Here is a 72,089-nt window from a genome sequence, read left to right on the forward strand (position 1 = left end):
ATCCGTTATAGATCGGAAATAGGGGTGTAGTGGGAGTGTCACTCCTGCATGAATGTGGTGCCTGGACTAGGTGCAGTATGCTCCGCCGAGCCTGTTGGCTCTCTGATGAGGGCCCGGGCATATCACGTTCACCCCACTCAAACCCAAAGCTTGGATGTGTTTGTGGAACGTCTTGGGATTGAGTTTTAAAGGCTGGGCAGTGAACCAGGAAGGTGCTTCTTCTCGCCCCTTCCGTGGCTTTTCAATAGCCAAGTTCTGGACCTCGGTGGCAAATTCCTGAGAGGGTGATCCTGAAGGAGTTGTAGCGCAGGCGTCACTGCATTCCACTACCTTTTGCACCGCTCTACGGGCAACTTGTGGATCTTGGTCCTGGGGAAGTCTATTAGATTTCTTCACCCTCATCGTCGACTGTGAAACTTGTTGAAGAAACTGTTCTTCGTGTAGGAAATACAGGGCTGAGCGAGGAAGGATCCGCTTGAAGCGACGAAGGCAATCCTCGGGAGTACGACTGGTGGAAGATTTTGATGAGGAATTGCTGTTTTGAGGAGTCTCGATTGACTACGGGATAGATGTATTGGAGTCCGTATGGTTGTCACCTCCCCTATAGTCAAAGCGATTCATCTACAAAAGTAAATAAAAAATGGGGAGGTGAGTAACCATACAGATAAAATTCAACAAAGAACAAAGTTTATTTTTATACTTAGAAAAATTTATCTAAGTGGTAAAAATATAGCATGCATGGAAAAAAGATTTTTAGTGCTTAAAGGTGCCTAAGAAATATTTAAAAAGCATGGCATGTGGAATGCCATGCTTGGTCCGGTCGGGTGCCTAAGATGCCCTAGGAGAAGCGTCTGAGGAGCCAAGGGGTGCCTAACGTCGAGTGGGGCGTCAAGTGCCTAGAGCGTGTGGGTCCGAGCGGAGAGGCGTCCGAGCAGGGAGGCTCATGTCCGAGCGAAGGGGCGTCCGAGTAGCCACGCATCTGGGGTCTGTCCATCCGAGCGGCTGTGTGGCATGACTCCTGTCCGAGGAGTGTCGGGCGACCGTGCCTAGCCTGTGTCCGAGCCATGCACTTCTGAGGAGCCCAAGGGAAGTCCGGTCGGATGCAATTTGGTTCAAAGAGCATATATGTGGTCCGATCGGACCACATGTTTTTTTTTTTTTTTTTAAAAAAAAACACAGTAGCCAATCGGCCAAATCCCAACTCTAACCATAAAACCCAATCCGAAAAAGCAAGGTCCTAGATTCCCTAACATAAACATGATATCTCATCCAAACATACAAACACAAGATCAAAATAGGGAAGTTGAAAAGTTTTTCATGTTCTTGAAACCCTCTATGCTATCAAAAACCCCAAAACCCATAATCATGGTATATACCAAATTGACCTATTTTTCTTGAAATTCCTATGAAATTGAGGGTAATGTGGGGTTACCCATAGCACAAACATCATCAAAACAGCCACCCAACACATTGTACAAACATTCTTATGAGATTCATGAGCAAATTCAAGAAAAAAGCTCTCAATGGGGTTTCGGCCACAACAAGGTTTTTTCATGAAATTTTTGAAAAAATAACAACAATGTAAAAGCATGGAGAAGAAGACTTACCCAACTTTGGAGAACCCTTGACTTGCTTGGAGATTGCTTGAAGAAATGAAGAGCTTCCCCTTGATGTCCCTTGAAGATTCGGCCAAAGGAAGAGAAGACAAGAGATTTCGACCAAGAGAGAAAGAAGAAGAAGAAGGGTTTTAAAATTTTAATTTTCTTGTGTAAAGAAGAATGTGTAAGTGTAGGGGTTATTTAAAGGAAAAAAGTGGAAATTATCACTTATTTTTGGACCCTTGGAATTCTTGGGCTATTTTTTCTCCCCACGATCATGGATAGTTATTTGCAGTGACCGTGGTCTGTAAGTTGTGGTCTACTACATGGCGGGAAGATGAACAGTTATTTTTTATAATGCTGTCAACTGTGGAGAAAAAAGTTTATTATGTGAAGTATCATATAATAAACTTGGGGGGCAAATGTTATCCCAAAATTTGAAAATGATGATGTGGCAATAGAAATGACAAGTGGCACGGAATGGTTGGGTGATCTGGCTTACATCAATGAAGAGTTTTTGACTGCTTGAGAGGTGTCATGACCAATTGAGTAAGTTACATCCAACCAGGAGTGACTTTGCTGACTAGCACTGGCATGACCGAGCCAAGCGAATCCGAGGAGCAGTCCAAGTGTCCGGTCGGACATTGGTCCAAGGAGCATTCCAAGTGTGGTTGGACACTAGTCCGAGGAGCATTCCAAGTGTGGTCAGACCCTAGTCTGAGGAGCATTCTAAGTGCGGTCGGACTCATGTCCGAGGAGAGGCCCGAGGCGTGGTCGGACTTTGGTTCGAGGAGAGTCCAAGGGCGTGGTCGGACTTTGGTCCGAGGAGAGTCCAAGGGCATGGTCGGACTTTGGTCCGAGGAGAGTCCAAGGGCGTGGTCGGACTTTGGTCCGAGGAGAGTCCAAGGGCGTGGTCAGACACAGATCCGAGGAGAGGCTAAGGACGTGGTCGGACACATGTCCGAGGAGAGACAAAGGTCTGGTCCTTATGCGTATGTCCAACAAGTGCATGGTTGTCCAAATAGAGAAATGGCATGCTAGACAAGAGCACTATGGCCGACCCGAAGGTCATATTCATCAACCAGATAAGAGTAGACTACGTCAAATTCCCAGAAACGGCTTCACGAAGAATCGGTCTGGGCATACGCGGGAATCTCTCATTCTTCGCTCAAATTGGGGATTCGGTTGCATTTTGAATATCTTTTGTAATTTAAATATAATACGAATAATAAAATATCTCGATCCTAGGGGGATATCAATGTATGATCCCAAGCCTATAAATAGATGGCTGATGGGAGCAGAAAAGGACTTTTGGAATTTTGAAGTTTTGGTCTGAGTTTTCTAGAGAGAGAAAGTGTGTTTTCTTGAGAGAGAACTCTTTTGTATTATGAGAATTTACACTGAAGAAACTCAATTGACACTGGTTCATCTGATCTTGAGTGTAGATAAAATAATCAAATCTCTAAGTGGATTAGGCTATTACCAACATATTGGGGCTGAACTACTATAAATCCGTGTGTTTTATTTACTTTCTTTATTAAACTGTCTGTGTCGTTTGAATTCTCTTGAAGGTTTTTCGTTTTTAACGTTCTCACGTCGTTGGCCAAAAATGCGGTCAACGCAAAGAAATGAACATAAATTGTGTAGACTTATCAAATCATTATATGGTTTGAAACAAGCTCCAAAACAATGGCATGAGAATTTTGATAAAGCCATTGTTTCTAATGGATTTAGACACAACAATGCAGACAAATGTTTATAGTCTAAGACTTGTGGTGACTATGTCATACTTGTGTGTCTATATGTAGATGATATGTTGATTTTGAGTAATGACATGAAAGTAATAATAGAAATGAAGAGGTTTCTATCTTCTAAATTTAAAATGAAAGACCTTTGAGAGGTAGATACCATTCTAGGTATCAAAGATAGAAGGAATAGTGAGGTTTTTGTGTTGAGTCAAACCCACTATGTTGAGAAAGTGCTCAACAAATTCAGTCATCTCAAAATCAAATAAGCACATACACCATTTGATTCAAACATGAAGTTTGAAAAAAATGAAGGACGAACAGTGGCTCAATTGGAATATGCAAGTGTAATAGGAAGTCTAATGTACGCCGCTCATTGCACAAGAGTAGATATTGTATATGCGGTTAGTAAACTTAGTAGGTTTACTAGCAATCCAAATATCAAGCATTGGAATGCTATTGAGAGAATTCTTTGTTATCTTAAGGGTACCAAAGAGTATATTCTTCACTATACAAATTTTCCAAAGATACTTGAAGGATATTCTGATGCTAATTGCATATCGGGAGTCGGAGATTATCTCTCCACCACCAGTTGGATGTTTTCTCTTGGAGAATGTGCAATCTCATGGGGCTCCAAGAATCAAACGTGTATATCACACTCAACCATGAAAGTGGAGTTTATAGCTTTAGCGGCAACTAGCGAAGAGGCTGAGTGGCTTAGGAATCTCATGATGGATATTCCTTTAACCACGAATATGGTATCGACAATTTCAATACATTGTGATAGCCAATCCGCACTTGCTGGAGCATATAATGGTGTGTATAATGGAAAATCTAGACATATTAGTCTAAGACATGAATATGTGAGACAATTTATTCAAGGTGGAATCATATCGATCTCATATGTTAAGACAAGTGAGAACTTAGCGGATCAATTCACAAAACCTCTTGTGAGAAGGTTAGTAAGTTTTACTTCAAAAGGGATGGGATTGAAACTCCTAGAACAATAGATTCACCAATGATGGAAACCCAACTCTCAACTTGAACAATTCAAAGGAAAGATTTCAATTGGTAAGAACAAGTCATTGATAAGTGAATAGTTTCAACACTAAAATTTATGATGAATTCCATCCGAGAAGGTTAGTGTTGGTTGCTACCGAGTTAGGGTTAAGCCTAGGGCTTTTAATGAAGTTCAGTGAGTGTAACAATCATCTATAAAGGCAGCAAATATGTTGTAACAACTTCACCTAAGTGGGCTTAGAGGTGGTGCCGCCTCTCATAGGAGTTGGAGTTTCTCCCCGGAATGTCCATGAACAGACACATGGCCATGATAATGCTAAGAGAGAAAGTGGGAACATAAAAGATGTGGTGGAGGTGTGTGAGGTATCACCAATTTTATCATATGGAATACTTGGTTCAAGCTTTAAGAAACTAATGATTTCGATAAGACTTTGTGGTATTTTCACTAAGGTAAAGTTCAAAATGAAAGGCACTTTATTTTATGCACCAAAATTGTTTAAGCTAGAGAACGTGGCTTGTATTTAACCAAGTGGGGGATTGTTATGATTGGTTAAATAAAAATTATAAGTGTTAAAATACAAGCAAAGTATAAACACTTAGTAGAATTCACATAATGAAGATATGAATTTGAGCTTCAATTGTAGGCACTTATAAAATGCAATTTTGGGTCCAAAGTGATACATGAGAGTATCTAAGGGTTCCCAAAAAGTTTGGTAGCATTTAGAGCATTTTTTGGACCTTGGGAAGTGTCCAAAGTCAGAGAGGGTGGCGATACGTCACCACCTAAGTGGTGAGACATCGCTTGAAGCCTAGGATTTCAAGAAACCCTAACAGGCGATGCTTCACCTGCATGCAGGTGACGCGTCACCTACTGTATTACGTGAATTACATAAAATGCTCATAATGACGTGTTTTTAAAGTCTAATCGTATTGGTTAGACCTAATGACGATGCCTACTTTATATAAGGGTCAAAATAGTGTTTTGGAAGACTTAATCACTCTCTCCAATCTCTCTCTCTATCCTCTCTCTCTCTCTCTAGCTCATAGAATCTCTAGTTTTCTCCAAGAACTCTCCAAGAAAGTGCTTGACTTTGAGATTTGAAGGCTTGTTCAATCTCAATCCTCATTTCCTCAAGAAAAGGCCTCAAGCATCCATGGTGGCTGGGAAATAGAGTATTAGGACAACATTTTGCAACGTGTATAAGCTTTGGTTTGTGTTTAATTTACTCAAAGTGGTGATCTTGCCTAGGGTTTTAAAGCTTCATCAAAGTTGAAGAACACCATTGTTCTACTTGGGTTTGCATGTTCTTTCTCAATTTTTCTTAAGTCTCTGTCAATCCAAATTTTGTGTAGATTCTATTTCTTGAGATGGTGTTATCTCACTCTCCTCCAACAAATACAAAGTCCGGAACTCCATGAATATATGTAAGGGGAGGACTAACTCACAAATAAGAGGAATGACCCTGCAATGATTTGGTATCAAGTTAGAATTGAAAAGGCCCACCAAGTATGTAGTACAAGATAGTCCACAAGAGATAAGAAGTATGATCAAGGTACCTCTAGGTATATATGTATAAGTCTGCAAGGATCAAGGCACAGACCTAACACCTGTACCCAACAAGTAGTGGTTGTAAGGGATAGTATGAAAAGTGGTAACACCACCTCCACACATCTGACATGCACCAGAGTCGACCACCACTCTCCCAACACCGCTATGGTCTACACCACAACCACCTACAACACGTTAGTGTGCTATTATGTCCCACTTGGACCACTTTGTACTAAGAGCTATTAAAGCTCACCTATAAATAGGACATCACTTCATCATTGAGGGTAGTCAAAAAATTAGGCATTGTAACCAGAGACTATTAGGTAATACAAATATTCCCCCCATGTTCACTCTGCAACTTGATTCTATGTTCATATAGTTATCCTAAGTTCTTCTAAGCTTCTTTATCGCTCTTCATTTACTCTTAAGCTTATAAGTTTCCCGATCGAACTTGGTTGATGAGTTCTTACCGTCAACAAAAATCATAATCGACGCCGACAAAAAAAACCCAAAAGGAAAATGGTGTCATTGCACTTACGAAATACCCTTTGTCGATGCCCTGAGAAGCGCCAGGAAAGCATTTTCCCTCCAGCTTTCTTCACTCATTTTCAACATGCGGGAAATTTTCCACCAAAACACTCGACGACACCATGTTGTAAAGGTGTTGGCAAAAACCTCATTTCTTGTAGTGTGTACTAAAGCACAAATGCTTATTAGGTATGTTTATTGCCTATGAAATTGTTATATGCGATGTTTGAGCTAAAATGCTCATTAATGCTAAGAACTTGTTGATATTATCAATATGGAAAGATAATGTTGTTACGGCTATCTCAAAGATTCACAGATTTGAATTATTGATGCCCAATTCCTAATTTTGTGATGCTGAGAATATTTGCAGGCATGCTAGAAGTAACAATTGTTGTAACATGACTAGGATTATGAAATTATGAAGTCCTCTGATGGATAGTGTTACCGTAAGATTTCACCAATGATTCGAGCGCCTGAGGACCCTCTAAAGGAAGACGAAACGTCCAAAACTTCTCGGGACTTACTCATTCTGGGGAGGCTCTCAGGGGGTTATCCCCTTACGAGGAGCCTCTCGAGGGCGTGCTATCTGAGCATCGATAAATGCCACATGTTTTCGGGACACTCGTAACAACAACGCATATGACATGTCATTTTTGTGAAAAAATACGCATAACATATTTCATTATATTAAGTGTTAATCTTTTATTGTTTGTGTTACGTGTTTTCGCTAATTGTCTTAGTTTATATGTGATATAGGTTAAGACAAGGATTGAATGGGCCAGTGAGTAGTAGGATATGGGTCGGCGGTAAAGAAAAGCAGGTGTTTTGTAATTAAATAAGTGATAGCTCACTCTGATATATATTTGAAAAACGATACAGGTGTTGTTTGGTAACACTTAAAAAAATAGTTTTTTATTTAATTAATTAAAAATTTGACAATTAAACATAAAATGTGTTTGATAACTCTATTTTTATTTATTATTTTTTTAAATTTTAAAAATAAATTTTTTTCACTTTCAATTTTTTTTTAAACAGTTTTCAATTTTTCCTTTCTTTTTTTTTTCTTCTCTTCTTCAAATCAACACCATATATTGTTAAACAAAAAATAAAAATAAAAGTTATCAAACACGTTTATTATTTTTTTTTTTAAATAAAAAACAAAAATAGTTACCAAACATATTTTTATTTTTTAAAAATAAAAAAATAAAAAAAAATAATATTTCTATTTTTGTGTTTAAAAAATTCAAAAACAAATTTTTTACGAAACGAACCCACAGTTAATAAGTTTTTAATTATGAAACTTTTTGTATGCAAAGGTTTAAAAAGTTTTATAATTATTTCGTGTTTAAGGAATAAAAACATATGAAAACATTTTTCATAAGTTTTTATTAATTGTATATAGAATAAAGAAGCGAAAAAAAAAAAGGAAAATTAACAAGTCTATTGTCATACATACATATAAATATATATAGGGAAATTCTCCTTTAGGAGCTTCATTTTAAGCCCCACCGGTAGGGCTCTCAGTGTTCTTAACCAGTGAACAGTTTTTGATGCGATTTTTTTTTATGACCGTGTATATTGTACCTATTTAGAGCATTCTGCAAATTTTCAGAAAATTCCGAATAGTTTACAGTACTGGAAACTAAGTTCAAACATGTTGTTGCATGCGTGACTAAATTTTTTATGCGCATAAAAAGTAACATGTTTGAACCCAGTTTTCGGTACTGTAAACTATTCAGTATTTTCTGAAAATTTGCAGGATGTTCTAAATAGCTACAATATACACGGTCATAAAAAAAATATCGCTGAAAACTGTTCCCGAGTCGAGAACATTGAGAGCCCAACCGGTAAGGCTTAAAGTAAAGCCCCTATAGAAGAATTGTCATATATATATATATGCTAGTTACAAGCAACGTACAATATGCATTGCATGTTTGTTTTGTTTTATTTATAAAATTAATTATTTATTTTTATTAAGTTTATATTAATATCATATAAATTTCAAATAAATATCTTATTTTAATTAAATAATTTATTTATTTTTATGTAAGATTATGTTTGTTCTAGTTTTTGAATTTGAGGATGACAACAAGAGATTATATATATATTTGTGGATGCAAAAAATCCACCAAATAAGAAATCTCTAGTCCCTGATTAGAACAGAGGGATAAAGGCCACTTAATCATGCAATTGGACTCGAGCCTATAGGCCCTTTTTTAATACAAGAGATTGTCTCATGAGAAATGTGGATGCTCGAAATTCAACAGTTATAAAAAGGCCAAAAGCGCGTGATAGGCTCCCATAAACGCCTCGTGGGTACGCACGATATGCTACGGGCATATCGTACCAACTGTTTTAGGGACCCATCTCGCGCCCATGCACAACACGGCCTCGCGTGCCCCTGCATCACGGCCTCGCGCGCCACCAAGGCCCCGTACCACGGCCTCGCGCAGCCACGCCCGCACACCAGGCGGCCTCGCGCCCCAACAGGCCCTCGGCCTCGCGCAGCCATGCCCGCACACCAGACGGCCTCGCGCCCCAGCAGGCCCTCGGCCTCGTGCAGCCACGCCCGCACACCAGGTGGCCTCACGCCCCAGCAGGCCCTCGGCCTCGTGCAGCCACGCTTGCACACCAGGTGGCCTCGGGCCCCAGCAGGCCCTTGGCCTCGCGCAGCCACGCCAGCAGCATCAGGTGGCCATGCGAATGGGGGCACGCGTCAAAGGGCCTCGCCCCCAAGGGCCACGCATACCTAGTGGCCTCGTGTGCCTCGCCTTGCGCACCGGCCACGTCAAGGGCCTCAAGAGACATAGCCTCCACTAAACACCCTTCGGCTATATACCAGGGGCCTCGTAGTGTGGGGGCTGCAAAGTGATGGTTTCACAATATGAGACCCTCATCCCATTTGTAGGCGTCATGCTTCATCACACACGCAGCAGGCCCCGTTGAAGAGGCCTTACCTCTCTTCCTGAGGTAAGTGCTACCAACGACGCACCACTCTCCCTATGAGTCACATGAGATGAAGAGCAATAGGAGAGACCCAATAACTATTAGGTATGGAGCCAATAGTGGAATAGATGACTGAGTATATCGTTCATGTCAATACACTAGCTTCCCTACACTTAGTAGGACGTGGAATAGCCTTGAGCAGATACATGCCTTGGAGAGGCGAGAATAACCATCGGGTACATAGTACCCGTACATGTACGGGTGCATGATGTACAACCATGAGGAGGACAGAAGCATGACCCTGACACCTGTATCACACAGGTAATGGAGGTACGAATTTGTACAGAGAGTGGAGGCACTATATGCATGCCTCTGACTTTGTACCAGGCTGACACTATGATCTTCTGCTCCACCACTCTTCCCATACCACTACAACCTGTGCTATTACCCTGACAGTGTACTTATGTACTATTTTGTCCCAATGGACCACCATGTGTAACGACCCAAATTCGCTAATAATGCTTAAGGGCCTTGATTAGTGTGCCAGGAGGGCAGGTTGGGATTTATGTGTGATTTTATGAGTTAAATGCATGGTTATGATTTAAAGCATGTTATTTGGCTATTTGTTTAACTGAGGTGCATGGCTATGTTTACTAGTATGCATGTAGGTCTGGATCGTGTTAGAAGGGCGTAATTGTAATTTTGGCCATGTTGGGCATAACTGTATTGATATGTGATAATTTTATTCTGTGAATTGTACCACGTGGGTGTGGTTTTATTATTGTGATGCACGTGCCGAGACGGTCCTAGAGAGCTAGTTAACTTAAGAGTCACAACGGGATTTCTATACCCGGCTCGGGAGGAGCCTAGGGGTACTTTGGGAATTTTATGGTTAAGTTGAGATTTAGCGGGTAATGGTTATTGGAGATTTAGTAACCTGGGTAACCATTAGTTACTGCTGTGGGTAACAAGTTTTAAGGTAAAAAGTGATAGAATTGAAATGAAGTGTAAAGACTTAAGTGCCCTTTGAGGTTTAGCTAAGGAGGATTAGTAGGAAAGGGTAAAATGGTCTTTTGGCAAGGGTTATAGACAAAATTCAGCTGGGATTTAGGGGGGTTCGGTTTGGGCACTTATGTTCACTTGAGGCATTGATAGAAATTGAAGAGAAGAAAGAGAAGGAGAGAAGAAAGCTAGGGCAAGTGAAAAGAGAAGAAGAGGAAGGGAAGAAGGGCTGAAGTGGGGAGCTTTTTAGGGTGGATTCTCCACTTTTGGTAAGGATCTTGTGCATATTTTATGTTGATTTCTGTTTTAACTTGTGAATCTAAAGCTTGAGTTAGTGTGGTTGAGTTTTTGGTTTGAGTTGCTGAAAATAGGAATCAAGGGGTGGATTCTTGAGTGTATTGATGTTTTGGTCTTGTATCTAGTGCCTATAGGTTGTTAAGTTGTTCATATGAAGCTTGGAATTGAGTTTTGGGGTTTAGGTATTGGTTTAGGGTGATTTGGAGAGGTTGAAGCTCGGGAAAACGCGAAGGAAAAACCCAGAATTCTGGGTCTGCGAAGGCGTGCCGCGACACAGGTTTTTCGTGCCGCGGCGAGGGAGTCCCTGACTGATGGGTGCCGCGGCACAAGGCAAATTTCAGGTTGACATTTTTGACAATTTTAGGCCTTTGCTCCGGGGGTTCGGGGGATGTCTCCAGGGTGTTGTTTTAAGGTTTTAGAGGTCCCGAGAGTGCGGGATTGGTCCCGGGAAGTGGTTTTGGGTTGATTAGTATTGAGGGATGTTTCTTGTGTGTTGTGACTAGGTTGTTGGTGAGGCTCGTGCTAGAGGACCGTGCTCGCGGCTTTAGTGCATCAGGAGGCTCGGAATACAGGTAAGAAAGCTATAACACCCGTAGGATAGGGCGTGGGCCCATAGTGTGATTGCCGGGCATGGCCCTATATTGCATGTTGCATGATGAGATGATTGCCGGGCATGGCCCTATATTGCATTACATGTTAGGGTGCAGATTTAAATAAATTGGCATTTTTTTGAATGTTGCTTGATTTATGCTATATATGATTATAATGAAATGAACGGCAAAGGCCGAGTGCGGCGTAGGCCGGGTACGGCATTGGAGCCGGAAGTAACACTAAGCACATGGGATGCTTATGGTCAGGGCGGGGCCCGGGACCCAGAGGATATGTGTGAGATCCTTGCGGTGAGGACCGAGACCCCAGGCTGCGGTAAGGGTTCTGGGGCGCAGGGCCGTGTTTGCTTAGTCTAATGGTTGACTTGTTTATCTGTGGATTATCTGATATGATTAACTGTATATTTTGCATATGTTATGAATTGCTTGAGTTTTCTTGCTGGGCTTCGGCTCACGGGTGCTCCGTGTTGCAGGTAAGGGCAAAGGCTGAGTCAACCAACCATGAGTACGGAGAGCGTGAAGCGACGCGTACATGTTTGGCCTGCCCGACTGCTTTGGTTGGGGGTTTATTCGAAAATGGCTGTAATAATCTATGATTTTTATGATTAATCAACTGTAAAATTATTTCAATATGTAAATAGTTTTCAAACTTTATTTTGGGATCCCAAGTGTTTAATACTAGACGCTTTTTAATGAAACGTCGCATTTTCAAAGATTACAGCCCTAACTTTTAATTAGTCACACTTTTGTTTCAAAACCTCGATTAGCGAGTTCATTGCACACTGTTTTTTTCTTAAAACTCACTTAGTAACGGCTCTAAGGAAGTAGGGCGTTACACCATGTATAAGGGGCCATTAGAGCCCAACTATAAAAGGAGCTTGACCCCTCAGAATGAGGGGTTGGAAAATTCATTGTAAGCAGAGGCTATTGAGAAATATACCAAGACTTGCTCCATCATTTATCTGTGTTTACTTTTCCTTAAAGTTTATTCTCAGTTCTTATATAAACATCACCTGACTTACCTTTGAGTTTTCCGATCTAATTTCGTTGACGAGATTTCACCGTCAACAGTTTGGCACCGTCTGTGGGAAGGACAAGCATCAAGCCAGTGTTCTTCCATCACTTCCAACAAAGAAAGATGCTAAGACGTTCAAAACGCCTACGGAAAATACAAGAGGTTGAGGTTCACTGAGATGAAGTAGAGCGGAGGTCCTCCAAGAAAGACCCCCCTCCGTCCGAGCATGGAGGTGGGCCAGAAGAACCTCTTCCCCCAGGGGAGGAGAGGGAAGCATCATCCCCAGTTATCCAACCCGACGGAGGTCATTCAGAGCCACTAGTGTATCCATTTAACCGGCCCTGGTTGACCCCATGCCCAGGCCACCAGGACCCTGGTCCCTCGACGCACTGGCCAGGCAAGGGTCCCGGGGTACGCTCGGTAAGCTCCAGCTCAAGGACGCGCTTCTACAAGGATGATATTCATGAGTTGCATAAAAAGACTAGAAGGCTGGAAACCATGATAGAGACACATGCAGGAGGTTTTAAACGACCTACTGCAAGGGAAGTCAAGCATACCCCTCCCAAAGTGTAAAGGGAAGGAGTATGAAAAAGGGGAAAACACTGTCCCCATAGACGATGGGAGAACCCAACTTTCCACCAGTAAAACCCCCCATGCAAAGTACCATGGGGGACCTAGGCCGACGAAATGTCCCCAGGAGCATAGGCAGAGAGAAGATGATGGTCGTAAGAACGAGGCCGAAGTCCCCTCAAAAGAGGCACCCCCTGGCCTAAGAAAAGAGCTCCATGGGAAGAGGTCAGAAGTAAGACATGCACCCCGCGCGATTCCCCCAAGGAACACGACCAAGGCAAGGGATCAGCCCAAGAACCCGCAAGACTCCTTATGCAAAAAGAGGAGGGGACTAGACACCAAAATGCGAAGCCCTCGGGGCAAGATCGCCACTGCGCTTGGGGGGCACATGGATGACGAAGAATTCGACCGTGACTCACCCTTCACAAGGGAGATTCAGGCTGAGCAAGTGCCCACTGGCTTCAGAGAGCCTCCCATGACTCCGTACGAGGGTACGATAGACCCAAAATATCACATAGACTCCTTCAATAACTTGATGAGGTTAAGAGGGGTCAACAACAAGGCAAAGTGTCATTGCTTTGTCATTACGCTTAAAGGAGTGGCGTACAAGTGGTTCAAGAGGTTAGGTCCAGGAACAATCGAGTCATGGCAACAATTCTCTGATGAATTTCTTCAGCAGTACCATGCAGCCTGTGATTACGTCATGCCAACTACCGACCTCGCTAAAATAAAACAAGGCGAGAATGAAAGTCTGAAGGACTACGTCCATAGGTTCAGTATGGAGGCAACAAAGGTGGGAGATTTAACCAAAGCGGAGCTCAAGATGGCTATTACAGCCGGAGTTCGTCCAGGAAGCAAGTTATGGGGGAGCATGCTCAAAAGAGAAGTTTCGAATTTGGATGACTTCGAAAGAGAGCACAGAAGTACATAAGTGTGGAAGAGGGCCATAAGAACTTCCATGTCGAAGAAAGCAAACCTTCCTCTAGTGGCCATACTACCAATACGTCTGGAGATTCCATATAGAAGGGGGCCTCGTGCTAGAGGGGTCGCAGACCATGTTTGAGATCGAACGAAGACCCTCTAGCCATGAAATTCCCCACCCGAGGGGAAATCACCTCAAAAGAAGACGACTCCAAAAAGGGTCTCCAAAGTAGATGCCTCCAAAAAGGGTCTCCAAAGTAGACGCCTCCAAAAAGGGTCTCCAAAGTAGATGCCACCAAAAGGGGTCTCCAAAGTAGACAACTCCAAAATGGGTCTCCAAAAAGGGTCTCCAAAGTAGACGCCTCCAAAAAGGGTCTCCAAAGTAGACGCCTCCAAAAAGGGTCTCCAAAGTAGACGCCACCAAAAGGGGTCTCCAAAGTAGACACCTCCAAAAAGGGTCTCCAAAGTAGACGCCTCCAAAAAGGGTCTCCAAAGTAGATGCCACCAAAAAGGGTCTCCAAAGTAGACGCTTGCAAAAAGGGTTTCAAAAGTAGACGCTATCCAAAAGGGTCTCAAAGTAGACGCTTCCGAAAAGGGTCTCAAAGAAGACGCTTGCAAAAAGGGTCTCAAAGAAGACGCTTGCAAAAATAGTACTATGCCTAATGATGAGAAGGACGCTTCTCGCAAGATATAATAAGCGTGCGCGAAGATATATAAAAGGATAACTAGAACCCAAGGGGTCAATATATCCTTATAGGTGCAACTAAGGCGCACCACAGAGAGACCTACCGAACCCCCTTTCGCGTGGGTTCCAAAGGACCTTGAACATGATAAATATATAAAAAAAAATAAGAATAATAGAATAATAAAAAGGAACGGAAGAGTCTACAAGAACGCCTAAAGGCCTCCCTATAGACTGGGGGGCAAGTGTGGATGCCAAAAATCCACGAAATAAGAAATCTCTAGTCCCTGATTAGAACAGAGTGATAAAGGCCACTTAATCATGCAATTGGACTCGAGCCTATAGGCCCTTTTTTAATACAAGAGATTGTCTCATGAGAAATGTGGATGCTCGAAATTCAACAGTTATAAAAAGGCCAAAAGCGAGTGATAGGCTCCCATAAACGCCTCGTGGGTACGCCCGATATGCTACGGGCATATCGCACCAACTATTTTAGGGACCCATCTCGCGCCCATGCACGACACGGCCTCGTGTGCCCCCGCATCACGGCCTCGCGCGCCACCAAGGCCCCGCACCATGGCCTCGCGCAGCCACGCCCGCACATCAGGCGGCCTCGCGCCCCAACAGGCCCTCGGCCTTGCGCAGCCATGCCCGCACACCAGGCGGCCTCGCGCCCCAGCAGGCCCTCGGCCTCGTGTAGCCACGCCCGCACACCAGGTGGCCTCACGCCCCAGCAGGCCCTCGGCCTCGTGCAGCCACGCCTGCACACTAGGTGGCCTCGCGCAGCCACGCCCGCAGCATCAGGTGGCCATGCGAATGGGGGCACTCGTCAAAGGGCCTCGCCCCCAAGGGCCACGCATACCTAGTGGCCTCGTGTGCCTCGCCTTGCGCACCGGCCACGTCAAAGGCCTCAAGAGACATAGCCTCCACTAAACACCCTTCGGCTATATACCAGGGGCCTCGTAGTGTGGGGGCTGCAAAGTGATGGTTTCACAAGATGAGACCCTCATCCCATTTGTAGGCGTCATGCTTCATCACACACGCAGCAAGCCCCGTTGAAGAGGCCTTACCTCTCTTCCTGAGGTAAGTGCTACCAACGGGGCACCACTCTCCCTATGAGTCACATGAGATGAAGAGCAATAGGAGAGACCCAATAACTATTAGGTATGGAGCCAATAGTGGAATAGTTGACTGAGTATATCGTTCATGTCAATACACTAGCTTCCCTACACTTAGTAGGACGTGGAATAGCCTTGAGCAGATACATGCCTTGGAGAGGCGAGAATAACCATCGGGTACATAGTACCTGTACGTGTACGGGTGCATGATGTACAACCATGAGGAGGACAGAAGCATGACCCTGACACCTGTATCACACAAGTAGTGGAGGTACGAATTTGTACAGAGAGTGGAGGCACTATATGCATGCCTCTGACTATGTACCAGGCTGACACTATGATCTTCTGCTCCACCACTCTTCCCATACCACTACAACATGTGCTATTACCCTGACAGTGTACTTATGTACTATTTTGTCCCAATGGACCACCATGTATAAGGGGCCATTAGAGCCCAACTATAAAAGGAGCTTGACCCCTCAGAATGAGGGGTTGGAAAATTCATTGTAAGCAGAGGCTATTGAGAAATATACCAAGACTTGCTCCATCATTTATCTGTGTTTACTTTTCCTTAAAGTTTATTCTCAGTTCTTATATAAACATCACATGACTTGCCTTTGAGTTTTCCGATCTAATTTCGTTGACGAGATTTCACCGTCAACAATATTATATGTTTAATGTAATATATATTAAGAGTAGATTTTAAATTTAAATTTCTTGCTAGTTTTTTTTTAAAAATAATTTATTGCTAATTAACAGTAGATTATATTATATGTTTGATATGATATTATTGTAATAAGTGAGTTTAAGTTTAATTAAATTTTATTTAAGTTATAAAACGTATGATTTTATTATTTTTAAATATTTATTATTGTAAAATATCTCAAAAATATCTTATTTTAATTTATTTAATTATTTATTATTTTTAATTAATTATGATTGTAAAATATCTCAAAAATATCATAATTTAATTTGTTTAATTATTTATTATTTTTAAATAATTATTATTGTAAAATATTTTTTTTAACTATTTATTTTATTTTATTTAAATTTAAGTGTTTACAAATTAATCTTAAATATAATAATATTCTATTAAATATAAAAATATTATGTTAAAGTTAACATTAAAATGATAAAAAAGTCACTAGAAAAATAAATAATTATCTATACCATTATTATATAGAAGATATATATATATATATTTTGTAATAAACGGAAATTGACGAATAAAAGTTGTTACATCATGATAATATGCAAGGCAACCCCAAATTTAAATACTGCGATTGATTTTATCAGTTGTTATATTTATATGCATTTCTCTTTGGCCTTATCTCATGAGGACATATTTTTCATGTCATGAGTTTGAAAAAATATTCCGTGTCGGTATGATAGACATGACCATATATTTAAATAAATATATGTATAGACATACTCGTTTAGGACATTGCTAAATCCTCTCTTTGAAAGAATGACACAGTTCTTACTGGCAATTATTTATTGTAGTTTTTGCGGTAAGCCTATAACACGTTTCTTCTCGAAAATGCTGTATTAATATTTAGGGAGGCCTAAGTAAAAAGCATAACCAAAACATTCGACAATGTTGAACAAGGTCACCCTCATTGACCAATGCTTTCTTTTAACAGACAGGCCTTAATTATTTGTATAACCTATATAAATAAATAAATATCACCGCCACATGCCTAAAGCCGTCTGCCCAATTGTAAATTTGTGAAGCCTCCATTTGTTATTTTATAGAAAAATAAAGCTTCCATATTTGATATCTAGCAGAGTGCATAAACCTAATATGCTCTATAAAAGCCTTGAGGGCTCACTCATGTCAACCTACAAAGAAGCACATCACATTGGTAATTATACCAATTCTCTCATAAATAACATTAGTCTTGGCTGAATTATTTGAGGGAATATTTCTTCATGATTCTGTTTTGTCACTCACTCCAAGTTGTGGGGTCTTGACAAAGATGTTATGCCTCGTACATATTCGAGATAATGCCCAATGGGGCATTGTTTAATAATTAGGCTTGTGTGTGACATTTACTGTCTGGTGAATAATAAGTGATGATAAATCTACCAAAAGAATTCACAAGTACCTGATCAATCAGACACTTCTATTTTTACAAATTATATATATATATATCTCCTTTTTCCATGTGTACTAAAATGTAAGTAAACCAAATAATCTGGGTAAGGAAGGACCACAAGGATGAAGTTTCAATGACTAGAGTTGCTCTATCTTATAACTTTTAATCATTGGTTTTTTTAAAAGTCCAATTTTGTTATGTTTTTTTGATCGATGACTTGCCATGTTCAACAGATGATTTACCAAAGCTTATATAATATATATATAGACTTAAATATATTCAGAATATTTCAAAGTAGCTTATTTTTGTCAGTCTTACTGCTATGATTTGAGCTGAATAACAATTTTTGTAATTAAACTACTAAATGCTCTAATCTTATTCTTTGCTTTTTCTCGAAGCCCACAAGACAGTCGCTTATGATAACAAAAAATTGACATATTGCTCACGTCAATATCAGTAAGTTATGACTTGTGCTGCACAGGAAATATATATATATATATATAAATATATTAATATAATTTATTATTTTGAAGTGATAATAAAAATTGGTTCTTTCTCTTGGGTTGGATGGTGACAAGTTCCTTTTGTTTTTCTTTACTTGATTCCTTAGGCCATATTCTTCTAATCTTCTTCCATGCTTTTACATTTGAGAAAGAGAGAGATCTCACTAATGGGCCCCTTTGAAAGAATAATAATCGATGATGAGGATCTTTTTTTTTTTTTTTTGTTATATGACTTTTTGATTCAGTCTCTCTCTCTCTCTCTCTAAATGGCCTAAGAATACCAGTGCCCCGTTTGGCATCATCCCAGAATCTCCTTTACCTGTTGTAGAATATTTTAAAGCAAAGGAAAAAGGAGCTTGTAAGACTAAGTATACATGAGTAGCAGCTGGTTAAAGAGAAAAGTACTTCAATTAAAAACCTTTTACTTATTTATTTATTAAACATTTGGGCCACATTCACATACCATAACCAACTTTGTCAATAATTTATATTCCTTTCTTCGAAGTTGATCAACTATAAGGTTTCTTTTTTTTTTTTTTTGGTTATAGATATAGAAGAAGCAGATGCTTAGTCAGGAAAAACAACACAACAACAAAAACAACAAGAATTTCACTACCTTACTAGTCTTGCTGTAAAACCGGCCCCATCCCACTTTGTGGGATCTACCAAAATATTTGATCTTAATTTTAGTAAAGGAAAGAAACGAAGCTTGAGGAATTAGAATGATAAAAGATGCACATTAGATCGTAGAGACAAATCTTTGTTCAATCTGATCAGCTACAGTGAACAAGTTCAAGTTCCCTCTTAACTAAATTGTTTTATTTGGTACCTACAGACAAGGGTTTTTCTTTAATGGATGTGGTCTTGCCTTTAATTGATTATCTGTTTTAATTTAAATAACATTAAGAATCTAAACTTTTGGCACCTTTGAATCGTGAAACATTGGTTATATCAATGAAGCAAACCAAATGTACATGTGGTTATGTTTAGATGGGGTAATGCTTTAAAAATCAATGATTGGATTTTGATTCCAAGTGATCAAAACTTCTTGACCGCAACCCAAGAAATCCATAGTTTGATCTTATGCAATTGACTTTTACGATTTGTTGTTGGCCATTGTGGCATCTCTTTTCCTTTTTTTTTTTTTTTTTTTCTTTCTTCTCTTATTTTCTTTTTGGGATGACAATTTCTCATCTTCACTTGCCAATCGTCTTGGATATGCATTACAGATTAAAGCAACACTCCCATTGGAATATATTTCTTTGTGACTTTTATGGAGAGCAAGTGCTGTTTGATTTCTACTCTCATATTACATTTTAAAAGAAAAAGTAGTACATGCATGATCGTAAATTATGGCCTTTTTGTCATTTCATTAGGTGCTCCCTTTTAGAGAATTGTGTGTATATGGTGATTTGCACTACTTTGCATCACATAGCACTATAAGATTAAGGTTCATATTTTTATGAGCTAATCGCAAATTCAAAGGTAAACTTTGATTTACCTTCTAGATAAATAATTATACATATATATATATGTATATATGTAATGGAACTTTGGATAAATGGTGACAATCTAACTTTTCATCCAGTCATGTACTGCCGTGTCATCCTTTCCGTGGACCCACTCCATGTCAATGTGAAAACTAGAGGCTAATTATATGATGTGTGGGATAACTTAATAAAAACACAGTCAACAATATGATTACTAATAGTGTTTCAAACAAATTGCAATTGGTGTTGGAAAGATTAGTGTGAAACTAAAAATGATTAGTATAGGAATATATTATATTAATATAAATATATGTATATGACTGATGGATGGTACATATGTGGGGCCTTGGAGGTGTATCTTAAAGCTTTGAGTAAATAGACTGTATGACAGGCTTGGGTATAAAATTCAGGGCCTCAGATTCCACTTTATTTGGATGATCCTACAAATAAATACACGGCTTTCTTTCACTTCAATTTTTACAATAAAGCATGTACTGTAGGGGTGTCATTGTATAGGAATTTGTATCTCATCTTCATTTCATTACAGGGTCTTGTTTGATTCAACCTTTCTTTTCTTTTCTTTTTTCCTTCATCTTACTACTACTTTACAAGAAAAATAGGTTATGGACTGGGTCCTAAAATCTAATGTAAGATTCTTTGATTCCTTCTTCCCTACAAAGAACAAAAAGAATCTGCCAATCACACCACACCCTCCTATAAAATAAAATAAAAAAAGAAAACCCATTTGGCTTTCCCTTTTAGTCACAAAAAAGAAATATCCATTATAGCATTCTCATCAACTTAATTTTTTTCCCCTTTCAAAGTTTCTCATGCTATTGAGAAAGTTGCACCCAATGGCAATATTCATCATGGTAGGGCAGCCTAATTCAGTAGGGAATCAAGGAGAGAAAGGGGGGAGATATATATGAAAAACAGAAAGAGAGAGAGAGAGAGAGATGTGGAAAAACATCAAGATAAAAACAAACCATACACTTTTCTTCTTTTCTCTCCTTTTGAGACTCAAATTGAACTATGTTGCTTTCTCTGTTCTTGCTGCATCAGAGATTCTCTCCACTCCTTTCAAGTCAAAGAAGAAAGAGAAAACAATTAAATAAGTAAATAAATAAATGTTAAAAATAAAAGTTGGTATGAAATGGAAGATGGAAGAAAGGAAAGAGTCACAGCTCATGGCATATATTCCCCTCTCCAACATAACCCCACTTATGTTTCCAGATATGGAGTGAGAACATAGGACAGCCCAACAACTCCAATTTATAAAGAGAACTACAGCTGCCACATATTCAAGCACCACCTCAGGAAAAGTCCCTAACTCCCTTATTTATGTTTCATTCCTCTCTATCTGTCTCTCCTGGAATACACACAAATTGTTATTCAGAATATGCAAAATCAGAATATGAATTTAGTCTTATCCACTGATGCAAAACCAAGGCTCAAATGGACTTCAGAACTTCATCAGAGATTTGTTGAAGCTATCAATCAGCTTGGAGGAGCAGATAGTTGAGTATATATACATATACATATATATATATATATTTAGAATATCTTGTTCTTCTTAGTACAAAGGATCTAACGTGTATCTTTTATAAAATGGGCAGAGGCTACTCCAAAGAGCTTGATGAGGGTGATGGGAATTCCAGGACTTACTTTGTACCATCTAAAGAGCCATTTACAGGTATTGTACATATTTTCCCCTAAAGATGATGATATCCAATCTTTTATTAAATTATAATTGAAAATCAAATTGCAAACATTTTTGTGTTTCTTATCCAGAAATACAGGTTGGGGAAGAGCCAACAGTCTGAAGCCTGCTCTGACAATAAGCAAGAAGGTAGCTTCAATGCATCAGGTTATATAGTGCTATGCTATGACAGTTTATGATGCTCAATTTTTTTTGCAACAGATGTCTGATACTGTCATCCTTGTTTCAGATTACAAAGAAATTCAGGGGAGTGATGGACATTTCAATGGAGAAATCAATGATGGAACTCAGAGTCAGATGAATGAGTAATAGTTAGAAATAGATCCCATCTTTTTTTTTCTTCTACTTTTTAATGAAAATTATTATAGAAGGAGTTCCTGTTAACAATATATTGTGTTCGATCAGAGGCTTGCAGATAGCTCAGGCTCTCCAAATGCAAATGGAAGTACAAAGGAAACTCCATGAACAGATTGAGGTAGGACCAACAACACCAATCCCAACTCAGTTGCCGTTCTTCAAAATAAGACTAGACAGACGAGTATATACCCAATAAATTCATACTTTATTTCAGGTCCAAAGACATCTGCAGCTGAGAATTGAAGCTCAAGGAAAGTATCTACAGTCAGTACTAAAGAAAGCTCAAGAAACTCTTTCTGGATATAGCTCTTCTTCAGTGGGTGTAGAGCTTACAAAAGCTGAGCTTTCTCGATTATTATCGATGGTTAACAATGGATGCCCCAGCTCTTCATTCTCAGAAATAACAGAGACAAGAGATTTAAGCTTAGAAGAAGGCATCGAAAGGAAACAAATGAGAGGCACAATGTGTTCCGTGGAAAGTTCACTGACTTCTTCCGAAAGCTCAGGGCGAAAAGAAGAGAAGAAACCAATGGATAACAATGGTGATCCCCAAAAGTCTAACACAAACTCCATTGAACTACAACTAATGGAAGTTCATCCAGAAAAGAATCCATGGAACAATGCCACAAGCAATCAAGTTAGTGGAAGGAAAAGGAATGGAAGTACCATCTCTGATGGTATTAGTGTTGAGCAGCGAATTTCTAAGAGGTCACCAAGCCATATAGACACAAATAGTAACCATTTGAGAAAATCCGGATTACTGGGAACGTTTGATCTGAATAGCCAATATCAGAATGACATTGATTCGGGTCCAAAAGCAATTGACTTGAACTGAAAAGGGACATGGAAACTCAAATGTGCACCTCCGTTGGTGTGGAAATTTTATACCAATCTGAAGTTTAGTACCAATAGTGAATGCAGCAAACTTGATTATTAAGAATTAATCTTGTCTATTACTATGTATAATGTCATGTGTATCGAACTCCAAGGACTTTTAAAAGTATATTCATATTAAACGAAAGGCAAATATATAGCGTGTGAATACAGTCTATTCTCCCTTATCTCTTTATCAGGATTTGTGTCTGTTCAGTTAATAGAAAAAAAAAAACTAATTGATAATCATGGAGTTAAGCAATCCGTCCATACTAGGCCTTGACAAAGAATTTTATGTATATATTAATTTCTAACGACATGCTTATTTATCCTTGATGAAAAATGGGATAAGAGGACTCTTTACTTATTCATTTACATGGTTGCTTACAAAATTGTCTGAATAATCTCTCCCAACTCTGTTTCTGATTCTGAAGTTAGTTATATGTTCTTATTCAATTCTAATATATAACACTTTCCTAATAATTATATACGTAATAAACACTACAAAGTGAATCATGGTATTCTAAGTTCAATCTTATATTGGAAAGTACATTCAAAGAAAAAGAATTAAGAATGAATGTGTACCGACCTTTAGGTTAGGTTAATGCCATAAGTAGATTTAATCATGACTTAGGACCATTCTACTTTTGTCGTCAATAAGCTACGAAGCAGGTATGTTGTGTGTTGAAGAGGGAGTGCTAAACTTTCATCATACTTAGTCGCACAATTATTAGGCATATGATGGGTATAACTTGCAAAAATAGAATCACACAAGCAGAAAAATAGAACCAAAATGGAAACAGCTGCAACCTTTCATTGAACTAACAGCAAATTTGAGAGCCTGTGTCTCTCCAAATACAATCTTACTTAGACAATCCACACCCAAATCAGCTACTCTCTCTAATCTTTACTCTCTTACTACTTGGTACACTCATGCAGCCCTGTGCCCGCCCATAGACTACACTAACTCACATAACAACTTTTGCTAACAAATTATTTCCCTGCAATAACCTCTGCTGACCTGGCAGCCAATTCGTTTTTCCCTTTCTTCCTAGCATAAACATAGGTCAATGGTGGCCTATCAATACCCCTGCCCAAAGACTCACCTTATCCTCAAAGGTGAAATTCAGGGAATTGCTGCTGCAAAAATGTAAAATCTTCCCAAGTTGCTTCAAACTCAGGAAGGTTGACCCACTTGATCAAGGCCTGTGGATGAGTCTTGTGGGTACCTGGGTGCACATCGAGCACCTTCTCAGGTGTAAGGATCCATTCCAGGTCCGCTGCCAGCTCCGGAGGTAACTTAAACGCCTGTTGATGTGGTCCCAAAGCAGTACGGAGGAGCGACACATGAAAAACTGGGTGAATGGTTGAGTTCGGAGGCAGTTTAAGGCGATAGGCAGCTGTTCCTACTCGAGCCATCACTGGAAAAGGTCCGAAAAAATGTGGAGCCAGCTTCTCATTACGGCGTTTAGCCATTGAACTTTGTCTATAGGGCCGCAACTTCACATAGACTAGGTCCCCAACAGCAAATTGGGCATCTCTTCGCTTCCGGTCAGCTTGTATCTTCATCTTTTGCTGGGCTCGCTAGAGATTCAGCTTGAGTAATTCCAATACCTTATCCCTAGCTCTCAAATTCTCCTTAACTGCTGAAACCTTTGTGCTGCCATTTTCAAATCTAATCAACGGTGACGGATCTCTGTGATACACTGCTAGAAAAGGAGTCATTCTTGCTGAAGTATGGTACGACCTATTGTACCAAAACTCTCCCCGATGGCAGCCACCCTACCCACTGTTTGGGTTTTGCACTCACAAAGCATCGCAAATACATCTCAAGGCATCTAATGACAACATCCATTTGTCCATCGGACTGTGGATGATACGAAGTACTGCGCTTTGTGGATGATACGAAGTACTACGCTTTAGTTTGGTGCCTTGTAGGCGGAACAACTCCTTCCAGAAAAGGCTCATAAACACCTTGTCGCAATCGAACACAATGGACCTCGGTATCCCATGTAATCTAACCACTTCCCCCACAAAAACCGTGACAACTGTAGTGGCTGAAAACGGGTGGCAAGAGGTATAAAGTGGCTATACTTGGTGAGTCTATCCACCACGACAAATATGGTGTCGAATCCATTTGACACGGGTAAGCCCTCAATGGAGTTCATTGATATATCCTCCCAAATTTGTTCCAATATAGGTAATGGCTAAAGTAATCCAGCTGAGGATTGGGCCAAATATTTACTTACTTTGTTGGCAGGTGGCACACTCCGCAACATACTTTTGTACATCCTTCCTCATACCTGACCAATAGAGGTCCCTAGCTAGCCTCTGAAATGTCTAGAAGACCCCAGAATGTCCCCCTATGCTACTATCGTGGTACTCTTGAAGTAAGATAGGGACGAATGGCAATGATGATGGAATGACCAGTCGACCTCTAAACCTCAAGCAACCTTGCACTAAGGAATAGCCTCCCGTGTCCCGACCATGACTGATTTCTAGGACGATTTTTACCAATGCCAGATTTTAAGACCCCAGAATGCCCCCCTATTCTTGTAAATCTGGAATGGATATGAGGGTTGGTACCGATATTGCAGCCAATGACACCTCCTGATAAATCCTAGAAAGGGCATCAGTTGCTTTGTTTTCTAAACCCAGCCTATACACAATCTCAAAGTCATAACCCAACAACTTAGTTAGCCACTTTTGATGCTCAAAAGCCACTAATCTTTGTTCTAGCAAGTATTTTAGACTCTGCTGGTCTGTACGAACCAAAAACTTGCGACCCAACAAATAAGGATGCCACATATGTATTGCTAGTACAATTTCCATCAACTCTCGTTCATAAAAGGACTTAGTTCGAGCTCTCAAAGATAGGACCTGACTGTAAAAGACTATGGGTCATTGATTTTGCATAAGGACTGCCCTTAACCCACTGCCTGAGGCATCAACTTCTAGTACAAACGGAATAGAAAAATCAGGCGAGGCTAAAACAGGTACTGAACACATGGCTTCCTTCAAACGAACAAAGGCTTCTTGTGCTTCTTTTGACCACCCAAATGCATCCTTCTTCAACTGATCTGTTAAGGGTCATGCAATTTGTCCATAACCTCTCACAAACTTATAGTAATACCCAGTGAGGCCCAAAAATCCTCTTAATTCTCGTAAGTTATTGGGAATAGGTCATTCGACCATGGCAGCCAACTTGCTCGGGTCAGCTGAAACTCCCTCTTCTGAAATGATGTGACCCAAATACTCAAGTTTTGTTTGCACAAAAAGACACATGTTGCAGTTTGCATAAAGTTGGTGCTGAGATAACAGATCAAGAACCAGCCCCAAGTGACGCTCATGATCCTCAAGAGTGGAGTTGTATACTAAAATTTCATCAAAGAAAACAAGGAGAAACTTTCGCAAGAAGTCACAGAATACCTCGTTCATCAATGCTTCAAATGTGGTGGGGGCATTGGTAAGGCCAAAAGGCATAACGAGAAACTCTTAATGGCCTTCATGTATGCAGAGAGTTGTTTTCTCCACATCCTTGGCACAAACCCGAATTTGGTGATATCCAAATTTCATATCCAACTTGGAGAACACTCTTGCACCATGTGACTCATCCAACAACTCATCGGTGATTGGTATAGGAAATTTATCAGCCATTGTAGCTCTATTCAGAGCTATGTAGTCTACACAAAATCGTCAACTCTCGTCTTACTTCTACACTATCAGTACCGAACATGAGAAAGGACTCGTGCTAGGTCTGACAATTCCGGCTTGCAACATTTCAGCCATCAACCGATCAATTTCATCCTTTTGAGCTTGGGCATACCGATATGGTCTTACGCTAATAAGTCCCATTCCTTCCTTCAAAGAGATGGCGTGCTCTCTTGCTCGTGGTTGTGGCAGCCCTTGCGGCATGTCAAACACAGCTTCAAACTTCTCCAAAATGATCACCTAGGTTGACCGTATTGGGCTAATCTTGGGTTTCGCCTCTACTGCAAAATGCAAATTCCCCGAATATCCCCTTGCAATGTTATCCATGATCCTCCTACTTCAAACTTCATAACCATATTCCACCAGTTAACTTGCATATTCCCCAATGTTTTTAACCACTTGATTCCCAAAATCACATCTGCCTCACCCAACTCTAACGATAGGAAATCAGTAACAACCCGAAGAGTACCCAAATCTAGCTTCACCGAGCTGCAAAGACCATGTGTACGCAATTTTCCTCCAGCACCCAACAACACTTTGCAACACGACATTGTTGTGATCGGGATGTTGGGTGTCTTAACCATGTCCCCTGAAATAAAATTGTGAGTTGCTCCATACCGATGAGCACGGTAACTGGTTGCTGCCCAATCTTGTCTGCCAATTTCATTGTGTTGGCTAAGGTGATTCCAACCAATGAGTTAGGGGATAAGGTGGCCAAGGTCTCTTCACTCGCCATATCTTCAATCGGTTTCGGGGTTTGAGGTGGGGACTCCATTTGTGGACTGCCTTCTACCTCATCCATTATCAAATCATTTGCAAAGCCTTCTGCTCACATTCGTGCCCTCTATGAAATTTTTTTCACATTTGAAACACACACCTCTAGCTTTATGATCTTCGTATTCAGCCTTTGTGATCCCTTCCCAGCCAGCGTCGTATTGGTTGCCTCCAGAATTGGAACCGAAGAAGATGAAGATGTGGCACTGTAAGTCGACGGTGGCTTGGGTGTCCCTGGTGATATGGATGAACGTGTTGGGAAAATTGGGTTGAGAGCAGGCTTGGTTAAGGCTGTCCAATTACTAGGGTTTGGGCCACCCAACATTTAGTGCGCTTCTTCAATCCTTTGGGCCATATCCATTACTTCGCCCAGGCCCACGGGTTTCAGAATATGGATAGCACTCTTGATTTCTTCCTTGAGCCCTTTCATAAAATTGCCTTCTAAAATATGCTCCAGGGTGTTGGGTACCCGAGAAGCTAACGCCTCCCATTTGAGCCTGTACTCCCTCACCATGGATTCTTACTTGACTGATAAAAACTCTTCTGACAGAGACCCAACTGGTTGAGCACGGAATCGAGATAGGAAAAGAGTTTTTAGAGCCATCCACGATGTGATTCTTCTTCGTTGATTCTGTTGGGAAAACTTATACAGGATCTTTATTTATTTTCATATAAATCTAATATTAAAGAAGTTAATATGAGACAACCTAGAACATGTTTTTAAAATTGAATTCAAAGAGAAATAATGATAAGATTACTTACATTATACGCAGCGAAATAATAGAGTCCGTCCTTCAGTTTCTCTACTTTCTGTCGCATGGTATTACCAAGGAACTGAACCGATCTTCAATTATCTTCACAATATTCCAAAGTATCCTTAGAATCACCTAGACTAGAGTGAGCAATATTCAACACATGAGATAGAAGAAGAGAGAAGAACAATAAGGCTTCGAAAATGACTTATGTTTAGAGAGAATATAAAACCTATCAGAAACTTGTGTTTAAAAAATCTGAACTTTTTTTTTGACTTCTCTCTTAACATTGCTTTTAGAGACTCAGTTAGGTCATTTATTTAATCAATAAAATAATAGTAAATTAACAGCCCTAGGTTCTCGGTTTCGTGTTGGACAGCACGAATACGCTGGATCAGGTGCCCTAGCTGATCAAAAGTCTGATTTGATGAAATCCTTCGAAGACAGACTATTCAGCCCGAACAACAACAACAAACTCCGTAGAGAGCTGGGATAAATGCGGGGGTCCAGGTAAAACGACCCAAGGAGATAACCGACGGCCTGCCTCCGGAAAGCTGCTGGTTATATAGAGTGATTGAAACCAGTACCAGCTTATCGCCAACCGTGCTTCCTACCAACTCCGCCATGTTAAGCATGCCGCCAGCGTTCATCCTGAGCCAGGATCGAACTCTCCATGAGATTCATAGTTGCATTACGTATAGCTTCCTTGTTCGTAGACAAAGCGGATTCGGAATTGTCTTTCATTCCAAGGCATAACTTGTATCCATGCGCTTCATATTCGCCATTATCCCGTTGCTTTCTACTTCACTGAGCGAATAACAACACTATACGTTAGCGATTATGAAACCTACTTGACAGGGGAAATTATCATGGGATTTAGGCCCGTGAAATTTCTCATTTGATTATAAGCCCATTAGACTTAAAATCAAGGCTTGTATTATTTTCTATTGATTTAATTAATTAAATAATTATTTAAATCCTTTATCAAATTAATTATTAATAATTTAAACATTGATTTAAACTTATTTATTAATTTAGATACTAATTTATATTAATTAATAAATCTGCCTTATTTTCTCTTTTCTTCTCTAAATTACATAACCCTGTGAAACTATCAAAAATTGACCTGGTTAACTTTGATAATTCTAATGGATAATTAAATCAATTATTTGAGACTATCTAGATGATTTTATCCAAGGTATAGTGGGGACCATGGGCCTCTGAAATCAAGCTCAAATAAGTTATCATAAATGTAACAAATAAATTTACTAACTTATTAATTTCTCGTGACTCCACTAAAGACTCAGAATTGCACTCTTGAATTCATATAATGCTCTATAACAAATATAGATACAATATTAATTATCCATTGTTACAACCATAATTGTCACTCAATCCTCTATAGACGGTCTACAATGAGATGGGACTAAAATACCGTTTTACCCCTCATTGTATTTTATCCTTAAAACACTTAGTTCCTTATAAATGATATTTCAGTAAACTAATTTAATTAATGAAATGAGATCTCTATCATTTAACACCTTGAACCAAACTAAAACGCTTCACTCCTTCATCAGAAGCTATAGTTGTTCATATCTATGATTAACACTCCCTCTCAATTATGCTACCAAGTTCCCAAGATGTAATTGTGGGCTTGTCCGTAGGGTAAGCTTGTAACAAACAAGTCAAAGAACTCAAATAATACAATCAGTTAGAATACTAACCACTCAGAATTGAGATTGAACTTACCTATGGTCAACTATATGATATGACTAGAATAGATAATAACGGTATGTTTACTTATCCTATCAACTGTCAATATCGGTCCAGTCTGATGAACAAATACATCTGATCTTATCTACTTTGCTAATGTTCTGGAAAGAATATAACACTACAATGTGTAAGTAGATCATATCGTAGAATGGAAAGTCAGTGTAAATCTTGTGCACTAACTTATTTTGAACATATAATCATATTTATATTCCACTATGATTATGTCACTATAAATATGATTAGCTATATGCTCGGGATTTAATAGAAGTTTATATTAAACAAATAATCATGAAAATAAAACAAGTGAGCAAAGTGATTGACCAATTCAAAAAATTATTTTTATTATTTTATTGATAATAAATGAGATTACAAAGAAATTGAGTTTTAATTAGTACATAAAACCCCAGTAGATTCTCCCACCGAAACCATGTCAAAGCATCTCCCTCCAAGCCGATGATAGTTGTCTCAAGCATATGTTCTTCAATCATCTTGGACAACAAGAAATACCGTTCTGCTCTATATATACAATCTTCAGGATTTTCCCTAGAAAACAGGGGTAACTCCATCCTTGGGGGACGGTAGTCTCATACAAACCACGAGCCAGAGAAACCCTGGTCGATCTGTGTCATCAGAGCAACTGGTGCTGATCGAACGTCCGGCGAGCCCGATGGTTGGCCTCCCGTCGTTATTTCTCCGTCAACTGCCCGGCGAGCCTGGTCGGTGCTCACAGCTGAAGACTTGCCTACAACTTTTTGAGCTAACTGATTCATCAGTGCAACGATCAATTGCAGCGCCTTTTCCGTTGTAGGCATGCGAACCATCCCTTCTTTCAGTGACCCCAAATCCACTTTCATCGCCGCCATTTCCGACTGCACCTCCTGCTAAAGTTCCGAGAATTTCCCTTCCAAAACCTCCACCACTGCTTAGAATTTCTTTGCCATAGAGGATCATGTGTCTCTTATACCAATTGATAGGTATAACCTGCAAAAATAGAATCACAGAAGTAGAAAACCAAAATGGAAACAACTGCAACCTTTCGTTGAACTAACAAGAAATTTGAGAGCCTGTGTCTCTCAAAATACAATCTTACTTAGACAACCCACACCCAAATCAACTACTCTCTCTAATCTTTATTCTCTTACTATTTAGTACACTCATGCACCCCTGTGCCCGCCCATAGGCTACACTAACTCACATAACAACTTTTGTTAACAAATCAATTCCCTGCAATAACCTCTGCTTACTTGGCAACCAATTCGTTTTTCCCTTTCTTCCTAGCATAAACATAGGTCAATGGTGGCTTATCTAGATACATCGTAATAAGCAAGTATGAATCATTAGCTAAACCACGAGAAATTTCGTAGTATATTTTAAACCACTATCACTAGAGAAGAGACTCTAAATGATTATACACATACACGGCCCAACTAGCCTGCAAGTGCAATATAATTGTCCCTCGTTTACTCTCAAACTTCAGTTTTTAAAAAACACATAAACTGAAGATCTCTCGTCATTCATAGCAACAAATTTGTTGTATTTCTCTCCCTAATTCGTTGGTCTCCTTGTTTTCCCATACTTCGTCAAGGTATGCCTACAGGTTCTTATATTCCCACTCAAGGTATGCCACTTTATAGTGTCTTCTTTGATTTAGCAAAACAATAATGACGTAGAAGTTAGAAGTCTTTTGTAATAATGAGATTTTTATCTTTTGTTTTGTAGAGAAAACACTTCCTCATATGACTTCAATTGTCAATAAAGTCTCTGGCAGTTGAACTTATCTATACAAAGAACCTTATGAGAGCACAGAGAGACAATGGAAAATACGTGAATCAGAGTCTTTGCAAAAGTTCCAAGACTCAGTAAATGATTTGCTATTTATATGAAAGAATTGTACAATGAGATTGTTAAAGGGGAAGTCTAAAACAGTTAACAACTAATTTGTTACAACAGCCAAGATTAAGACAGTAAACAAATTGATCTGTTTGTTAGGCTAACTAACTGATAAGCTATCATTTTCTTGCCTATCATCCCCCCTCAAGCGAAAGAGTGTAGAACACAATTTCAGCTTGTGTTTCAGGTAAGAAAATCTATCAATTGAGAGGCATTTGGTAAGAATATCAGCTACTTGATCGACAGATGGAACATATCGAACATCTAGCTGTTTTGCCAAAATCTGGTCCCTCACAAAATGAAGATCTATCTCAATATGCTTCGATCTTGCATGAAACACTAGATTTGTTGCAAGAGAGGATGCCCCTTGATTATCGACCCAAATGATTGGAGCAGCTGGAAGAACATGCAGTTCAGAGAGTACAGATTTCAGACACTTCACTTCAGTTGCTGTGTTGGCCAGAGCCCTAAATTCACTTTCAGTACTCGAGTGAGCCACACCATGTTTCTTCGCTGGCCAGGAAATAAGATTCTCTCCCAAAAAGATGGCATATCCTCCTATTGATCTTCGATTATCAATGCAGCTTGCCCAACCTGCATCTAAGTAAGCTTCAAGACTTAGATGTAAAGCTGGTTTTAATAATAGTCCATCATGAATCGTCCCTTTAAGGTATCTGTTTACCGAGATTTTTGGAAACTATATTAATAAAAGTTAAGGGAGATTAATGATAAGGGGTTTAGAAGATGTAAACAAGATTTTTACGTGGTTGGAGCGTTAATGAGCTTTAGTCTACGAGACAGTTGTATTAGAGCTTAGAAAGTCTATAACAATGGGGTTTTCTCTTTGTTTTAGCAGAGTAACTGTATACACGCCAAAAAGATATCCCTTCCCCAATGCTCTGTCACATGTATTTATAGGTCCATAGGAGCACTGGGCTTGGGCCGGGCTGACCTGGGCCCAATAAAGGTATAAATACTATTGGCTTCTCTATCGGAAGCCCAATACAAAGGATAAAAACATAAAAGACAAACATTAATCAGAGCTCACTGGGGCAGCCCTAAGCCTATTGATCACCCGACAAATTGGGGCTTTTGGTCTGGGCACTTCGAGTTACGAGGCAGATTCAGGGAACAAGATCAGTCAGAGTAGTGGCGGCACAGGTCTGAACCAGCGGCGTACAATCCCGAGGTGGCCTTTTCCGTAGGTGAAACATGGGGACAACTCCCACGCTTCATGGGGCGGAGTCAGGGTCATGGATGCTTTATCCTGCCAACCCTGAGGGCTCGACCCGGGTTCGTTTGCCTCTGTCCCTCTTCGTTTAGCGTAAGCCCGGATCATCCACCAGGAACCCGAATAGTTTACCAGGCTTCGGGACCGTTTGCATACATCCCAACTGTAACCCCAAACAGTTGTACCTCTCCCGGATGAAGGTCCCAGATCATTCTTCCCGGACACCTTCCGGCCTGGGCCCACACTTGGGTTGTCGAAGTCAATCATACTTCCTGCCAAACGGGCCTGGGCTGGGCCCAACCTCAATTGCCCAGCTAGTGGGCCTGGATAGCGGTTCCGGGCCCAAGGTAGGAAATGGGGATAACATTTACCCCCCAAGCCTTCATTTGGGTCCGCGAGGTGGAGGCTTGCCTTGCTCCTGGATTCTCACGGTTATCTCCCCTTTTCCTGCTTAGAATTGTTGGTCCGTGGCAAGGGGCAGTGCGTGCTGGGCGCATGCAGAGCCCAGACCATTTACCAAGGTCCGGGTTCATTTATTGAAGTCCCGTTTCGCGACGAGGGGCACACGTGTCGCCCAGCAACTGCTGCAACGATGGCACTTGACCCCGAAAGGTCACCAACCATCTCAAGGGTCACTAGGCCTAGGCTAGTGCGTCAGCACGGATTCCGAAGTGTCCCATCTGCATGGGGCTCTTCATTAATGTTTCCGAGCTGAGGTGGACCATAGGTATTGACTGCTTGGTTTGTCTTTTCTTTGCTCCCAGATCATCAGCCATGACATCGGGCGTCACCCTTCATTCGGAGGAGGAAGTCAACAAGGCCCCCGTCCTCCTTCCTGGGTCCCGAACCCCTAAAGGCAACAGATGGGAGATGGACACGGTACCAAACCTGTTCCGGAACTACTGGATGATGTACGTCCTGGAGAAACTCCTGGGCATAGAGTCCACTCCCGGACACTTCCACAACCGCCTGGCCAGGAGAGAGGAGCGGGCGCACACCTCTGTGAGCGGGTTCGGGGCCTGGAGCGCAGGCCACATCAGTGTGGGAGTTACACTCCCGCTTCACGATTACTTCGTGGGGTTCCTAACATTCGTGGGGATCGCACCCTTCCTGCTTCTGCCCCAAGCTTACCGATTGCTTGCGGGATGGCGCGTCTTCTGCGTCGCAAAGGAGATCGCGAAGCCGACCCCCGCGGAAATCTTGTACTTCTACAAGATGGAACCGCAGGTCAACGCCAAGGACAAGACCTTGGACGGCTTCTACAAGCTGAAGCCACGGGGCAACTACCCCGCTCCTACAAGCGCCTGGAAGCACCCCCCGGACGTCCAACATTACTAGTTCATGACGTCTGGGTTCCTCATAGAGAAGAACGCCACGCTGATGCTGGACTTCCAGCGCGTGGGTAAGTGCTTTGCCTGTTCCTCTTTTTCTTTTCCTTTTTTATTTCTCACTGTATTACCTCGGGTGGCAGGACCTTTTGCCCAGACTCCTCTCACCCAGTTCATCTTGGACCGGAAGAAGCTCTACTCTGAGCTGAGAGCGGAGGACCTGGACGTAGGGGGTTACGTCAACACCGACAACCTTCGACTGATCGGACTGCTCGCGGCCCATCAGACAATCGACGCATCGAGCCTTCGGGGCATACAGTGCGAGAAGAATCCCGTCATAAGGGAGCAACTGGCCTTGGAGCATATCAGGGAAGTAGAGGCTACGGCACTCGCGGATGCGGCCAAGCAGAAGAGGGACTTGGCCCAGTCAGAGGCGGCGGCTTCTGAGGAGCTAGAAGCCCTCTTTGAGGAGGCACTGCCGAACACAGGGACCCCCGGGCCTAGCGTATCGGGGCGAGGTAACTCACATTTGATCTTAACTTATTCTCCCCAAGTCCGGGACTTAGCTAGGGATAGGCTAGCACTTCAAGGCCCTCCGTTCGGGGCTGACGGGGAGACGAGACCTTCGTCTCCCGTTCCCGTAGGCTCGGAAATTCTCATGTACTTGTCCGGGTTCCTCCAATACGGGAATTTCCTTAACCTGGACGACATGGGGGATCGAGTCTACTCCTTCGCGTTAGATGAGTTGAGTCATGTCCGGGGCTTAGATAAGGGTTCGTCTCGGGCCACTCTTAGTTTTGACCTCTATTTTCTTGTTAATTGTACTGACTCCTTTTCATTTGTGTTTGTTTCACGAGACTCCGACATGTCTGATCCCGTGGATGAGATGAGGCAGCTTCTTGAAGTCTGGGCTGCCAGGGCATCGACAAAGAAGGCTGCCAAGAAAACATCTGAGGCGCCCGACCCGGATCTTCCCCACAGCAAGGAGACGCCAGGGGCGGATCCTCGACCCGGCCAGGTCGCAATCGCCGTGGTTCCTGTTACGGCCATGGACCCGGCCACCATCCCCGACCTCGCTCACCCCCTGGTGATCGATCTGGAGTCGGAACCTGCAGTAAGCCAGAGTTCTGGGAAGAGGGCCGCGGAGTTAGGCGCGGCGGAGGTGGAAACTGGGAACAAGAGGCCCCGGACGAGGCGGGCTGGCTCGGCCGAAGAGTCATTCGGGGAAAGTTGCCTCACTGCGACGGAGATTCTAGCGACACCAGCCCTTCCCATCCATCCGGCCCTACCTGAGGAGGGGGAAGCCGTTTGCGGGACGAGCAGTCCAAGCTAATTTCCCGGACCTGGGAGAATGGCCGGGAAAGAAGGGACGAGACCTACAAGGCCCTGACAATTCGTCGTCAGGTTGAATTCGCTGAGCACCCGGCGGCCTTCAGTGCCCCTTAGCCGATCGTGGATCGGCTAGTCGCTGAGACGGGCTTTCGCCCTAAGTTGGGGCAGGACACGGCCCCATTCGCGGCAGACCTGCTGGATTAGGCAGGGAACACCATGTTCAACCCTCCAATTGAAGCGATACGCCACCATCGCTAACCCGAACATGCTGTTTATTTCCCAAGCTCTCCGCCATCAAGCCACCGCTATAAGTTTACTTTGCATCTTTCCCTTTTTTTTTTTTTCTTTCTTGTTTAATAAGGATTCTTCTAACTTTGCTTTGTTCCAGAACGCTCTGCTATCCCATCAGAACGCTAGCCCGGTGGCCATGTAGATGGAGATGCTCCATCTGGAGTTGGAGGCGGCCGTAAACCAAAGGGAAGCCGCCAAAGAGGCCTTGGCCAGGGAGACAGCCCAGGCAAACTAGTCCCTGGCCAAAGCGATCGCTCAGGCCGAAGCGGACTGCGCGGAGCTCGATTAGGCCACTCTCCGGCACAAAGAGGCCATGTCCCGGAAGAAAGCCAAGGCTGACGAGAAGATGGCCCTTCTGGAGGCGGAGCTTCTCCGGGTAAAGACCACAGAGGAGGCAGCGGCGGCTCAGTCTATCGAAGACCGGGAGAAGATCAGAGGTTTGGAGGCCCGAATCCATGATATGGATGGCTCGCTTTGCCAGGAGAAGAAGGCCCATGAGGAGACTTGCCGCGCGAAAGAGCAGGCGGACGACATGCTGCGCGTCACCTTCGAGGAGGCCATCTACATGGCCTGGCGCAAGGAAAAGAGCATGAACCTCCTGATCTTTCCTGATCCAGACTCGAAGAGAGCCGAATTTGAGGCCAAGGAGAAAGAAGACGCGGAGCTCCTGGACGATGAAGCCTAGACCCAGATCTTCACCTGGCCTTTCTTTTTCTTTATTTTGTAACACTTTTACGGACGCATACGTGTCCTAGACAATTTGTATTATTTTATACGGTTTATGTTATTTTCGTTACTCCTTTTTTTTTTTTTATATATCACCGTGCATGACTGATCTGAGGGTCTGGTCCTAGTTCCAACGGCCTGCACTAGGTTATTTCTGACTTTAGCTTGTCAACTTGCTTTAATTCTGTCATTGATGAATCTACCCGTCCAGTCCTCAACTTCGAAAATCTAATGGTCCGGGCCATCGAGGTTCGATTAGTTTATTGTGAAACCTAATTCCCTCACTTTAACAGTCACGGGCTATGCCCTTGCCCTGGGGCATACCGGATGCTCTTACCTCTCGGACATCGTTCCTCCGGGGCGGGACCAGCCTGAGGCTTGGTCCTCTTGTTTATATCCCCGGACATCGTTCGTTTGGGGCGGGACTAGCTTGTGGCTTGGTCCTCTTTTTTATACCCCCAGACATCGTTCGTCCGGGGCAGGACCAGGCTGTGGCTTGGTCCTCTTTTTATTTATACCCCCGGACATCGTTCGTCCGGGGCTGGACTAGCCTGAGGCTTGGTCCTCTTTTTATTATACCCCCGGATATTGTTCGTCCGAGGCGGGACCAGCCTGAGGCTTGGTCCAACGGGGTTTGTACCTCCCGGACCTCGCCGGTTTGGGTCGGGACTAGGCCTGAGCCTTGCGCCCCGCCTGGTATTTTTTCATACCGGGGATACCCCCCACAAGTGAGCGAAGACTGGTCTGGGGTCACTTGAGTAGAATTTTCATTGTCTGATAACATTTCTTTATGGCATTTTGTACACGCCATTTTTATTATTCAAGGAATTTCCCTAAGGCGTACATTATTTACAACGAACATATAAAATTGGAACACGCTCTCTTGACTACTGATAGTATTTACGGAGATGTTCCGCGTTCCAGGCTCTTGGGACTTCTGTGCCATCGAGCTGTTTTAAACGGTATGTCCCGGGGCACACTTCGTGCTGGATCTCGTACGGCCCTTCCCAATTCGGGCCCAGGACCCCTACTCCCGGATCTTGGGTAGCAGGGAAGACTCTTCGCAGGAACAGATCGCCAGTTTCGAACTTTCGCCTTTTTACTTTTGAGTTGAAATGCCGAGCGATCTTGCCCTGGTACATTTTCACCTGCACCTGTGACTCTTCCCGGATCTCCTCGATGAGATCTAGGGATTCCTGGAGTAAGGTGTGGTTCTGGGCGGGATCGTATGTGTCTCTTCGGTGAGACAGGATGGTCGTTTCGACAGGGATGACAGCTTCACATCCATAGACCATGGAGTAAGGAGTGTGCCCGGTGGATGTCCTTTCGGTGGTCCGGTAAGCCCATAACACGCGGGGCAGCTCTTCGGGCCACTTGCTCTTGCAGGCTTGGAGTTTTTTCTTTAACGTCCCTTGATTTTGTTGATGGCTTCTGCCTGCCCGTTTGATTGGGGCCTGGTGACCATAGAGAAGCTTTTGACGATAACATGTCTTTCGCAAAAATCTGTGAAGTGGACGCTGTCGAAATGCTTCCCGTTATCGGATACGATCTTGTAGGGGAGGTCGTACCGACATACAATATTGTTGATGACGAAATCCAGGGCCTTCTTCGAGGTGATCGTGTTCATGGGCTCCGCCTCAACCCACTTGGTATAGTAGTCGACGGCCACGATGGCGTACTTCACTCCTCCCTTCCCGGTCGGGAGCGATCCTACCAGATCGATTCCCCAGACCGCGAAAGGCCAGGGGCTAGTCATCAAGGTTATTTCTGTTGGCGGGGCCCGCGGGACCTTCGCGTATCTTTGGCACTGCTCGCACTGGCCAGAAATATCCTTGACGCAGGATCTTTTTGGATAGACTGAGTCCGGTTGTATGGTCTCCGCAGAAGCCTTCGTGCACTTCCTGCAGGATGGCGCTTATTTCGGTCCCGGCCACGCACCTGAGGTATGGCATGGACAACCCCCTACGGTAGAGTTTTTCGTCCATCATGACGTACCTGTGGACCTGGTACTGAAGCTTTCTGGCTGCGGCCCTGTCTGCTGGCAACGCGCCGGTTGTCAGATAGTGGATAAGGGGCCCCATCCAAGACGCGGAGTGGTCAATGGCGTTGATCGCGGAGACTCGAATGCTTGGGATGGGGAGGTGGTTAACGGGGACCAATCCGGACAGCTCTGCTTCGGCATCAGTGGCCAATTTTGCTAGTGTGTCCGCGAATACGTTATGTTCTCTGGGGATCTAGCGGATGGTGTGTCTCTTGAACGCTTGCAGCATTTCTCTCGTCTGAGTCACATAAGCCGCCATTCTCTCCCCTTTGGTTTGATACTCTCCTGAGACCTACCTGACAACCAGCTGGGAATCGATGTAGATCTCCAGGTTCGTGGCCCCTACCTCCTGGGCCAAACACAACCCGGCCAGCAATGCCTCGTGCTCGACCTCGTTGTTCGATGCTTTGAAATGGAAACGCAGTGCATTTTGCAACTGGTGTCCCTGCGGCGACACTAGGATGATCCTAGCCCCGGCCCCGGCCCCATTCTCATTCAGGCCCCGTCCACAAACACCTTCCATACGGGCGCTGCGGGATCCACGGGGTCGTCCGCCTGGGTGATCCCGAAACATTCCACGATGAAGTCGGCCAGGGCTTGCCCCTTGATTGAAACTGTAGGAACGTAGGCTATATCGAACTGACTTAGCTCCATGGCCCACTTTAAGAGTCTCCCCGACGACTCGGGCTTCTGCAACACTTGCCGCAAGGGGTGGTTGGTCAGAAGTTTTATGGCGTGGGCCTGGAAGTAAGGCCGGAGTTTTCGGGACGCCATCAGTAGACAAAATGTCAATTTTTCAATCAGCGGATACCGTGACTCGGCCCCCAACAACCTTTTACTCACGTAGTAGACCGGGAGCTGGGCTTTTTCCTCCTCCCGCACCAGTGCAGCATTGATTGCGTGCTCGGTCACTGCCAGATAGAGATATAGGGGCTCTCCGTCCACCGGTTTCGCCAAGATCAGCACTCGGGCCAGGTGCTCATTCAGTTTTTGAAAAGCCTCTTCGCATTCGGCAGACCATTCGAAGTGTTGGCTTCCCCGAAGAACATTGATTCGGCAGACCATTCGAAGCGTTGGCTTCCCCGGAGAACATTGAAGAACGGGATGCACTTGTCCGTGGCCTTAGAGACGAAACGGCTTAGGGAAGCTATCCGGTCAGACTTTGCACGTCTTTATGCTTTCGGGGAGAGGGCATATCAATTAGTGCCTTGATCTTTTCCGGATTGGCCTGTATTCCCTGAAAGCTCACTATGAACCCTAAGAACTTCCCGGAGGCCACGCCAAATGTGCACTTCTTGGGATTCAGCTTCATCTCATACTTCCGAATGACCGCGAAGGCCTCGGCCAGGTCGTCTAGATGTTTCCCGGATGTCTTGGACTTGACTAGCATATCGTCGATGTAGACTTCCATGTTTCGCCCCAGCTGGGCCCGGAACATTCGGTTAACGAGCCTCTGGTAGGTGGCATCGGCGTTCTTGAGCCCGAAGGGCATGACAATGTAGTAGTATATTCTCTTGTCGGTTTGGAAACTGGTGTGTTCCTGATCTGCCACATGCATGGAAATCTGATTGTAGCCGGAGTAGGCGTCCATGAAGCTTAAGATCTTGTACCCGAATGTCGCATCCACCATCTGGTCGATCTGGGGAAGCGGGAAGCAATCCTTCGGACAAGCCTTGTTGAGATCCGTGAAATCGATGCATGTCCTCCATGTCCCGTTCGGCTTCGGCACCAGAACGGGGTTGGCGAGCCACACGGGGTACACAGCCTCGCGGATGAAGTTGATCAATGACAGCTTTTCTACTTCCAGCTTGAGGGCCTCGGCCCTCTCCGTTCCCAAGGGCCTTCGTTTTTGTCTGACCGGGGTCGCGTTCAAGTCAATGTTCAACGCGTGGCAGATGATATTACGGTCGATCCCCATCATATCTGAATGAGACCAGGCCAGGATATTCTGGTTCTCCTTTACTTGGGCGATTATGGCGGCTCGGACCTCTGCTGGCAAATTTTTTCTGACTTGGATTATCCTAGTCGGATCGGTGTCACTAATGCACACCTCCTCAATCTCGTCCATGGGCTCCAAGACGTGGTCTTCTCCTATCCTCGGGCCCAGCTCATCTTCCTCCCGGACCACTCTTCCTGCGGGGGGAGGGAGAACCAGGCCGACGACTTCCTCGAAGGGTTCCTCCCGGACCATGTAGATTGGTCAGGCGGATACGTGGTAGCACTTCCGGGTGCTCTTCTGATCCCCCCGGACTGTCCCCACCCCTCTGTTGTCGCAAGGGAACTTCATGCAGAGATGTCGGATGGGGGTGATCGCCCCAAACTCGACTAGTGCGGGCCGGCCGAAAATGACATTGTAAGCAGTGGGGCAATCCACCACCACGAACGTGCAGAATTTGAACGAGTGCTGCAACTCGCTCCCCAATGTTACGAGCTACTGGATCTTTCCCATGGGGAGCAACACGTCTCCGTTGAAGCCGTAGATCAGGTTTGGGCACGATGCCAGATCTGCTTCGGTAAAGCCAATCGCGGCAAAGACAGGCTTGAACAAGATGTTGACGGAGCTTCCGTCGTTCACCAGCACCCGGGACACCAGCTTGTTGGCGATCTGGGCGTCTATGACCAGCGGGAAATGGACGTTACGGGCGTCGTCCTCCGTGAAGGTGATAGGGAGGTTCATCAGTTTCGGGCGCTGAACTGGGGCCTGGACCAGAGCGCACACCTCCTGATCGTGGTCGAGCTCGAGCTTGCTCAGGTAGCGTTTCTGATCATTCCTGGATGGTCCTCCCAAGTGAGGCCCGCCTGAAATGGTGGCCACATGTCCGCCAACGCGAGGGGGTGCCGTCCCGGATGCATAGGGCATCCCAGGGCTGGGTGTTTGCGCAACGGGGACCCCGTGAGGGGTTTGCGCCGCCGGGCCTTGTGCATATCCTCCCTGAGGCGGATACGCTCTGGGGGCACCCGGGACCGCGAGTTGTCCGGGACCTGCTGACAGGCCCGGGACTCCCACGGGCATCCTGACCCACTGGTGGAGATTCCCCAGCTTGATCAAATTCTCGATCTCATCCTTGAGCTGTCGGCACTCTTCAGTCGTGTGGGCCACGTCCTTGTGGTAAGCGCACCGTTTGTTGGTATCTCTCGGGTTCCTCCCTCCTTTGAACATGGGGGTAGGCTTCCGGTAGTGAACCGCCCTTTCTGTGGCCAGGAAGATGTTCTCCCTGGTGTCCGCCAAATTGGTGTATTCTGAATATTGGGGCTCGTAGCCCCTTTTTCCTTTCTTAGTCGGCTCAGACCGATTTTGGCATTTGCCGGATCTCTTCCCCCGGGAGAGGTTTACACTTGCCTCCGTTCCCCCCGCCTGGGACTGCTGGGCCCCGACGGGGGCAACGCTGTGACCCGCTGGCGTGACTCCATATCCGGAAAAGGGGGCGGACTGGACCAGGGCATATCCTGAAGAGGCAGGACCGTACACCGTAGGGGTGTAGGTAACCCCGGGCGTAACCGCTGAACCTGGGGCAATCGGGGGAGTGACGTAGGGCTGTGCCGGGAACTGCACCCCATACCCCAGGAACGCGTGGGCACTGGGCTGAGGCGTCGGAGGCCATCCGAACGCCTGGATCTGAGCCTCCTCCCTGTTGATAAACCCCTAGGCCCTCCTTATGAATTCTTCTAAGGTGGCCGCCTTGCTACACTGCATGTCATCCCAGAGGGGGGACCCGGCCCGGATCCCGGATTGCAATGCCACCAGGTATTGCCCATCATCCACCTTGGTTTTGGAGGCCTCCTCGGTAAAACGTTGGATGTAGGCCCTCAGTGTCTCCGCGGGGAGCTGTTTAAGGTTGGCGAGGGCACTGATTTGCATGTCTATCCTCATGGCGGCCACGAACTGTTTGCAAAACGCCGATTGTAGCCCTGACCAGGATTGGATGGATCCGGGCTTGAGTCTCTTCCACCACTCCTCGGCGGGACCGCCTAGAGTGATCGAAAAACAGAGGCATTTGCCGTCATCACTAACGTGGGCCACGGTCATAAGCCGGTTGTACCGGGATAGATGATCCCTGGGTCGGTGTTCCCGGTATAGGCAGTGAGGCTCGGTATCTTGAACCCCTTAGGGAGCACAACGTCCAGGATGTGCCTCGCACAAGGCTCTTTGTCCTCTTCATCGGAGTCGGTATCCGCTCCTTCTTGCTTGCAGACCAAACGGTCCGTGACCTTTTTCAAAACGGCCAGCTGCTCCATGAGCTGCCTGGCCATGCCATCCTCCAGGGGGATTCTCTCGTTCCTCCTGTCATTGATGTTGTTCCTTAGGTCGCCACCTCAGGGGAGGATCTTCTCCTTACGGGCCCGCTCTTTTCGAGCATTCAGTCCATCGCGCAGGTCTACCCAGGACGTGTCGTCCCCGGAACTAAGGCCGTGATGCTCCCCGCTACGTGGGCGTTCCCGACGATTTTTGTTCACCAAAGCACTAGGGTGCAAAGACCTTCCCCGTCCGGCTTGCCCTGGGGCATACCGGGGCCTATCATCCCGCGGCCGCGTCCCTTGCGGATTGGTCGGGTGGTCCTGTCCTGGGACGGGGCACATCTTCTCTTTCCTAGGGAGTTACCGGGGACGGGTCTCGACTTTCGGGACGGGGGTGTTTTTCTCTCGGGTCTTTCCCCCGGCCTTCTTTTTCTCCTGGTCCAAGTTTCCTGGGCCTGGCTCAGGAAACTGCTCCGGGGGAGGGGCCGGCCTCACATCTTCGGGGGCTCCAGTTCTGGCCTGCGGAGCAGGCTGTTGCGCTCCTGGAGGCGGGCCAGTTGGGAGATTGGTCGTTGGACCCTGTGCAGCTATGAATGTCTGCAGGGCTTGGAGGGACTCCTGCATTCGCCGAGATGCCTCTGCCTGCTCAGCAATCCTGGCTTCCTGGTCCAGGACTTGTTGCCTCAGTCTAGTCACCTCCAAATCCTCCTGGTTGGGGTCCACAACTGGGATCTCAAGATCCGCAGCTTCGTCGTGGTACTCCCCCTCATTCCCCTCCTCTTCTTCGTAATAGTACTCCTCGTACTCTGTTCCACCTTCATAGTCTTGTGACTCGTTAGGGTGGGACGTCTGATGAGGAGCGTCCTCAGGTGGACTTTGAGGAAGAGGTTGGGAGGGCAGCGGCTCTCCATTGCCCTGTTCTGGGTTAGTAGGGTCGAAAGTGGTGTGTCTTATATTTAACATTGTTGTAGAGGTTTGATGTCAACACTAGCTTTCTTAGGCTCTCAATGAAAGCACAAAAATGTTTACCGAGATTTTTTAAAACTATATTAATAAAATTTAAGGGAGATTAATGATAAGGGGTTTAGAAGATGTAAACAAGATTTTTACGTGGTTGGGGCGTTAATGAACCTTAGTCCACGAGACAGTTGTATTAGAGCTTAGAAAGTCTATAACAATGGGGTTTTCTCTTCGTTTTAGCAGAGTAACTGTATACACGCCAAAAAGAGATCCCTTCCCCAATGCTCTGTCACATGTATTTATAGGTCCATTGGAGCACTGGGCTTGGGCCGAGCTGACCCGGGCCCAATAAAGGTATAAATACTACTGGATTCTCTATTGAAAGCCCAATACAAAGGATAAAAACATAAAAGACAAACATTAACCAGAGCCCACTGGGGCAGCCCAAAGCCTATCTACCATCCAAAAAATTGGGGCTTTTGGTCTGGGCACTTCGAGTTATGAGGCAGATTCAGGGGACAAGATCAGTCAGAGTAGTGGCGGCACAGGTCTGAACCAGTGGCGTACAATCCCGATGTGGCCTTTTTCGTGGGTGAAACGTGGGGACAACTCCCACGCTTCATGGGGCGGAGTCAGGGTCACGGATGCTTTATCCTACCAACCCTGAGGGCTCGACCCGGGTTCGTTTGCCTCTGTCCCTCTTCGTTTACCGTAAGTCCGAATCATCCACCAGGAGCCCGGATCGTTTACCAGGCTTCGGGATCGTTTGCATACATCCCGACTATAACCCCAAACAGTTGTACCTCTCCCGGATGAAGGTCCCGGCTCATTCTTCCCGGACACCTTCCGGCCTGGGCCCACACTTGGGCTGTCGAAGTCAATCATACTTCCTGCCAAATGGGTCTGGGCTGGGCCCATTCTCAATTGCCCGGCTAGTGGGCCTGGATTGCAGTTCCGAGCCCAAGGCAGGAAATGGGGATAACAGTATCGAAGGAGCCTCTTACATGCTTCCCAATGAGTTGTTGTAGGAGCATGTATGAATCGGCTGAGCTTGTTGACAATAAAGGCAACATCAGGTCTACTTAATGTCAAATATTGAAGGGCACCCAAAGTACTTCTATATAGGAATTGATCTCCAAATGGTTCACCATGTTGCAGTGAAAGAACATGTGAAGAGCTAGTAGGACTTGGAGCTGGTTTCTCACCCTCCATATGTAGTTTAGACAATAAATCTGCAATATATTTGCTTTGTGAAAAGTACATCCCTGTAGAGTTTCTTAGGACTTCAACACCTAAGAAATAATGAAGAGAACCCAGATCCTTTAATGAAAACACCTTGTTTAGATCTGATATAAGCCTTGTGATTAGAGTTGAATTTGGTCCTGTGACAAAAATGTCATCCACACATACCAGAATTATGATAAGATTGGAGCCCGAGCCATGAATAAACAAGGAAGAGTCTGATTTTGAAGCAACAAATCCTTTGTTGAAAAGTGTGTTCTTCAGTTTATCATTCCAAGACCTCGGTGCCTGTTTAAGGCCATATAAAGCCTTGTTAAGGCTTCAAACATAATGTGGTTTTTGGGGGTCAACAAATCCTTGTGGTTACTCCATAAAAATAGTTTCTTGCAGCTTCCCATGAAGGAAACCATTACTCACATCGAGTTGAGTAACTGGCCAACCAAAAGAAATAGCCAAAGTGAGTATAATTCTGACCGTGGCAGGCTTCACAACAGGAGAAAAGGTTTTTGAAAAATCGATTCCTGGTGTTTGTATGTAGCCCTTTGCTACTAAACGAGACTTGTATTTGTCAAGAGACCCATCAGCTTTAAGTTTTATTCGAAAAACCCATTAGTTTCCTAGAAGATTCATAGATGGATCATGAGGCACAAGAGTCCAAGTACCATTTTTAATGAGAGCATCATACTCCTGCTGCATTGAGTGATGCCAATTTGGGTCAGCAAGGGCTTGCTTCACTATAGTGGGCTCTTTGGGAAGCAACGATTCAAGAAGAGGGTGTCGTGTTGTAGCATATGCTTTGGGTTTATGAATGCCTGACTTGCTTCTTGTTTGCATTGAATGGGTGTTTGTAGGCTGGGCAGCAAGTTGTACATTGACAGCAGGAGATACCAACTCATTCGAAGAGGCAGCAGGCATTTCAATAGAGCTAGCAATCTGTCTAGGAGGTGAGGCCACAATAGGATCATTATTAGTGGCAGGAGACCTTTCTTGTTGAACAAAAGATGGAGCTGAATTCTCAACAATTGACGGAATGGAACAAGGCACTTCCTGTTGATTGTTGATCAAAGGCAATACCTCGGTAACAACATCACGCACATTGTTAGTATTAGATGATGCTGAGGTAGTTTCAAAACTTGCAGATGGAAAAATATGAGGTACAGACTGAGTTACCTGCTGAGATAATGAATTGAAGATTGCATCAGGAAACTTTGTCTCATTGAATTGCACATTTCGTGCTATATAGAGCGACCTTCATCATTTTGACAGAGATACCGATGAAAAGAATAGCCAATGAAGAAACATTTTTCTATCCTAAAGTTAAGTTTATTTGTGAGATACGGTCTGAGATGTGGGAAGCAGGCACAACCAAACGACTTCAAAAAGTTGTAATCTAGCACTTTGGCAAATAGACATTCATATGGTGAAATGTTGCCTATAATAGGTGTTGGCATACGATTTATAACAAATACTGCAGTTTGAAATGAGAGCCACCAGTAGGAGAGATCAAGAACAGACTGAGCTAGCAAAGTGAGTCCTGTTTCGGTGGTGTGCCTGTGCTTTCGCTCTGCTCGACCATTTTGTTCATGATCATGTGGACACAGATGTTGAAAGTGAATACCATGTTCAGCTAAGAACTTAGAAAAAGGCCTGAATTCTCCACCCCAATCAGACTGAACAATCTTTATGGTCAGCTCAAATTGATTCTCAACAAGTTTCTTGAATTGGAGAAATGTCTCAAAAGCTTGAGATTTAAGAGTCAAGGGAAAAATCCATGTGTAACAGCTGTAATCATCCAAAAAAATGAATATTATATCGAAAACCTTCCCTTGATGCAGCATGTGAAGGTCCCCACAAATCTGTATGAATTAACTCAAGCAATTTAGATTCTCGAGAAGAGGAGAGTGAGTAAGGGAGCTTATGGCTTTTTCCTTTTTAACATGCCTCACAAAAGTGTAGATCTTTTATAATGCCTGTATGTTTCATATGTCTGAGTATCTTGCTTACAGTGTTTGGAGTTGGATGGCCAAGCTTTGAATGCCAAATATTTACATCAGTAAAATTATTTACAGAATAATATTGTGGATAGGACAAGGAATTATTATTTTTATTACAAGTGGATTTTGTACAAGAATTATCAATTAACACAGAGTGTGTTGTACATGAAATGATAGCTAAATCTAAAGATTTATTACATTCAAAATATACAGGAATATTACAATCAGAAACTGAACTTGTAGGGTGATCTTGACTAGATTGCACACAAGAGGACAATGCAGAAGTTGCAGTAGCAAGATTACATTGTAGAGGGATCTCATGGCTTGAGTTAGACTTTTGTGAGAGCATGTATAAGCCGTCCTTAAGCCTCCCTTTTAGCAACACTCTCCCTGTGTCCTTGCCTTTACAAAATAGCAAGTGGAGTAAAACTCGAGAAACAAATGATTATCTTTTGTTAGTTTCGAAACACTGACTAAGTTATTGGTGATAGTGGGAACTTTCAGAACAGAGTTCAGATGTAAAGATTTAAGGGATGAGGGTAAAGAAGTGTTACCAACATGAGTGATTTGAAACTTCTTACCATTCCCTATAGCAAGAGCATCATATCCAACATATGGAGCTTTGAATTGAAGATGCTCCATGCTGAGAGCAACATGATTGGTGGCACCAGTGTCGGCATACCACTCACGATCATCACCAAAATCAGGGATTGAAGTGGATGTGTGAGCTTGAGGATCTTGTTCTTCAACAACTTCAGTGAGATAGGCTCGAGAAGAATTGTCTGCAGTCTTGGGAGTAACAAACGACTTGTCAAATCGATAATGACACACGGCTGCACTATGACCAGCCTTGTGACAAACTTGACATAAGAGTTTTGGGACATTGGTACTTCGACCAAAAAATTGGGACTTTCCTCAACCAAGTTTGTAATTGGAGCTGCCTTCCCCGGTATATTGTCTATACACAGAATTTGATTGATTTGAGCAATTTGTAGCTCCAACAGTCAAGTGTGCAGACATTTTAGAGGAGAGTTCACCAAGAGCATAATGTCTTTCCAGCCTAGTTTCATGAGATAAGAGTAACAACTGTATAGTTTCAAAAGAAAGATCATCAACACAGCTAGTAACATGAACTACAACTGGATCAAACTCAGGGCCTAAACCGTTCATTAGATGCATAACAAGATCATGCTCTTCCAATGGAAAACCAGTAGTAGACAAAGAGTCAGCAAGAATCTTGACTTTATCGTAATCAGAGATGGAAAGATTACCCTTCTGTATTGTGGACAATTGCGATTTAATTTGAAGAATTCTAGCCTTCAACTGACTGGTGAACCTTTGCTCCAAAGCTCTCCAAGCTGAATTTGATGATGTATATTGAGGAAGAAAACCAAGCATTGCTTCAGACATTGAAGAGCGAAGCCAGCTCAGGAGTAATTGGTCCTTTCGAACCCAAGAAATGTGTTCTGGATTGACAGAACCATCAACCATCAAGCGAGGAGGGGCAGCTCCGGTGAGAAGTATGTCGTCGAGCCCATGTCCAATGACCGTCGGGAGTACCTGAGACTTCCATGCAAGGAAGTTGAGACGATCTAATTTGACAGTAAGAGAAGAATTTAGTGAATTAGCAAAAGGATTAGTGACTGTGAGAGTAGTAGCAGCGATCGGAACAGCTGCAACAGCGGCGTTGGTGGCAGTGGCAGTGGCAGTGGCAGCGGGTGGCGGATTATTGGGATTTTCGACTAAAGGATCCATTATCGACTGTCGTCAATGGCGTCTGATACCAAGTTGAACTTATCTAGACAAAGAACCTTATGAGAGCACAGAGAGAAAATGGAAAATACATGAATCAGAGTCTTTGCAAAAGTTCCAAGACTCAGTAAATGATTTGCTATTTATATGATAGAATTGTATAAACAGATTGTTAAAGGGAAAGTCTAAAACAGTTAACAACTAATTTGTTACAACAGCTAAGATTAGGACAATAAACAAATTGATCTGTTTGTTAGGCTAACTGATGAGCTGTCATTTTCTTGCCTATCACTGGCAAATCCTTTGATTATATAATAGTTGGAGAAGGAACCACTGGCTGTCCTTTGGCTGCAACCTTGGCCGAGAGGTATTCTGTGCTCTTGATTGAACGAGATGGTTCACCGTACGGAAATCCTTTGATCATGGACAAGAGGTTCTATGGATTATCCTTGATTCAAACAGATGAATACTCATCGGTTGCTCAAAGCCTTGTCTCGGAGGATGGCATTCCAAATCTCCGAGGTTGAGTTTTAGGAGGTTCTTCTGCTTTAAATGGTGGTTTTTATAGTCGAGCAAGTAAGGATTTTGTCAAACAGGTTGGTTGGAATGAGGAGATGGTGAAAGATGCTTATGAATGGGTCGAATCTAAAGTAGATTTTAGACCTGAGTTGACTCCATGGCAGACGGTTGCTGAATTTAGCTTTCTTGAAACTGGGATTTTACCATATAATGGTTATAGCCTCAACTTATTGAAGGCACAAAGGTTGGTGGGAGTATTTTTTATCAAAGTGGAAAAAGGCACACCTCGGCTGATTTTCTAATGGCAGGCAATTCAAAAAACATCACAGTCCTTTTAAATGCAACAGTAAAGGATGTAATCTTCGGAAAAACAATGGTAAGTAACGATACATTAATTGATGGACTTCTTTAAAATTAAAACCCTTTTATATGTTGTTTTAACTCCAAATTTGCAGGTAAAACAGCCGAGAAAATAGCTCTGGGAATTAGGATCATCAAGAGTGATAGTAGTTCACGTAAAATCCATCAAGTTTATCTTAACCCGCCAAAGAATTCGAGCACATGGGGAGACGTTATATTAGCAGCTGGGGCACTAAGCAGTCCTCAAATTTTAATGTTGAGTGGCATTGGTTCTTATGAGCACCTAAAGAGTTTCAACCTTCCATTAGTAACTGACTTGAAGAGAGTTGGACATGGAATGAAAGACAACCTCTTAATGCTTGGAAGGTACCAAGGGAACAAGATTCTTCAAGAAAGAATAAGTTCTGCAAATTGCGACCAACAAAACTGATTATATAGTTGTGTACATTCAAACAAAAGTTTTCGAGCTTTCTGTGTATTTTATATCAAATGTAATATTTTATTCCAATCTCTGATATTACTAGCTATTACAATATTACAAGTCTCTGCTATTTCAACTTAAATAAACCTTTAAACTTTTCAGCAAATACTGATAAATGAAAAAAGAAAAAAAAATCCTTGGGAGTAAAAAAAACAAAGAGTAGCATTCATTCAATTCTTCAACTAAATTTAACACTGTAAAAATGCTTCCACTATACAACGAAAGAAAAAAAGAAGAGAAACAAAAATCTTTCAACAAAAAATTTCTAACCCTGAGTTTTATTCATGATCAACAACTGGACTGGAGGAAGAATCAGAACCCTCAACAATAGAATCGTTTGAAGGTGTTTGGTTTGAAGAATTTTCACTACTCCTACTACTGTTGAAAGAGAAACTAACCCAAATCTCTCTCTCAGCTCTCCTTCTCCCATCTCTACCACCTTCTTCTTCATCTCTCTTCTTCCCCGTCTCTTCCTGCTCAACAGGCATCTTAAACCTGCAGACAGGGCAAGACCCATGCAGCTTCAACCACTTCTCTACACAATCTCCATGAAATCTATGCTTACAAGGCATCTCTTTAGCCACCCCACCAAGTTGAAACTCCTCCAAGCAAATCACACACTCACCACCACCATCATCAGAAACCTCGACACTTGGCATAGCCTCTATGGACGCCTTTGAGGCCGGTGGATGACCATCCTTGTTACCCAATTCCCGCAGAAGAAAATCCAAACTCGAAACCCCGTCGATCACCACCATGCCTTGAGTAAAGGGGTTGATCAGAATGACTCTGTCACCACCAGAAGTTGGTCTACTGTCGTTTTCTTGATCTTCATCTTGCGAGTCTTGGCTTTGAACGACGCCGTTTGAGAGACCGAAGATGAAAGGTAAGAGCAGAGACAAGTCCCTGCTCCTCGCCATCCTCTCAAAGAAGGAAGAAAACTCTGAAACGTCAGCCTCTGAAGCCATTGGTTTGATCACAAAGTTTCAAACTTTCTCACGAGGGAGAGAGAGAATGAATAAAATGGAGGTACTACTTACTAAGATGAAGAATAAAGAAATGGTTGCTGGTGAATATAAGTGTATGCAATGAATGAGAAGAAGGTTGTGGAAAGATCTGGAATTTTTGTTACAAGTCAAGTTAAGTTGGATGTTTATCTTAAAAAAAATCTTAATTGTTTAATATATTTATTTTATATTTGAGTATTAAAAAATAAAAAAATATATATTTATGAGAGTGGTGGTGCTCTTCACCATCATCCTTGTTTGTGCGCCCACCTTATTAATTGTTTTCTCTAAAAATTGTATCTTCAATAATTGTGGATAGTTAATAATTAGGGTTATTTGCGGCGAAAGCACCTAAATTATTATGTTTGTAGCACTTAAGTACTTAAGTTATTTTTTGGCGCTGAAAGTATCTTCTGTCCATGTTTTGATACAACTGTCAATTCTTATCGTTGAAGTTCGTTTGTAATACGTAGGCAAAAGTACCAAATTAAAGAGATATTAACAGCAAAAGTACTCAATTTAAAAGATATTTGCGACGAAAGTACTCAATTTAAGAGATGTTTGGGTGAAAGTACCCAAGTTATAAGAAAATTTCACATCATATAAGTGGACTTAATGACGAAACAAACAGCTGCACTAAGGTGCACCAAAACATTGACGGAATGTACTTTTGCCTCCAAAAAAATAACTCGGGTACTTAAGTGTTACAAAAACAATAATATACATATTTTCACCGCAAATATCCCTAATAATTATCAAGTAAATGTTGGTATTTTTGTGTTTATTTGTAGAGGTGCTTATGTACGTATTTGTGGCGTGTGCGTGTGTTTTTTTTTTTTTTAAATGGAATTTGTGTTTTATTGAAATGATTTATTTTGTTAAACTTCTTTTTAGAGTTGATTTTTTTTTTGTATATTAATAGAGATAGACTTGAATATCTTCTTTTTGAGAAAAAGTGTAGTACCACTAGATTATATGTATGACCATAATTTTTTTTACTAGTATGATTTTTGTAAATTTAGATTTTTTTTAAATGTTTGCATATAATTATGGGTTTTTTTTTAACTTAAATACATATTTTTTTGGTTTTTTTTTATCTTTTTACTGTTCTTAATTTTTTTCTTCAATAATACGTACTCAAGTTTTAAAAATTATGATTTTCAAAGTTTCATAATTACAAAAATACAGTCTTAGAAAAAACAGATGAAAATCAACTTGAAAACAGCTCACTCCATCAATCCAAAATAAACTAAAAAATACAAAATATATCGGAACAATTAAACATCAACCCTAAATAAACCTTAAAACAACATAAAAAAAACTTGAAAAAAAAAAGGCAAAACCTTAAAAATGTAAAAAATTCCTTAAAACCACAAAATTGAAAGAAAAAAAATATTGACTATAAAAATGTAATTTTTTTAGTAAAATTAAGTATTTTATGTAAAAAATCTCTTTAATTATTAGTTTAAAGTATTATATGTATTAACAATAATAAAGTTAATTTACTAAAAAAACCAGACTAAATTATAATTTCAATAAATTAAAAAATTAATAATTTATAAAAAGTTTATTTGAAAATATCAATTTAATAATTTAAAATATTATTTATAACAAATTAAAATAATTTGTTTTTGAAATATGGCATTTTTCTAATTACTGTATTTATTGACTGCTTTTTTCGCTATCAAAGAGAACTATAAAGAAATGCTGAAAAGAGCAAGATATTTTACGTGGTTCAGGTTATTAATTAACCCTAGTCCTCGAGATCATTGTATTAGGATTGATGAAACATTGTTAGGAAAGCTTCTATGGAGTTTCAGGCAACATTTTTGCAATGCTCTGAATACAAAAGTTGGGGATCCCCTTACAATGGATGCCCTAGGCCTATTTATAGTGATTGAGAACAATTAGTTCCCTTAATATGAAGTTATTACCGAAATCTGCCCAAATGATTATGATTAAAAGCTAATCAATACACTTTTTGTGATAGAGGCATTAGTGGGCCTGTGCGTATCACACAGGGTCCATTTACAAGGTTGCAGCCCACCATCTTCTTCGAGACACGCTCATGACAGTGTCAGAGAGTGGCGGCCTATTTTCCTATGCCAGGCGGCGCATCGTGACATGTTGTTTGTCTGTACGGGCTCGACACCACGATCTATAGGACAGCAACTTTGTCAGAAAATTACCTGTGGATCAGGGTCTTTGTGCACGATACCTAGCGCTACCATCTAGACTCTAAGAGGTCTTCTCGAAAACCTGGAGGACTCATATGGAGGAACCTCAGGCTAACATATCCAAGGTTCTCGGGGCATGGCCTACTAGAGGATAAATTTCCCCAGAGGAGCCACCCGAAGATGGGAGATAACCTATCTTCTGAGTAGACAGTGAGCTCATTAGAGATCACTAAACCTCCTCAAAGAACCTAACTACTCTCGAAGACTGCCACATGTCCCTTGGTAAAAACACAGACAACATTTTCCTCCTAAGTCTTCACTCGTCCCCAGATGGTGGAGACTTAGACCGAGTAGTACTTTCAAGGAACAAACTCGGGGGGGGGGGGGGGGGGGGACGCTTGGGCTCCTCGAGACATCAAACTACCAAAAGGTGATGCCACGTGTTGGCCCCCTACTGTTGGACCCATCAATCAACTCCATACCCAAAACATCTATTTCGTACCTGAAGTGTCCTTTCACGGTGCATTCGAGGCATCCTTTTCTTGTGTTATGATTACGATCCATGCCTTGATATTTGTGACCGTTGTATCACGCTTGAATACCTAGTCCATAGGCAATCGATGGTCCGGAAAGGGTAACTTCCTTTCCAAGTTCTGGTGTATAAAACTCAAAATTTGCCTCCCATTCTTTTACACTAACATTTCAAAATTCCCCAAACAAGAGCTCATGCAAACCCCTTCATCATCCCACGTCCGACTTCCTCACTAGAAACCCTTTTACCAGTGATTCTTAAGGACTGGAGGGAAGCAAGCTATTTCTTGGTCTACGACACTAAATATATCTGCGTCCGAACTCGACTTAGCACCTATCGTCGGTTCATCTCAGGTAAGAATTTTCCTCTTTTATTTTTCTTTTTTCTGTATGGGTTACTCTGGATGATTTGTAGTTTTCATGCTTAGGTGTTTTGTGGTCTTCAGAGTTTTCTAGAGGTCTCTCACCCCCTTTATGGTCCTTGTAGATCCACTTCCACAATAAGGCTGCAAAAAATGGGTCTTTCAGGTCTCTACGTTATTTTCGCATTTTCATACATTCGACCGAAATCTAGAAAATTTCTAGATTATGGTGAAACTTTTGAATTTTGATGGTGTTCTCCAGAACTGGACCCAAGGATTCGAGGACACCCCAATCTCTTAGACTTCTCTTCCTTCTCCAATAGTCGAGCAGTTGTCTTAAGTTTTCTCATACTTTGGCCTTTCTTTCTTATGCTCAAGATGCTAACTGCTTTGCTTTGTTTCAGATGTACGAGGAGCCTAAGCACTTGAACCAGCAAGGCATTTATTATTTCGATCATGAAATACTGAAAATGGCCCGAGAATGTTTTAGGCCACAAGAAGCTACTAAGGCGGAGGCCCCATCGCCATCACGAGCACTGGTGGTGCGAGAAGTAGCTCTAGTTGATGAGAGGCCCGCATCATAGGTACATCGCTGACTGACTGAAGTGAAGGTGAACTAAGCCCCCATCCCTCATCCCACTCACAAGTATGAGGCTATGAGCTTTGAGGTGGAGCAATACTCCAGCTAGCTTAAGCATCATCTTGCCTTGGAGCACATAATGAAGCATTATGGAATTGGCAAGGACTTCCTGGTGCACCTTTACCGAGAGTCTGAGAGAGCACACTACAGCGTCCATGGTCTCGGAGCATGGAGTAAGTCACACCTAATGGTCAGAGTTGCCTTTCCCTTGCACCAATACTTTGTGGATTTCCTGAAGTACGTGGGAATAGCTCCTTTCCAACTCTCCCCCAATGGGTACAGGGTCCTGCTAGGCATGTACATCTTATACTGGAGGAAAAACTCTCCAACACCATCTCCAATGGAAATCCTATATTTTTACAGCTTCCGAAATACACCAAGGAAGAAGCAAAGTGATCTCAATGGGTATTACATGTTGATGAAGTATAACCAGCTGAACTATAAGGCACCACAACACAACAAGAATCATTCTCGGGAATACTAAGACCAATTTTTTCTTCACCAACGGTTTCCTGACTTGCATCAACCCCACGCTTTTACTTTAGTTCTTCAAGGTTAGTGAGTACCATTTTAGTCAAGATTTGTTTTTATTTTTAGGTTTTCGTAGCTTGTCCCATACGTAGTCATTTTCATGTCCACATGGCATTTCTGTTGAACCCCCTTCGTCCAAGTGTACGAGGACCGCTTGGAGTAAAGACCCAGAGACCGGAAATCCACCCCCAACTCCTTGTATATCCGGAGACCTTGGAAGGGGAGATGCTAAAGCACTAGTAGACCATGGTCCAGCACTTCTATGCCCACATAAAGGTGGAGGTCCTCAAGAGGGAGGTCGACACTATTGCTAAGGATTCCTTCTACGTAGCCTTGTTCCATAATCAAGAGATGAGCCTTGACTTCACCTGCGAAGCAGAAAAGTACCAGATACTCTTTGAGGAGTGCTTGCGAGCGATGAGGGTTGTGGATACTGCCAACAACGTAGCAACTAAAGCTGGGATGGTACTAGAGGTGGAACCCGTCATCGAAGTTGTTGAGGAGGTTCTTCGAGGCCAAAATTAACCCTCATGTAAAATATGCATGTGCCGTCTCTTTTCTTTTTTGTTTTATGGGGCATGAACAATTTATTTCTTTATCCCCCCTAGCACAACTATGTAATCTTTTAACTTTTGCGAATGAACTATGCTTGCACTATCTATTTTCCTTCTTTACATTATCACTTAAAACACCTTAACTGACATTTAGAAATTCTACAGATTGGTCTTCAAATTCATAAGGTTTTATGTTCAACTCTCAATGTAACTCATTGCCACGAGAAAGTTTTATTTAACCTTAATTTGTCCACCATACATGGGCCTCAGTTGTGAGACTGAGGTCTTGGCTGCCATAGTTAGTTCAACTAGGGATTTGTGCTCGAGTCTTGGCGACGCTAGTCTATTCGATCCACCTAGTTCTTTGATACTTCTAAGCACTTAGTGTTGTATCCTAGGCTCGTAGTCCTCGGAAGTAACTTTAGTATGCCGTCAAGTGTGAGCACTTGACATGTCTTTATGCCCTCAATTCTTAGACTACTCAAGGCTAAAGAGGTCAAATTAACTTAGGGTTCAATAACATAGTTACTCCACAGGCACATTGTCCTCGGGAGGTTACATTAGGCCTTTTTGTTAGGCACAGACATAATTTTCCCCTTGAGTATAGGTTACTCGGGGTTTTTATCCGAGGAGATTGGGAACTCGTCCTGGGGCTCTATGTCCTCGGGTCATGGATTGAGTTCTCCTTCATTGGATATTGGGTCTTAGAGCACTCAAGTTTTTGGCAACTTGAGGCTTGTGCCCGAGTGTGTGTGACTCGGGGTTTACTTTGCTTGTCGGGAACTTGGAACTTGCAATTACTCCTCAGGCCCAATGTCCTCGGGAGATGACACAAGTCCGTTAGGTATATTGCACTAAGTTTACTCTAGTCCTGCAAGCTTCGACCGTAGGCTTACTACACTTATGATGAGCTCAATTTCCTAAGCCGTGCTCAGTGTTACTCCACGGGCACATGGTCCTTGGGAGGTTACACTTACTGGTTATGAAATTTAGGTTGCTCCCTAACTATAGATTATGCGAGGGTCTGTTCGGCTATCAGAAGTCAGGAACTTGTTATTTGGTTCTTGTGCACATAGTCCTCGGGATATGAATCAAGTTCTCTGCCCGTAGGTTACTTAGTTTTTAGCATGTTCTTGCCAACTTTGACACTAGACTTGCCCCGCTCATAATAAGCTTAGCTTCCTAGGTCATGCTCAGTGAGCATTTATCCTGCGAGGAGACCCATCTATGCCCCCCAAGTGATCGGAGACTTGTCTGTGTTCACTTGTTTAGGCTAGTGATTGGGTACACCTTAGGAAGTGGAATTACTAAAATTAAAATTAAAATACAAGTAGTTTTTCTTAATTTCATCTATCGTGTTTTGCATACACGATTTACATTAATTGTACCCGGAGGCTACAAAATGACATGACTACAAAACATGGAAAATACATTGTTTATATCACTGATAATACTGGGAGAGATGCTTAGCATTCCATGCATGGACTGGCTCCTCATTTAGTCAGGCCAATTTGTATGTCCTTGGGCATACGTTGCTCTTGACTTGATATTAGTCTTCCATGTTAGGGCCCAATACTCCAGCACCAGGATCTCGGGTGGCTAAGAGAACTCTTTGCAGCACCAAGTCTCCGACCCAAGTTTCTTGTCCTTCACCTTGGAGTTGAAATATCTTGCCACCTTTTGCTAGTAAGATGCTACACATAGATGTGAAGCTTCTCAGAGCTCCTCCACAAGGTCTAAAGATTCTCAGAGTAAAGCATGATTTGTGGTCGGATTGTATGTGTGTCGTCAGTGCATGGAGATTGTTGTCTGAACTAGGAGCATGGCTTCATATCCGTAGGCCATGGAGAATGGTGAATGGCCATGAAGTGGTGCGGTAGCTCCACAATGCCTTAGGCAGCTCCTCGGACCAGACACCTTTCGCCTGGTCCAGCCTTTTCTTTAAAGTGGCTTAAGCATCTTGTTGACCGCTTCCACTTGTCTGTTTGCCTGCGTGTGATCTAAGAAGGAAAAACTCTTCAAACTCCATGCCTTTGACAAAAATATATGAAGAAATCACTATCGAATTGTAGGCCATTGTGAGAGACAATCTTCATTTGGAGCCCGTAGTGGCAAACAATGTTTTTGATGACAAAGTCTAGTGCCTTCTTGGAAGTGATTGTAACAAGAGGTTTGGCCTCAACCCACTTCATGAAGTAGTTGACTGCCACAATAGCGTACTTCACCCCTCCCTTTTCCATGGGCAAGGACTCGATAAGGTCAATGCCCCAGACAATGAAGAGCTAGGGACTTGTCATTTGCGTGAGCTCATTTAGAGGAGCTCGAGGTATGTTTGTGAAGCATTGGAACCTGTTTCATTTCTTGACATAATCCATGGCATCACCATTCATTGTGGGCCAGAAGTATCCCTGTCTAAGAATTTTCTTGGCGAGGCTTTGTCCCCCCCTAGTGTGGTCCCCACCAAAGCCCTCTTGCACTTCTCAGAGAACGAGGATGGCTTTCTGCCTGGACACACACTGTAGTAGTGGTAATGAATATCCTCACTTTTACAACTTACTATCCATGATCATGTACTGAGGCACCCGGTAAAGTAACTTCTGAGCTGCTTTCTTGTCCTACGGTAACTCTCTAGAGAGGAAATACTTCATTATTGGTTCCATGCAACCATCCTGAGGTTGGACTGCTTCTACCTCTTCGGGAGTTGAGATGCTTGGAGTAGCCAAGTGTTCAATAGGGACCACATTATTCAACTCATCATCCTTAGTGGTTGCAAGCTTGGCAAGGGCATCATCATTGGAATTATGTCCCTTGGCACTTGTCAGATGGTAAACATTTTGAAGTTGTGCAACATTTCCTGGGCCTTAGCCAGATATGCGACAATCCTTGCTCCTCGAGCTTGATACTCTCAGAGGACTTGATTTAACACGAGTTGAGAATAGCTAAATATCTTAAGGCCTTCAGCTTTTAGTTCTAGGGCTACTCGGAGACCAACAATGAGTGTCTCATACTCGACTTCGTTGTTTGAGGTGTCAAAACTGAACCTTAAAATGTTGTGAACCCTGTGCCCCTCCGGGATACTAGGATGACGCCTGCTCCAACCCCATTCTCATTGGAGGACCCATCAATGAACAACTTCCATGTGCGCCCGTCCACCAAGGCCTCCTCGGGTCGCTCATGTGTTCTCGTGCACTCAATAATTAAATCTGCTAGTGCATGTCCCTTTATGGCAGTCCTCGAGTGATAAGTGATGTCGAACTAACTTAGTTCGACTGCCCACTTGAGGTGTCTCTCAAAGGACTCTGACTTCTGTAGGACTTTCCTTAAGGGTTGGTTTGTAAGGATCCTAATGGGATGCGACTCGAAGTAAGGTCTTAGCTTAGGAGAAGCCATCATCAGACAAAACAGTAGCTTCTCCATAAGCGGATATCTTGAATCTTCTCCGAGGAGCCACTTGCTCACATAATAAACAGGATGCTGGACACGACCTTCCTCGCGAACCAAGGTAGCACTAATGTTGTTCTCGGAGACAACCTATACAGGAGAAAGGGTTCTTTGTAACGTCCCAAATTTGCTAATAAGGCTTAGTGCCTTGATTAGTGTGTCAGAAGGGCATAATAGGATTATATGTGAAATTAATTGAATATATGTGATACTATGTGGTATACATGATTTATATGGTGATATGAATATATAAGCATGTTTATGTGTATTAAATATGCATGTGGGCCCGTTCTTGTTAATAAGGGAATATTTGTAATTTTGACCCGTTGAAGGTATACATGTGATTAAATGTGTTATGTGATTGAGACCTTAATATTATGTGGATATATTTGCAATGTTTGGCTCGAGGTGATCCTAGTGAGAGAGTTAGTTGAAAAGTCACAATGGGGTCAAATACCCGACTCGGGGTGGGCCTAGGGTTATTTTGGCAACTTAGTGCGTATTTGGGATTTACTAGATGTTGTGTAGTTATTAAATGATTATTTGGGTTTATCGGGATTAATTGGGAGATTATAGTGTCATTTGAGGTTTATCGAGAAATGTGGCAAATGACGGTATTGCCCTTGGGGGCGTTAAAGAGCAAGTTATTGATTTAGGGGCACTTTGGTCCTTTTGGTGCCAAGGGATAGCTTAGGAAGCCTTTAGGAAATAACCAATAACACAAAAAAAAAAAAAAACACACTAAGTTCGCTCTCAACTCACATTTTCTCTCTCTCCCTCTCTTTCGTGCATCTCTCTCTCTTGAGCCTTGGGAAGCTTTTGAAATTTTGGAGAATTATTTGAGAAAATTGAAGAGGGTGGAGGCTGGGATTACTTGAGGTTCAGTTCAGAGGTCAAAATCACTATTAAGGTATGGTTTATAACCTGTTTCTGCTATGGATTTTCTGATTAGCTTAGGCTTTGACTGAGTATTAATGCTAGCTTAGGTTGTTTAGTTAGGGTTGGTTTTTTGGAGTAATTGTGATGCCTATGTTGTGTTGTTGAGAGTTCTAGACTCATTTTTGTATTTGAAATATGTTTAGGGTGAGATTTGGTTACTTTGGTTCGGGGTAAAACGCAAGAGAAGTGCTGGAAAATTTGGGTTCGCAGGGCCGCGCTGCGGCCCGCATGAACTCAGAGGCCTAGGGGGCTCGCCGAACCACCTTAGTACCGCGGTGCGTGTCCAGGAGATAGACTTAGAATGCTCTCTGACTTGTAGAGGGTCGTGACTCTATAGAATGGCGCCACGACTCAAATAGGGAAATTTAGCCAATCAGGGTTTTAAGCTCGAGAACTCAATTCTAAAGGATTAGGAAGGATTCTACTACCCGGTTTAGTAGAATCCGAGATCCCAAAGGCTAGAAATTTACCTTGAATCTCTTAAATAGTCTAAATGATTGGTGGTTATCTATTATTGCGTTGTGACTAGGTTATACCGCTAGGGCTCGGGAATAGGGATCGTGCTAGGGATTGCCATACCTGTTTGTTCAGGACTCGAGGTATGAAAACTGCACCCCACACTCTGGTTGTGGACGGGCTTGGACCCTTGCAAATGGATATAAATGTGATTATTCGTTTAGGCATGCATGTATATACTGCATATGATTGTGTACTATGCGATCTAAACATTTGATTATACTTAATCCGAAAGTCTGGCCTAAGGGAGTCGGTGCCGACAGTAAGCGTGCAGAACGCAGCCCGGCCTAAGCGAGTCAGGGTCGGCCATAAGACCAGAGGACTCGGCCTAAGAGCGCCGGGCCTAAACGTCACTTAAATAAACAGAAGTGTCGTTTGCACTTGTCTAATTGTATGAATTGTTAAGCAAAATTATGTGTTTAATTGAGCAGAATATTATTACTAAGAAAATTTTTATTACTCTATTGCTTATTGAATCTACTAATTTAAGTTGTCTTGCTGAGCCTTGGCTCACAGGTGCTATGTGGTGCAGGTAAGGGAAAGGGAAAGCTGGACCAGCCATGAGTTGGAGAGCTTTAGGGGCAGAGTGTACATTTGTAGTAGCTCGACTGCCACACCCGAGGGATCAACAAGGACTAGAACCAAAACTTAATTATGTCTCTTAGGTTGACTGATGTTGTAATTACTTTTGAAGTTGTAAATGCCTTGTAAACACTTATTTTTGGGATCCCATGTACATACTCAAACTTTTAATGAAAACCACTATTCCTATGATCAAAATGTTTAAACCTTAATATGTTAATTATCCTTAGTTACACATTTATATCCAAATGACTTGATCAACAAGTCCAACACTATTTAAAATACACAGTGTAATGATCTTGGCTATTTAGGGCATTACAACTTGGTATCAGAGTTAGGTTTAACAGTTACTAAAGACTGGCTGGGCATGTACACTCGCCTCTAAAGACAAGCTTGACTTAGGGTTTGGTAACTATATATGGGATTAAGTGTTTAACTGTTCAAATGAAATATAAATGCCTTATCTGCCTGTTTAATAGGAAGCATACGATATACTAATAGGGCCTGGCCCTTGACTACTGTGTACATGAAAAGGCATGCTTATTAGCATTACTGATGTATGTTAGCATCATTGGAATGCCTGTTAGCATTGTGATTGCATATATTTTTCTTGATTGTTGGCATTGGACCGTGAGGTGATTTCAAAAAACCAATTATCATTGCCTAATAAGCTGAGTCATTGATTGCAAATATACTTGGAGAGTTATGCCTCCAAGGTGATTAGTTTGACTAGCCGGCACTGAGATCGAGGCTAGAGATGATAATTAGGGTCAGAACCATCCGCCAATCCCTGAGAACTAGCAACAGATGCTTGCTGATATGCAAGCTATACTTCAGAGTCAAGAGGAAGAGATTCGCCTTCTAAGGCAGCAGGTTCCATCAGGGAACGTTGCACCAGATTTGCCACATGTCGTGGCACCAGCCATACAACAACTTGGGATTGAGAACAGGTGGGAGCTGCTGTACGAGAGATTCATGAAACAACATCCTCCAATATTTGAGGGAGGACTAGATCCACTTAAGCTTGAATAGTGGATGAGCCCAACTACCTCCATCCTTTATTTTATGAGGGTGTTAGGTAATGATAGAGTGGTTTTTGCCACCTTTATGTTCCTAGATGATGCCCGTATATGGTGGGAGGTGGCATCCCAGACTCGAGATATTTCTACCATGAGTTGGGAAGAGTTTAGAGATCTGTTCAACTAGAAGTACTACAGTAAAGCTGTTAGGGCGACAAAGGTGAACGAGTTTACCGGTTTAGTGCAGAGCAGCATGACAGTTACTGAGTATGCCCTGAAATTTGATAGGCTGGCAAAGTTTGCACATGATCTAGTGCCTACAGATGCAACTAGGCAGGAGAGGTTTGTTCGGGGGCCGAATGCTATGATAGCCCACTATGTGCAGATTACATCAGTACTTAGGAGACTACTTATGCCCAGGTGGTTGAGAAGGTCCTCATAGATGAGGAGGTATATAACAGGATATGGAGGGAGAACACTGCACGATGGGATGTTCAGAGGGTCGTGCCTATATTTGTAGGATTTGGTAGTGGTAGAGGACCTAGTGATCTAAAGAGGAAGACCCTCGACACCTCGACCACTACTGGTCCTAATAGGAGGGGATGGGGTGCCTAGGATGGCCCCTAGGGTGGCTGTGAGACATGGACGGGTTACCCAGAGTGTGCTAGGTGTAAGAAGCGCCATCTGGACAAATTTCGGGCGAAAGCATGTTACTTGTGCGGGGTGGTTGGACATCTCATGAAAGACTGCCCGACTTTGAAGAAGAGGAACCAAGGAGGGCAGACATCTTGACTCTAGCTCGAGTGTTCACCTTGACACAGGCAGAGGCTAAGGCTAGTCTCTCGGTGGTGACAGGTCAACTTTCTAGTGTTGGCACTACATATACTGTATTAATTGATTCTGGTGCTACACATTCATTTGTTTCTAGCAGAGTGATTGATAGATTATGTTGGCCCTGCGATTATTATACTACAGGTTTGGGACATTATTGCCTACAGGGGAGCTAGTAGTTTCTAGGAGATGGGCTAGGTCATTGCCAGTGATGGTGGACAACAGGGAATTATCAGTGGATTTGATTGAGTTGGGAATGGACGACTTTGACATGATCTTGGGAAAGTCAGGTATGGGGTGACTATAGACTGCAAGAAGAAGATGGTGACTTTTGAGCCTGAGGGTGAGAACCCCTTTATTTTTGTTGGTACGGTGCAAAGACCGTGCATTCCTATGACATCAGCATTGAGGGCTAGAGACCTATTACAAGGAGGTTGTATAGGATTCCTAGCTAGTCTGGTGGACACCACTAAGGTCATGCCATTGGGACCAGAAGAGACCAGATTGGTGTGTGAGTTCTTAGATGTGTTCCCTAAGGCCTTACCGGGATAGCCACCACACTAGGAGATTGAATTCATCATTGAATTGGCATCAGGTACAGAACTAGTGTCGAGGGCACCATAAAGAATGGCTTTGACAGAGCTGAAGGAGTTGAAGGTAGAGTTACAAGAGTTATTGGACCTGGGATTTATCAGACCTAGCTTCTCATCATGGGGTGCTCTGGTTTTGTTTGTGAAGAAGAAGGATGGGACCCTGAGGATGTGTACAGATTATAGAGAGCTGAACAAGCTGACTCTCAAGAACAAGTACCCACTACCGAGGTTAGACGACATATTTGATCAATTGTAGGGTAAGACATTATTCTCGAAGATTGATCTTCAATCTGGTTATCACCAGCTAAGGATCAAGGATGAGGATATTCCGAAGACGGCCTTTTGCACGAGGTACATGCATTACAAGTTTCTAGACATGTCATTTGAGTTGTCATTTATGGATATGATGAACAAGGTATTCAAGGATTATCTGGATCAGTTCACAATTATCTTCATCGATGACATCCTGGTTCACTCTCATTCAGAGGCAGAACAAGAGCAGCATCTCCGATTGGTATTATAGAGATTGAGGGAGCACCAGTTGTATGCAAGGTTTAAGAAGTGCAAGTTTTGGTTACCGTAGGTGACATTCCTTGGTCACATTGTTAGTGGAGATAGGATTAAAGTATATTCAGCCATGGTAGAAGCAGTTAGAGATTGGCCGAGCCCAAGGAATGCCTCAAAGGTTAGCAGTTTCCTTAGGTTGGCAGGGTATTATCGACGATTCGTGGAAAGATTATCAAATATTTGTATACCATTAACAGAGTTGACATGAAATAATTTGAAGTTCATGTGGTCAGACAAATGTGATCTAGGAATTTTATATTTGATGACACAATTAAAACGTTTGGTTTTGAACAAAACGTTGACGAACCTTGGGTCTATAAACAAATCAAAGATGGTGTAGTAGTATTCCTCATTCTTTATGTTGATGATATATTACTGATTGGAAATGACGTAACATCATTATCAAAGGTACAGAACTGGTTAGCGGAACAATTCCAAATGAAAGATTTGGGAGAAGCCAAGTATGTTCTGGGCATTAAGATTCTTATAGATAGACAAAACAAAACTTTGGCATTGTCTCAAGCAACTTATATTGATAAGGTGCTAGAACGCTTTAATATGCAAAACTCCAAAAAGAGTGATATGCCAACCCGTTCTGGAGTATTCCTTTCCAAGGAGCAGTGTCCCAAAACACCTCAGGAAGAGGAAGACATGAGACAGTATCCCTATTCCTCAGCGGTAGGCAGTCTAATGTACATTATGTTGTGTACAAGACCTGACATTTGTTATGCAGTAGGGATAGTCAGCCATTATCAATCCAATCCTGGATTTAGTTGTTGGACTGTAGTGAAGAATATTCTCAAGTATCTTAAAAATACTAGAGATTATATGCTTGTATATTCAGGTGGAGACCTGAACCCCACTGGTTACACTGATTCTGATTTTCAATCAAATAGAGATAGTCGAAAATCGACTTCTGGATCAGTGTTTACTCTTGGAGGAGGAGCGGTAGTCTGACAAAGTATTAAACAAACAAGCATTGCAGACTCCACCATGGAAGTCGAGTATATAGCGACTTGTGAAGTAGCTAAGGAGGCTGTGTGGCTCAAAAAGTTCTATTCCGATCTGGAAGTAGTACCAGATGTGGATAAGCCACTAGTCCTGTACAGTGACAACAGTGGGGCAGTAGCTAACTCAAAGGAACCACAGAGTCATAAGAGGGGAAAACACATTGAGAGGAAGTATCACTTGCTTAGAGAGATAATTCATCGAGGAGATGTTGCAGTTATGAAGATAACTTCAGAGCATAATCTTGCAGATCCTTTCACAAAGACTTTATCCATAAAATATTTTAAGGAGCAAGTAAGAAACATGGGAATGAGAGAGATGCCTCATTTGCTTTAGGGGATGTGGGAGATTGTTGGGAATTGTGCCCTGAAAGCATATGTAGTAGACATTGTTTTATGAAATAAATAAATAAATTGAATTTGTTATGAATATATTTTATGGACTATATTATTCTGTTATAATATTATGTAAATACCAGAAAAATTCCTAAGTTCATATATATGATCTCGAACATGTATTGGTGCGGGAGGATTGTGTTTGAGATAAATGAACTTGAATAGTTCGCAGTAAAATAAAGTTATGGAATCTTTAGATTAATTACTACAAGTACGGTCCACTAGTATTATGAATACATGTGATCTAGATCCGGATCACTAGTTTAGTAGGACACTTTAGTGGAGGTACTTTATATATTAGAGAATATATAGATCTGGACCAGATATGTTTATTAATACTTAGTTAAATACCATTTCAAAGTATTAATTAAATATATCAACTGATGATCATATACAAATAGATCTTAATCCTGAAGTTACTATGAACTCCTGTTTATGTTATATGAGTTCTTTGATTCACTCGTTAGGGTCTGTCAAAATGATCAGGCTAGAAACTTTTGTTTTGGGAACTCATTAATGTAAATGGCTGGGGACATAGTATACAGATATAGGATCTATGCCTTATCGCAAGAGATTGAATAATGGTTCTCTTAAGGGTTGACTTTTGGGACTGAAAGGTTATTGAACTCAAATTCATAATTAAGTTATGAATTAACTTTCACTAGTAAAGTCAATGGTATTTAAGGAAACAAGAGATAATTAAAAGGGTAAAACGGTAATTTTATTCCCGATTAATTATGAACCATTATTAGAGGGTATATTTGTATGCAATGATTATATCAATTTATCATTATAAAGTACTCAGTAAATGAAATGTCTATAATTAAAAGAGTGCAGTCTCATATTTATAGTGGAATAATCATGAGATTAATAAATTAAAATTATTTAATTAAAGAGTTTAATTAATAATCTCAAATTTATTGGAGCTTGGAATTATAGGTCCATAGGTCCCCACAGCAGCTCTATCAACACTATTCAAGGCAAGAGTTGATATAAAGAGAAAAATAGTTAAAAGACATATTTAAGAAGAAACTTGTTCTTCAGGCCAAATATGCAATTATATGATAATAGTGATTAATTAATTAATTATAAATTAGTTGTAATTAACAAAATTAATTAATATTTAATTATAATATAATTTTCGAAATTATATTAAATAATTAATTAATTATAATTTTCGAAATTAGAATAAATTAAATATTTATTTTCGAAATCATTGGATTTAATTAATTGGTAGAATTAATTAAATATCTTTATTTGAGTGGGAGATAATAATCTGATAAGTTCAAATTTGATTTAAATTTAAAAGATCGATATTTATTCAAATAATTAATTATATTTGATAATTAGTTAAAAAGATATTTAATTTAAATTTGAATTCAAATTTGAATTAGTTATCAAGTTGTTAGATTTTTATTTGACAAAGTAGTTTGAATAAATAATTAAATAAAAATAGAAAAATCAAATATCCCTAGAAATTATGGTGGTACACGACCACATAGTCCATGGACTATGTGTGGCGTGTACTGCATATTTCAAGGACAGGGTTTTCAATTTTATTTAATTAATTAATTAATGGATAATTAAAAAAAATCAGTTTTTTTAGATATTTTCATTAATAAGATAATTAATTAATTAAAAGATAAATTGTAAATTGGTTACAATTTTTTTTTTAAAATTTGAATATTTTCTTTTAAGTATGACTAATCAGTTAAATATAAAAAAAAACTCGGCACAACTCAGTCATTCGCTCTGTGAAAAATAGAACGATACTTTTCTCTCCCCGAAAAGATAAAGAACCAATTCTCAGGCCTATTTTCTTGATCTCATGTGTTGAGTACATCAAGTAGAATCACAAATAAACTATCCTTTATTCTCTATGTGCCCACACACTTCTTGAGATGTAGAGAACATTGTGGAAGATCTTGGTGTGAGTACCTGGGAACAACTTGGATAGGAAGATCGTTCTTATTAAGAAAAGATAGCAAGGACACTTGATAGGATTCAAGAGGTATGATTTCTATTCTTAACTTGCTTATGATTAATGTATGTATATTAATGGATCCGCATATTTAAAGGTAGGTTAAATATGTTACAAATTTTTGTTGTGCACTAGGCCAACCCCACCACCATTCTGCTGCATATTAGGAAACTCGTTCCTAACAATTGGTACCAGAGTGGTCATTAATCTCTGCATACATTAATTATTGTGTGGGCATAATATGCATTCTTATGTTATTGTGATATACGTGAATGGATGGATGTATGTATGATTATAGTTTATTCTTAAGGGTCATTAATTATATGGTGTTTTGGGTTTAAGAATTGTTCTTAAATTTCTAGATGAAAAATGCAAGCCATTTTGAGGCATAGGAATTTTTTCTAATTTAAATTTATGCATTAAATTATTCGAAAATTTTTTGTAAGGCCCGAGCCCCGGGTTCCGTGCCTCGAAGCCCGAGCCTCACCCAGCCGCATGCCTGCACCCCTGTGCCTGCTGCTCCCGCGCGCCTAATGTGCCCCTGCGCTTGCTGCTGTTGCGCGCCCAACGCACCCCTGTGCACCTCAGCCAGCTGTGCGCCTAGTGTCACGGGCCGCCAACTTCGATACTTGAATTGATGGAACGTGCGACACTTGTTAACACTCTTAGCTAGCAAGTCACCCTAGAATTCACACCTGCGGCAAGAAAACTCAATGGTTAGCCACATTACAAGTCTCACACAAGTAAGGGCAATTATGAAGCGAGAGCAAGCACGAGGCAAGCTATCCAGAGACAACATCTCACACAACAATCAGAGCATACAACATAGTCAAGTGGCACGCAATGGCCCAACAAAGGTAAAAAACAAGAAACCCATAGACTGTAAAGAAAGCATGCACAAAGGGACATGGCAAAGCATCGTTTTATTCATATAAGGCCTTGATAGGGCAAGGGAGTACACAGCTTAAGCCCCTATTTGCTGGTGGCCATGGTGCTTCCTTAAGTCACCAGGTCACCTCCCCCTAAGGAGCTTTCTAAGGAAATGAAGTCTTCCCAGGAACATATATGATTTTTGTCTGGGAGACATATGCATAATTACAAAAGTGCCATCCCCTACCCATGAGGTTACTTGGTGCAAGACTTGACTAATGATCAAGCACCAAGGCATGCTCATCGACACTACAAGAAAAAATGCTTTTAATAACACCAAAAATGTGTTATCCAAATATACCATAACACTTTTTGATGTGTTAAGACCGACTATGTTATCGTAGGTCACGGTACTTTACATAACACTTTATCATTGTTATATAGCTGTGTTATTATACTGTCAACGATAACACACTTTCTGTATTATTTTAATAAATAGATAAGTGTTTAATTATATTTTTTATAGTCGATTATATAACACATTTCAATACTTATAAATTTGTGTTATACTACACTTTAGTATAACCCATTTTTTGTGTTATACTACACTTTAGTATAACACATTTTTTGTGTTATATAATGAAGTTTGCATAACAAAATTCTTTACATAAAAAGTGTTATTGTAATAGATATTATAACACAATTTTCTTATTATTTTAATATTTAGATAAGTTTAAATTCTCATTATATATTCATTTATATAACACTAATTTACTCTATTATATTTTAATTTTTTTTATATAATTAAAATTAGCTTTCTAATATATACTAGCATCATCAAATGAACTTGATTTTCAAATAACAAAAAGTAAAAACATTCAACATTGTATTAACAATCCACAAATTAGTTTAAAACATTCAACACTGTCATCAACAACAAAATGTTCTTTAAGTATTCAAGTAGTCTTACACTACAACAATTTTGACTATATGTTACAGTAAAGTATAACATAAATGAAGAAGCGTTATTAATGTGTAAGTGAAAAAAAAGGAGAATTAATTATTTTTTAACAAGTCCTGTATGTGTTAGGCGCCAAATGAAAAAGAAATAAGGCGCCATGTGAAACTTTTGGTCTAATCCCTCATCTGCTCTCATTGAATCCCTAAACCCTAAACTACCCAAACCAGCTCCCTAAATCAGTGTCGCCTCCTCTTCCTCTCTCTCTCACTTAGTTTCCTCAGCCTTCTCTCTCTCACTTAGTTTCCTCAGCCCTCTCTCTCTCATGCGAGTCGCTTAAACGCACCATGACTATGCCAGCTTCCCCGTCATTCTTTCTCTCTGATATCTCTCCCGCTGGACCTCTATTTTTTTGTGAGGTATTTTGTTTTTGTTTTTTTAGCATTTAGATTTCAATTAATATCATATAATCAATGTATATATATTCAATTTATTTGAGTCTAATGTCATTTCAATAGACACCAATTTCTCAGCCTAGAGAGAGAGAGAGAGCGAGAGAGGGAGTCGCACACAGAGATGGCGGGTCAGATTGTTGAAGCGAGGAGGGATGGAGGCATGCATGACGTGCCTTCTTTGTAATAAGCTCTTGAGCGAAACTACTACTTTCTCTCTCTGCCTCCACACGAGTATGTTCCTTCTCTCGACTCTTTCTCTCGTCAATTCTTCTTTTCTCTCAAGTTTTTCGATGATTTTTGTGATCTGGGTTTGCTTTGTTTTTGCGTTTTGTGTGTCTGGGTTCTTCATGTTTTTGTGATTTTTTTGATCTGGGTTTTCAACTATTATGGAATTCATTTCCAATTTCTCGTCGAATCGTTGTGTTATTGATTTGAATTGCACGACCTATTTGTTAATTTCAATTCCGTATGTGTAATTTTTCTTCTTTGCATTTTGAGTTGCTCCTTTTCTGTTTTGGTGTGTGATTGCTCTAATATGGAAATTTTAACGAGGTGAATGAGTCTTAATTGCTGTTCATGTACTTATTAGTGATAGTATTTTCGAATCCGAATTATTCATTAGTATTTTTATTGTTTTCTGTTCTGTATATCTGATCTATTTAGTCTCTATTGATCTTGCTCCTCTTAGTATAGTATATTTATTTATATGATAGATGTTTTTGATCTGAATGTGTTATACTCTCATGTTACTCGACGTTATGGTGAATATCTGGCCATTAAACTTGCAAGACTGAAGCTTTTTTAGTTGTTGCGTTATGAGCTTAGGCCTCCCACCAAGCAATTTAGTGCAGTTTTTGATCCCTTGAAGCACACCACAACACCCTCCCTTTTTCTTTCTCTTTGCCTCAGCCCTCAGGCGACAAGCAAGAACAAGGGCCCAGATGTGGTTCTCTTTTTTTCTCTATCTTCCTCTCCATGCGTGTCTCATTCTCAGGTGAAGTTTTATTTTTAGCTATATATATATATAACTAATTAACCTATGTATACATATGTTTGTTTGACTAATTAACCTTAGTTTTTGAACATAAATTTCAATGTTAAGGTCTATCGATTGAATGATGATGGAAAATGGGATGATCAAGGTTAGGCATGTCACTCTTGACAATTTGGAGGTTTGTTCTTTTCCTTGATCCATTCTTATGCACATTTAGTGTTACAAAATTTTACAAACCCTTTCAAATAGATTTTTTTGGTGGTTGCTATATATTGTTTGTATTATGACTGAATGTGAATATCATTTAGTCATTATTACACAACGAAGAGAAGAGCTTGGTTTTTTTTTTTTTTTGTGATGGCATTACTTTTGCATTTTGTTAGTGCATATGGAATTTTTTGAAAGCAAGAAGGTATTTTTTGAAAACATCTTTGGTGCATTTTGCTACTGGTTTAATGGCTTAGAATATTTATTTTGCTATTGGCTTTGGTGTATTTTGTTACTGGTTTGTGTTGTTTTTTTACTGCCTACATATTGTAGAATTGAACATTCACAGAATAAGTGAAAATAAATGCTAACATATACGTAATAATAAGTTTCTTCTTTCATTTGTAAGGAGACTCGTACAACTAGAAAGAACAGTAGATGAAAAGCAGTGGAAAGGCATAACTGAGTTGTAACATTGTGTCAAATGTAGGATTTGTAGGAAATTTATGAGGTAATCAAACTATACCTACATAAGCCTTCTTTCTTCCAGCCACTGCTTAACTGGCATAACTTTATCACTTTCGTCCTTCCACTCATTGGCCACCACAGTTGCTATGCGGTTTGCTGAAACTTTTGCTCTTGAAAGTTCTTGCTCTAGAGTCCTCTTTTCCTCCTGAATTTTTTACTCAAATGAGGTTAGCATACCATAATTGTCAAAAAGACAACAAGTAAATTTATCTAGACTCACATTCAGTTCTTCTATCTGTCATTTGTAATCGTGAATAGCATTGACTGCAACTCCTCTAGCTAGAACAACCTCCTCAAGTTCTTGAATGGTTTGGCTAAGCTTTTCCACCTCCTGAACCTTTTGGCAGTTTGTTTTCTCAAGGATTCTAT

General features: G+C 41.9%; 3 protein-coding genes and 1 pseudogene across 4 annotated transcripts; 2 read left to right on the plus strand and 2 right to left on the minus strand.

Moving 5' to 3' along the window:
- Positions 1-20,609: 20,609 nt before the first annotated feature.
- LOC133823031 (myb family transcription factor PHL8-like) lies at positions 20,610-22,814 on the plus strand. Of its 2 annotated transcripts, none has more exons than XM_062255602.1 (6): positions 20,610-21,208; positions 21,308-21,384; positions 21,483-21,540; positions 21,641-21,716; positions 21,817-21,886; positions 21,983-22,814. In XM_062255602.1, exons 1-6 carry the CDS (start codon positions 21,091-21,093, stop codon positions 22,601-22,603), a joined length of 1,020 nt encoding a protein of 339 aa, XP_062111586.1. In that variant the 5' UTR covers positions 20,610-21,090; the 3' UTR covers positions 22,604-22,814. The 2 variants fall into 2 exon arrangements, with proteins under 2 accessions (XP_062111586.1, XP_062111585.1); XM_062255601.1 differs by having other exon boundaries at positions 20,638-21,208; positions 21,483-21,558.
- A 23,358-nt stretch (positions 22,815-46,172) lies between these two features.
- On the minus strand, positions 46,173-50,043 carry LOC133823034 (uncharacterized). The gene is made up of 2 exons (XM_062255604.1): positions 48,194-50,043; positions 46,173-48,008 (listed from the first exon to the last, which is right to left on the minus strand). The coding sequence occupies exons 1-2, from the start codon at positions 48,675-48,677 to the stop codon at positions 47,989-47,991; spliced, it is 504 nt and encodes a 167-aa protein (XP_062111588.1). The 5' UTR covers positions 48,678-50,043; the 3' UTR covers positions 46,173-47,988.
- On the plus strand, positions 48,737-49,786 carry LOC133824860 ((R)-mandelonitrile lyase-like; annotated as a pseudogene).
- Positions 50,044-50,178: 135 nt separating the features above from the next.
- Positions 50,179-51,111, minus strand: LOC133823032 (E3 ubiquitin-protein ligase MPSR1). The gene has a single exon (XM_062255603.1). It carries the CDS (start codon positions 51,000-51,002, stop codon positions 50,313-50,315), a length of 690 nt encoding a protein of 229 aa, XP_062111587.1. The 5' UTR covers positions 51,003-51,111; the 3' UTR covers positions 50,179-50,312.
- Positions 51,112-72,089: the final 20,978 nt, after the last annotated feature.

The sequence above is a fragment of the Humulus lupulus genome, chromosome 3, assembly GCF_963169125.1.
Source record: "Humulus lupulus chromosome 3, drHumLupu1.1, whole genome shotgun sequence".
Classification (NCBI taxonomy): Eukaryota; Viridiplantae; Streptophyta; class Magnoliopsida; order Rosales; family Cannabaceae; genus Humulus; species Humulus lupulus.

Excerpts from the sequence above, each read along its gene's own strand:
- LOC133823031 (XM_062255601.1), top strand. The coding sequence starts at position 21,091 with ATGCAAAATCAGAATATGAATTTAGTCTTATCCACTGATGCAAAACCA. Across the intron at positions 21,717-21,816 it reads ACTCAGAGTCAGATGAATGA|AGGCTTGCAGATAGCTCAGG; the intron begins GTAATAGTTAGA and ends GTGTTCGATCAG. Across the intron at positions 21,887-21,982 it reads AACTCCATGAACAGATTGAG|GTCCAAAGACATCTGCAGCT; the intron begins GTAGGACCAACA and ends ACTTTATTTCAG.
- LOC133823034 (XM_062255604.1), bottom strand. The coding sequence starts at position 48,677 with ATGGATCCTTTAGTCGAAAATCCCAATAATCCGCCACCCGCTGCCACT. Across the intron at positions 48,009-48,193 it reads ATTGTCCACAATACAGAAGG|TTGTTACTCTTATCTCATGA; the intron begins GTAATCTTTCCA and ends GAAACTATACAG.
- LOC133823032 (XM_062255603.1), bottom strand. The coding sequence starts at position 51,002 with ATGGCTTCAGAGGCTGACGTTTCAGAGTTTTCTTCCTTCTTTGAGAGG.